The sequence below is a fragment of the Nicotiana tabacum genome, chromosome 1 (genome assembly GCF_000715075.1).
Source record: "Nicotiana tabacum cultivar K326 chromosome 1, ASM71507v2, whole genome shotgun sequence".
NCBI classification, from domain to species: Eukaryota; Viridiplantae; Streptophyta; class Magnoliopsida; order Solanales; family Solanaceae; genus Nicotiana; species Nicotiana tabacum.
In genome coordinates this window covers 169,848,047-169,920,135 of record NC_134080.1, presented here as the reverse complement: position 1 = coordinate 169,920,135, position 72,089 = coordinate 169,848,047, and the positions used below count along the sequence as shown (strand labels likewise).

General features: G+C 39.3%; 1 protein-coding gene across 1 annotated transcript; it reads left to right on the top strand.

Annotated features, from left to right (window-relative positions):
* The first annotated feature begins 55,311 nt into the window (after positions 1 to 55,311).
* On the top strand, positions 55,312 to 55,680 carry LOC142164278 (uncharacterized). Its single transcript, XM_075221985.1, has one exon. The coding sequence runs from the start codon at positions 55,312 to 55,314 to the stop codon at positions 55,678 to 55,680; it is 369 nt and encodes a 122-aa protein (XP_075078086.1).
* Positions 55,681 to 72,089: the final 16,409 nt, after the last annotated feature.

Here is a 72,089-nt window from a genome sequence, read left to right as displayed (position 1 = left end):
GGAGCAACAGCAGCCCCTTACAAAATGGTAAGGATCACCTTTATATAGAAGGGGAGTCCCAACATTGTAGGAAAAGCATTAATTACAAATATATGGAGATCGGATGGCTAGACGCAACACACTAATACAGGTTCTGGGCAGGCTGGTGTTGTCAGGCTTAGTCGTGTCCCCTGGGAACTCCCCATTTGTTTCTCGCCTCAAGCAATATTACCTTTAGGTCAAGACTCTACGAGCTTCGAGGGAGGGAACTCGGTCACAGCTTCGCATCCTCGAGGCCTCGGGGTATTATTCTAAAACGAATCAATAACACGAAATTGGATCCTCTTATTTTGCCGCATACAGAGCTGATAGCCTACTATGAGGATTGGCAACCTATCAATCGGGACCTGCGAGCATGAAACACAGCGTCCCCAGGCAAAAGGGACGTCAGTACGAATAAAGTACCGAGTTTGTAAGGCAGGAAAGCATAAAGATAGTCTTCGTGTTTCCTATAACAAAACAATAGGAAACAATTCTGATGCCCGACATCCTCGGGCTTCCCGTAATGATGTCATGCCGATGACGCAACCTATGGCGCAAGTTTTTATGATAATCGGAACATCCTATGGACTTGTCTTTTCGACGCCATTCAATGTGTTGTCGATTCTTGTCCTTCAAAGTGATAGTACCGTCGTCGATTCAATTCTTCAAGAACGCATTAATTGTTCCTACTAGTCAGTCATCCAAAGGCATTGATGGTCGTGTCATTATCTCTTATAAATGGAGGTATTCTGGTGTTATCCCTCTATCCAAGTGCCTTCCTCCATTCACTTATCACTTTTCTCTCGCCATCTTTCTTTATTGTTATTCACCATGTTCGGAGTTCACGGCTTTAAGGTTATTTGGCAGCATTCCCATCAGCTGTGTGGTAGCCTTCTGCCTGAGTTTCCCCTTGTCAAGCAAGATCATACCGTCTTGTCGACGTCATCGTCGTCGTTGTTTTTGTTATGCTTTCTACTGCTGTCGTTATTGGCTAGGGATGATGATATATGGGGGATCGACTTTCCCCATTTTAGAAAGTTATTCGGACTGTACACTACTGCTCACGAGGAGGGGTATCAGGGGGCTTGAATTATACATCGCTGCTCACCTTCATAGCCCGGCTCGACGTGGCGCTTTGGCCCAGGCTGGCAGCTTGTACGGCTCAATGTTCCAAGAAGTGGATTCAAAGTAGCCGTGCAAGCAGGACCGATGCTCGCCAGGTCTGCTGTCTCTCCAAGGTTCTCTTGGCCAGAGAGGGTCCTCGACCTTTGGCGGGCTATGGCATTTTTTCATCCCTCTCCGGCTTCTCCCCTCTCCTTCTCTTTGACTCATCCCTTAGGGATATCAGTGTGGAATATTGGGATGAGGCTTCCAAGGAAACAGCACTTCGGAAGATTTTGTCTTTGAGGATGCATGCATGAAGAGAGGATGTCCGAAGGCGTTGTTGCAGGAGGTGGACCTTCGATATTAGACCAGGCTCTAGGCTGTCACTACGTGTATCTCTTTGCTTCTTTGTTTCTTTGTAGAGACCCTTTGTAGGTTTTTGCAATCATATGTAAGGACCTCTTGAGGGCCGTTGTAAGCGAATGTTTATGAATATAAAGATATTTTCTTGACTTCTGCCTTTGATACTTGCCATATTCTTTTGTATTTGTGGGAATTTTGAATGTATGCCTCTGTTGATGATTGTCAATATCTAACTCAGATGCGAGTATTCCTTCCGGTCTTTGGTTGATAGAAATGGCTCCTTTCCAAGCCCACAGTTATTCCTCGGACCAAGCCTGAAACGGTCCGATAGACTCGGGTCATCGAGACCCTTGGGTAATATGAAGATAGCGCATCAAACCTTTAAATTTTTGAGAGTGGTCTTTGAGTGAAGGTCAGCTTCAGGCACCTGGAGGTTTACTTTGAACTTGATGTAGATAACCTTTTAAGGCATTGTAGATAGGTTCCTAAGGAGGGGTTACTCATATTTGGGTGATGTCCTGAGGTCGAGCGCTCATGGACGGAGCTCGAAGTGCTTACTTTTCTTCTTGATAGGAATCTTCGAGGTTGGATACCACCTTGGAACTAGAGATGATGTTGTTGGCCTTTTGAAGGCTAAACTTTTCTTCGATGGAGGTCCTTGAGGTCGGATACCACCTCGGGACTGGAGATAATGTGGATGGCTTTTTGAAGCCTAACTTCCTTTTGAGAGAGGTCCTGGAGGCCGGGTATCACCTCGGGACTAGAGATGATATGGCTGGCTTTTTGAAACCTAACTTCCTTTTGATGGAGGTCCTCAAGGTCGGGTACCACCTCGACACTCGTATTGAAGTCATTGGCTTCCCGGGGTGCAACTTGGGTAGGCGGACTATTGTTGTTTCCCTACATATATATGGGGTTGCTCCCGCTTCTTGGGAGATCCCACCATTTTAGATAGTTATCTTTCTATTTTGACGTCGAGTCCTTCGTTACCTTAGAACCAAAGTGTTTGTGTAGGTTCCTACTTCAGTTCGCTAGTCCCGCTATAGCCATGACTGCTACATCAGGGTCTGCTTAGCAGAGAGGGGAGAGTTCCACTCCCAGTTCTCAGGATCCACGGGAATTTACCTTGAAGACTATGTCTTTGATAAGAGATGATCACCTTAAGTTGGTGAGGAGAGACTGCGGATGGGGCGAGGAGGTAGCATTACAGGTGCTTCCCCCGGATGAGGCTATCATAGACCTTGCTATTGGATTCCTGAATGTGTACTTGTAACCTTTCACACTGGGCCCCCATGATAGGGTCGTGCTCGATTTTTGTTTAAAGTATCAGGTTAGTTTGTCACAAATACATTCGTCATTTTGGCGAATAGTTCTAATGAAGAGGTTTTTTGCAAGAAGGCAGGGCTTGAATTCACGCTTAGTCATCTAGTCAGGTTGTACCGGCCCTTTCATCATCGAGGTCTGCTAACCTTACAGTGCCATTTGTCCATGCCCTTTGTTGTTGACGATGAGGAAGATGGAGATGGAGAGTTGATTAGTCGGTTTGTCCGGGTCCGAACGGCTGACGTTATTCCCATGGAACTTATGCCATTCCCCGAGGAATGAAATTATACGCTTGAGTGGAATGTCTCGCGCTTTCCCAGATTTGCTCATGGTGGATGTTAGTTTAGTAATTATGTTTTCTTCCTTTTCTGCAGCAATTTCATGGGCGCCCGGTGAAGTTCCTGATCTGCCTGGTTGGGTTCCGAAGCTGGTGACCCATTCGACTTGTGACGAGCATAGGTGGCGAGCTTTGTCCTAGGGCAGATGGGAAGCAAAATATCATGGTATGTGTGTATACTGCCTTTTTCTCATCCCTCGTACATTTGGGAAGACATTTTTCCTTTTTTCATGTATTAATCTTGCCGTTGTAGGTATCGAAGGGTCTCCAAGGGCGAGGTTGTGCTCCTCCGGAGAGGGGAGAGGTTTCCAGCTTCCGAGCTAAATGATGACAATAATAAACGGGATATGCATTTGCAGTGTGGTGGCGCTCACAGCAAGGCAAAACGGGGCCGAGTCTCTGAGAAGGAAACATCATTTGAGCCTGTTGCACCCAATGTTTCTTGTTCTTGAGAGGTGGTTCCTCCGAGCGATCGTGTGTCGACTGGGGTTGACCCTTCCAGGGCCGAGGTGATTAGATTAACAGAGGTGTGCTCGGCCTTCGAGGAATTTCGCCAACTTCACTTTGCGGTAAGCTTTGTCACAGGCCTTCCGAATATTATGTATTCCCTTCCTTATCTAGTTTTTCTTTTGCAGGACTTTGGCAGGCTTAGGTCTAAGCTACTCCATCATGGGGCTAGGCTCCGGAAAGATCTGGATGAGGGTAGGTCCCTTGGGCTCCTTTTTGAGGAAAAGGAAGTTGAGTTGGCACACTTGCAATATGAGGCATACTGAATCTCGAATTATGAGAGCTATTTGATGGAGCAGGTAACTTCTCGTCCCGAGCGAGTACGCGTTTCGCTTTTTAACTTCTAAGGTTAACTCGTCGCCTATCCTAATTGCAGAAAAAGATGGAGGCCTTGTAACACCTTAGGGGTGAAGCCGACTGAATCAGGAATGACTGTGGTGAGCTAAGAGCACGGGCGCAGGCTCAATATTCAAAGGAGAAAGGTGTGTTGGCTAAAGTTCCTTCCTTCAAGGTCCAACTCCGCTTAGATCATGATAACACTTCAGTTCAAGCGGATATGATCACGAAGCTTTAATCCGAACTTTTGAAAGTAAGGGCTGAGATCGTTGATGCTCGGTACAAAGTAGCACTGAGCCGGACTAAGGCAGATCAGTAGATGGCGATTTATTTGAAGGATGCTACCGATGCCCAAACTGAGCTGAAGAGGGGTCCTTGATCATGAAGAGGGGATCAAAGAATATGCTCATTGCGGATCCCGAATAAGGTTTCTCGATAAGATTGGTGCCAGGGGTTTTGTTCTCTTGGAAGAGTTGGCGCGAGTGAGGGCGGACGAGCATGATGCTCGGTCAATCCTGTCCGATGCTGAGGAGAGTGAAGGTAAGGCTGATAGGACGTAACTCTCAAGGGTGGGGCATAGACTTTGCCATTTTGTATGCGATATCTTTAGAGCATCATTGTAGATGGAGAATACAGTTTTTCAAGTATGTAAAATACAAGAAAATTTGAGGCTTTATTTCTTCTGTACCCCTTTCTGCTTCGCTTCTGACCAGGTGGACTGGTTTCGGAGTTAGTGAGAATCTTTAGATTCGTGATATGGCCCTGGGGCTCATTAGGTGCTCGATCGATGCGACCTTTAGTGTAATCTGGCCTTAGAGCTCTTATGCTTTGCCCTGAGGCATTTATATTTTACCTAATTAGGTTCAGTCTCCGAGTCGGGTTTCGTCTCGAGCTCAATCGACCCTCAAGTTTTGCATTTGTGTGGGTTGGCGACAATGGCTCTCACACTTTTCCTTGAGGTGTTTGTATTTTAACTATTTTGGGTTTAGTCTCCGAGTCGGGATTCGACTCGAGCTAAATCGACCCTCAAGATTTGCATTGGTGTGGGCTAGCAACAATGGCTCTTACGCTTTGGGTCGAAGCTACCTTTTAATGTAAGATGGCGACAATGGCTCTCACGCTTTTGCCCATAGGCATGTATAGTTAACTATTTTGGGTCCGGTCTCCAAATTGGGTTACGACTGGAGCACATTTTAACTCTCAAGATTTCAAATTTTCAGCTGGCAATAGTGGGTCTTACGCTTTTGGTCGATGCAACCTTTTAGTGTGTATGGCTATGAGGCTCATTAGGCTGGCGACAATGGCTCTTACGCTTTGCCCTTAGGCATATGTAAGCTTTGTTTTCCTCTCGTTAAGGACTTTTTGAAATGAGTTTGTCTGACTCGTCGTCGGTTCGGGAAGAACCTCGATTTCAAGTCATTTACGGCGATGTTCGAGCACCTCAGAAGGTTTAGCTCATAGGCTGAGTAGCTCGAAGCCTTGTGATTTGGAGCTGACATAGTCGAAGCTCTTTTGCCTGTCGAGGGTAGCCTATTTAACCGGTTCTTTTTGAAGTAGATTCGAAGTAATGGCCTATGATTTTGTAGCGATAGTCAGGCGTCCCCGAGTCACGTTAATTCGGTTGGTACAGTCGTATGACCATAGTAATTTGTGTTAGGCTGGAATCATTTTTTGGTCTCGAGCGTAGTAGTTTAGGCGTCTATATCGAGGGTATGCCTTTTCGGGAGTCTTACAATGTGATATATAGCCCAAACTTTGGGATTGAGTTTATTCCTATATTAAGGTCTTACAAAATTTTCTTGCCTTTTGAGGTCTTACAGTTATGTTGATACTTCGTACAAGTTTGATTCACGCCTTGCTTGAGGTCTTATAGTTTTTTCATGTCGTTGAGGTCTTACAAGTTTTTCATGTTGTTGAGGTCTTACAGATTTTTCATGCTGTTGAGATCTTACGAGACCGAGTATGCCCGCTCGGAGTCTTATGGCCTCAAGTTTTTTAATTAATGGTGATTGGCTACAGTCTCTGAGTCATCTAGTTTGTTTAGGCTCGGGGGCCATTACTCGTAAGCTCGAAATTGCCTCGTTGATGGCTTACGATTATGGAGCTTCCGACCCTGAGGTCATGATGCCAGTCACCGAGTGTTCGAGATGTTTTTCTTTCCTGGAGATGTTTTATGATTTTGAGCTACTTTAATGAGGGCTTATGAGTTTAGGGTTCCGACCCTGAGGTCATGCGAGTGCTGAGTTGATGATGCTAGTCTCCGAGTATTTCGAGGTGTCCTCGATGGAGGGGCATTTGCTGTGACAATGTTGAGTTTTTTTTGGAGTACAAGATGCTTTGGTAAAAGACAATCTTTGATGGCATGGCACGAGTACATGTCGTTTTGCTGTCGTGGGTCCAGTTTATACGAACACGATTTATTTGATTGTGTGGCCCGGTACATCATTTCCTACTAAAACCTTGCTCGGCGTTCCTTAGTTTTTACGACTGGATGACCTTTCGAGGGGATGCCTTCTAGTGTTCGGGGTTGATTGCAAAAGAAGCCTTGAATACTTGTTGGATCCCCCTCAAGGTCTTCGAGCTGGGTTAGCATTCTGACCGCTTCGATCGAGCGCCTACATAAGGGTTAGTCTGAAATACAAAATGAAAAGGGAGATGGTCGTACCTTAATACGAGACGCATCGTCAATGTTTTGGGGATTGATATGTTCCAATCACTCGATATGAGGACCCGGTACGATCCTTTATTTTGTTTATCGGACTTGATCGAGGGTGTGGCTCGATTACCCTTTGGCTCTTTTCCTGGCAGAGGTGCGAGCGCCGGTGCCACATCGTGCACCGTGAATATTTCCCTTGCTACATATTGTTCCCCATAGACGGTTCTAATTCCGTCGTTTGTTGGGAATTTCATCATTTGGTGAAGAGTGGAATGGTAGTGCTCTCACGTAGTGTATCCAAGGTCACCTCAAATAAGGCGTTGTATCTCATGTCTCCTTCATGGAATTTTTACATTTTGGGTTGTGCCGGCCACGCTGACTAGGAGAGTGATCTCTCCTTTCATTGTTTCGATTGTCGTGCTGAATCCGTTAAGGACTCGAGTGGCGGGCAAGATTTGGTCGAGCAGTCCAAGCTGCTCTATCACTCTTGACCTGATAATGTTTGTCGAGCCACCTAGATCCACGAGTGCACATTTTATTTAAAAAGAATTTACAAAGAAAGAGATTACCAGTGCGTCATTGTGAGGTTGAGACAAGGTCTTGGTGTCCTCTTCGCTGTGGGTCTGCTTTTCTCTAGTGATGGATATTTTTGTCCTTCTCATCACGGGTTCCTGGGGAGTGTCGACGCCCCCCAATATCATGTGGATAATATGTTGTGGCTCATTTTCTTTGTTCTTCTTGGCCGAGCGTATTATGATGTTCACATGCTAAGTTGTGATTCCTCTAGGAAGGATTCAATTGTATAAAACTGGGCCACTTGGTGTCTCTGATTTTACTGATAGCGAACATGATGTCTGATACATCGATGTTGAAGTTGTATTCCGACAAGTGAGGTGCACCCGTTGGCCCTACGTTCTTCGAGAATCAGGCCCTTGATCTATTCTTCGATCATTGCAAGGTAGGTTGTGCCTCGGGGAGTTCCTCCTATCTTCGATGTACAACTGATATCTGTCTTTGTTTGATTTTGGTTCTTTTGCCAGGAACCTACTTGGGCATACTGAGCACGAGGGGGCTCCCAACTGGTCACAACCAGGTCATAGTTGTGGATGTCCAACCAGGTCACAGCTGGATACTCGATCAAATTCTGTTTCAGTTGTTTTGAAGTCGTTGAGCTTCATTCATTCATACCTTGAGTGGAGGCCTGCACCGCCCAATCGCCAGAGACCAGGGGTAAATCCATTCGTTCCGTTTGGGAGCAAGATATGAATTCCTACAGCATTTCATTCTCCCTTTGCTTGATCTTGAATACATCGAATTTCCTTGTTGCTACCTTGATGGAACCAGTGTGTGCTTTTATGAAAGGGTCTGATAGCATGGGAAATGAGTCTATGGAGTTGGGAGCTAGGTTGTGATACCACATCATGTCCCCCTTCGAGAGTGTTTCTCCGAGCTTCTTCTGTAAGAAGAACTCGATTTCGTCGTCTTTTATGTCATTGCCCTTTACCGCGTACATATAGGCAGTGACGTGTTTGTTGGGATCAGAGGTCCCATTGTATTTTGGGAGTTCTAGCATTCTGAGCTTCTTTGGAATGGGTTTCAGAGCCGCTCCCTCTAGGAACGGTCATTTCAAGAACTTCTTCGAATCTACACCTTTCAGGACCGGGGGTGCGACCAGGATTTGGTCGACCCTGAAATTATAGGTTTTGACCTTCTAGTCATTGACTGCTACCATTTTCTCGCCCGACTTGATCCTTTAGGTGAGGTCCTTGAGCATTTTTACGATGGCAGGATCGACTACCGATGGCAGGATCGGCTTACGATGGCAGGATCGGCTACCTGTTCGGCCGGGGAGTAGCTTCCGATCTATTGTGCTGGGAGTCTTCGGGTGGCTTTGTAGATGAGCGATAGCCAGCTGTTGTGCCTGCGACATTTCAAAAAATAACATCAAGACTAATTTCCCGTTCTTCCCGAGCTGGGGTTTTTGGGCTTCGTGTTGGTCGCCATGTTGTATGCTACTGTCAGTGTGTGAGGTTTTGTCGATATATTGTGCATCTCGCGAACCCGTGTCCACTGGAATCGATCCAGCTGTGTTATCGGGGTTTTGTGGTGGCGCGCCAACGATTGGAACATCCACACCATTTTCTCCATGGTTTTCAAGGTTGTCATTCTTAACTCTGTTTACTGAGCCAGACATTTTGACCTGAAATTGAAGATCTTGGACAAGAAAAAGTGTGAAAGATAACTTGCGTTGCATGACGAAACCAGCAAGAAAATAATCACTATTATTTTTAGCCCCACGGTGAGCGCCAAACTATTTACCGTGAAAATGGTAATAACAATTAAATTTGTTGATGGCACTCTACAAATACATGATCTATTTTTATGCCGGTTGTTAAGCAGTTGATTCTAGACATGTGAAGACAAAAGAGGAAATGCGAGCTAAAATGGAATTATAATTGAACCGGGGGGGTTGCTATTCGGGCCTCAGACTGATTGATGAGGTTCCTCGAGGTCTATGTCTGGGCTCGGGCTCGAGCTATCGGGGATAATCCGGAAGGGGCTAATAGTTAGGATATGATTAAGAGAGGCTTTGTATGCCCAACGACAAGCAATAAATGAAGAAAACGTATGAATTCCACAAATAACAACAATAATATCGAAGGATTATGTTAGAGATAAAAGAGAGAGAGAGACTTGTTATTTATATTATGTAGAATAATTGGAGCAACAGCAGCCCCTTACAATATGGTAAGAATCCCCTTTATATACGAGGGGAGTCCCAACATAGTACAAAAAGCATTAATTAAACAGATATGGAGATGGGACGGCTAGACGCGACACCCTGATACAGGTTCTGGGCAGGCCGGCATTGTCAGGCTTAGCCGCATGCCCTAGGAACTCCCCATTTTTACTTTGGCCTCAAGTGATATTCCCTTTAGGTCGAGCCTCAACGAGCTTCGAGGTAGGGAACTCGGTCACAGCTTCGCGTCCTCGAGGCCTCGAGGTATTCTTCTGAAATGAATCAATAGCACGAAATTGGATCCTCTTCTTTTGCCGCACACAGAGCTGATAGCCTACTAGGAGGACTAGCAACCTATCAATCGGGACCTGCGGGCATGAAACACAGTGTCCCTATGCAAAAAGGACGTTAGTACGAATAAAGTACCAAGTTTGTAAGGCAGGAAAGCATTAACAAGAACAGTAATGTAAAGAGAGATAGAGGAGATACAACATGTAGCATCTAAGTGACTCTAAGGGCTACTGACATGAAATGCATGATACATATATGCATACATAAACTTTTAAAAACATACGACATCATCATCATCATCATCATATCATAACAGGCCTCGAAGAGGACTCGGTAAAAACCTACCAGGCCATCATAAGGCTCGGTAGAATCGTACCCGACCGCTTGGATCTAGGTAAAACCCAACTGATCACTGGTTGCACAATATGTGTCGTACCCGACTGACTATAGCGCGGCTTGGTAGAGTAAAATAGATGCATATATATAATAAATGTTGGACTCATGGAATCATGTTCTAAACCTTTTAGAGTGACGTAAGGTCGTCGCACCTTCGATTAACATTATGGACATCCATACCATCAATATAAATCTCAGTAGGATTTAAGGATCATACATACTTGCTTAGAATAACTTTATTAGAGAAGAACAATATGGGAAACCTTAGTTGCTAGGAGTAGATCCTTTATGAAGTAGCGTATCGTTTATGTTCATTTTATTTTAGATCATGCCAAAAGAAAGAAGGAAGTTCCTAAACATACCTTTGAAATCAAAGAAGGAAGTTCCTAAACATACCTTTGAAATCTTCTATCCAATCTTCAAGCAAGCTCAATATGATCTTCTTACATCTACAATGAGTAAACCGACTTCGTCGTCATCATATAAGCATTGTAACTCTCATATTTGCAAACAAATATTCTACAAGAAAACGGACAACACCTACCCTATTTGTACTACATCCCATATGTTACCAAAAGTCACCAAACAGCCCAAACATATAATTCACAATAAGCTCTTCATTTGTTCAACAACCATTTTGAGCGGCAAGCTCGATTTATGATTAAAAAAATATGGTTTGAATCCAGTTCCTTTTAAATGAATCTTCCTACAACATATATAACATCATACTTATGCTTACCCTATCATTTTCAACGCAAAACGTCATAAGTATAATCTTCAAATATAGTCCACACACCTAGCACCTTAACCTTTATCGTCAACATCTTATTTTTCATGTTATCTTCTTCAATCCACTGAATTAGCACATAGATAAGCTAAAAATCAGCAGCCACAACATAGTAAAACTATTTATAACAATTTCAAGCCACAACAATCATACATATAGCCTCAATATATCCCAGAAAAAAGATAATGATTCCTTATGCCATGTCAATTACTATCTTGTAGATTTTCACTCAAACAACTCAACCAACACATGATTGACCTTAAGAACAACCAATAACATGATTTAATTACCTTAGTCAATAGATACAACTTGAAATCCCCATCCGGTGTAGCTCACAACAACCCTCAATCACACCACAACCCTATAGGAGTTGTATTCTCTTTTTGAATCGACTTTTATGTTCATGTTGGTGTGTAAACACTTGTATTTCGCTTTGAAACTCTAATATACATGAAGGAGGTACTGATTCTTAGTTTAATAATAAATAACAACACGAAATGTGAGGTTAATTACCTTTGATGAACCCTCCAAAATAGCCACAAGATGAAGAACTACGATCTAGCAAGCACCACGGGATTTCTAGCGTTGGATTCATGTTTTTATCTTAGGTTTTCACCCTAGAATCATGAAGGAACCCTTGGAGAGCATTTAGGAGGGTTTATCAACTGTTGTGGTTGAGAAAAAATGAGTTAAAACGATATATAAATGACTTAAATACAAGCTGAAGTTTAAACCGACTTTGTAGGTCCCATGGGAGTTGCTTGCCCAGTCTCACAAAAAAATGCAAATATCTCTCTAGTCCGATGTCGTATCGACAAATGGTTTAATGAGTTAGAAACTAGACTCATAGATCTTAAGTTTTATATGAAGATCATCCCTTTCATCCAAGTATATTGGGAGAAAAGTGTAGCTACATTTGACTTAAATTTCAGCACATTAAGAATGCAACTTGTGATGACCTTTGCCAATTTTTGTTCCACAACTCGCTTGACATAAAAACATAACACACGACTATCATATGACTAAAATAACTCATAACTTAACCTCCTTATCATGTTAATAACCCTAGTCTTACCCCAAATGTATATGTTATAACATTTCAAACTTGTCGACTTTCGACGAAACTTATTTTCTTCAATTCGTTTAGTGTCTAAGCTTTCCAACCCTTTTGGTACTTGTTTTTCATTATCTTAAAGATTTGTAACTTCCAAGATAACATGATGAGCTTACGTTATATACTTTCAAAAATAATCTCGTTTCTGAGCTTACATCAATTGGCTTACGATGTACTCTCACGTACGGAAACATGGGATGTAACACATATCTCAGCATTCAAAATTCAAAATGCCAAATTCTGAACCCTAAACTAAAAAATGCAACATCAAATCTCTGATTTTCTTTCATGTTTTGTCAAATTGGGACAAGCATGGAGTCACCTTAGAGTTCATCATGAGGATTCGATGTCCAGATGTCAAACCATTGACCTCTGGACATTAGGGTTTAACCGCTAGTCAAAGCCTTAAATGGTCGATCGTCGTGCTCAGGAAAACTAGACTCTATTTTCCACTATATTTTTTTTTCTGATTTCACTTAATCCGGCTATCATCATCTACCATGCGGCACTTTTCACTCATTTTGAATCCGTTTTAGACCCTAGAGCCTTAATGGCAATATAAAAGGGTCTTTTAATGTTCTCACCTAACAACATATACACAATCATCTACCACAACCTAGAATCACTAACTAGACAAAAAGAACAGTCATCTAAGAGCAATTCTGAGATTTCAAACCCTAGGTTTTCTTACTGATTTCATTTTTATCGTTTCTGAATACTTTCACTGCTTCGAGCTTAAAGCTTCGGGGTCTTAAGCATCTAAGAGAATCCCTCGTTTGGTCAGTTTCCCTCTAAAAGGTCAGTATACCTCTAACCTTTCTCTTCTTCTCATCTTATCTGAATATAATGAATATGTTTGTTGTCTTCTGTGAATTATAGTCATTTATGATGCTTATAACTAGTATAGAAATGTTTATTTTTGTTTATGATAATATATTGTCTACTTGTGATATCTTGTCATGCTTTTGAGTCTTAAATCAATGTTGATCGGGCAATTATGTGACCTCAAATGACTTTCGTTTCTTAGTCTAGATAGCATGCATGGTTAATTTCTCTCAATGTGCCTTGAATGACTGCTAATGCTTAACTAATCTTCATAATATTTCATTGATGGCTCTGCTATGATTTCTACCTCTACATAATGTTTTCTTGCATTTTGTTTGTCTTGTGGTCGAGTTTATTAGTTGATAATCCTAAGTGAGATAATCTGAAAAGTTCAAAAGTTCATATCATCCACCATTTAACTACAGCTTGAAAAATCAAAGTGTTTAGATTCTTTCCTTCTCTATAATTATATCTTCTAACTTTGAAAGTAACTTCTGGGTTATGACTATGTCATCCTCATGATTTTATCTAGTTGTAGGTTGCATCTGTTGAAACGGTCTTATTTGAGTTTAACTTTCTTCTTTTCATGAATACCAATAGATCTACTATATAAGAATTGTTAAGATTAGGTTGTCCTCTTTTTTTACAAAAAAAGGGCAAGTCATAATCATGTTTGTTATAGGTGAATGGTAGTTGTTGTTAAAATGAATTTAGTTGTCTCATATTAGGATGTAATCATCAGCTGCATGTTTAGGTAAAAACCTATTAAGGTGTAGTGCTTTCTTGTTTTTAATCTCTTTTATGACGCTGCCGACTCTATGAAGCTTATTTCAAGTTATCATTAAGATATTTTCCATAAAGTAGGGCCCATTCATTCTTGTTGTATCCAAAATGATTATTTTATGCGGAGTTTCATAACGTCATATCTATATACAATTTAAGTTATACACCTAAGTTAAACTTGTTTTAGTATAATTCTTCCTTTGTCTATAACTCCCTCCCTTCATGACATGAATAACTTGATTATATAACATATAGAGCTCCGATGTCTGTATATGAATACAACCTCACTTGAACCGTCTATGTATAACTAACTGAATATTACATGTATCCTTGTTTGATTACATGCTTTAGTTTCGAAGATATTCTTAGTCCTCTCTTTTTTGCTATTCTGAAATTGAATCTAATTTTCAATCCTATGAGAAGTTTTCTATTGCTACCGATTGAACATAATAGTTTAATAAAGGTTAATACTCTATGAATGTGATCCTGTTGAGCCCCTTAGGAATTCCATGTTCAAATCAATGAACCTGTAGTCATAATGAGAGTGTTGATCATGTTTCGGTAAATATCGTTTGTTGTAACTTTTTTGGTATGAACCTTTATTGATTCCCTTAAAAAGTTCCAAGTATTGGACTAATTCATGCATGTACTAGTAGCAACCTAATCAATTCATAACAAATCTACCAAGGCAGGAGTGTCTGTATTTCTTGTGTTGCTGCACATCTGAACTCGGAAGTTCTTTACCTTCCCTTTGAATGTGTTTTCCCCATTTATAGACCATTAACATTATGCTATAATGTTTTTGTTTCTCTCTTATGTGTGCTCGAAGATCTAACCTCTAAATTTAACTAACATGTAGATTGTTCATGTGGTATAAGAAAATGTAGAATTCTTTGTGTACTATTATGTTAGAAGGGAAACTATACTTCAGTGGTATGGGTATTATGGTAGTTAGTTTACATTCAAAAGGCCTCATTGGCACTTAAACCCATAGGTAAAAATAATTCGTTAGTGTTTAGGGGTATTTGGGAGTGGAGTTTAACTCTAGGTTGGGTTGTTATCCCCGACACAAGCATTGCCTTGGGCCTTGAGTCCCTTGGGAATTTTGAAGTATCCGGGGATTCAAAAGGGGGCATTGACCTTGAGCAAAACTCCCTCCTTAGCCTCTAATTCATTGACACTTTTGGTTCATCAGGGGTTTAGTGTTTAATGACAATGAAAGATTTTTAATGTAAATTATTTGTTACACCCCATGTTTTCGCACTTAAGAATACTTCGTAAATCAATTGATATAAGCTCAGAAATGAAATCATCTTTAAAAAATTTATAAAGTAAGTTAATCATGTTACCTTAGAATTTAATAATATTTAAGATCATGAATAACAATTACCAAAATGGTTGGAAGGCTTAGAAGCTAAAGGAATTAAAGAAGATTAGTTTTGTCGAAAGTCGACAAGTTTGGTGCTACACCCTGTGCGTTCTAAGGTGACGTATAGTGAATATGAGACCCGTTAATCATGATTGAATGAGTTTAATGTCATAATATGACTATATATGATGTTTGGACAAAAAATATAATGTTTTGGAAAAAATGAATTTAACTTACCGAAAAATCGACTTAAGATTTGCTTGTAACAAGCCGTTTTGAGAAATTAAATTTGTAAGCTTTATGTTGTCATTTTGGGACATATATCATAGAAATATGAAGTTATTTTAACCTAGTTCCAATGTTTAAAACCATTTATTCATACGACATCGGGGTAGAGAAATATGGATTTTAAAATAAGGGTCACCAAGTCATGTTGCCGCACTTCGGAGAAACTGGCCGGTTTATAGGCCAAGTTGCAATGCAGTTTTCTCCTAATGTATTTAGAGGTACATGTAGATCTTTATATTGAATTAAATCCCTATGTGTCTAGTTTCCAACGCTGCAAACCGTTTGTCAATATGATATCGGAGTAGAGAGATACAAGTGTCTGAAGTGCCACTGCTCAAGTTGTCAAGCAGGCAGCTTACCCACCTGCTTGGAGAATTGAGGTGGTGGGATTATAAGTTGTCTTTATCTATTATATTTCATCAATATCCAGATATCAACTATTACAAAATACTCTCAAACTCTCCAATAACTTGTCCAAGGTTCCAAGAACTAAACTCCACAGAAATCAACACAAATCCTCATCAAAGGTGTTAAAGACTACAAGAATATACTTCTATGATGTTGTAGTATGATTGAGGGCTATTGTGAGCTAAGATGGGATGTGTTTTAGAGTTGTAGATACTGTCCAAGGTATGTATAAGATCTTCTTGATTGTGCCTAAGGTTAATCTTGTGTTGGTTGTATTGTTTGAGTGAAAAACCATAAGATGCACTTGAAGGAACATGGGATATGGTTGTCCTTTTGGGTGGACTATTTTGTGGTTAAACATATGGTTTGTGGCGGCTGAAAATTGTGAGAGATAATTCAAAAATATTGTGGCTGCTGTTTTAAGCTTTCCTAGGTGTTAATTAAGTTGATTGAAGAAGAAAAGATTAAAAACAAGTGATTGACGATAAAAATTAAGGTGCTAGACGTATGGGGCTGATTTGGAAGGCATTTTGTGGAGGTTTAAACTAGAAATAATATGGTACATATAAGTATGATGTTCTGAAGGTTGTAAACTAATTTATGGAATAAGAGTTGGATTCCGTTTATACCTTGTTATGACTAAAAAAATGAGTTTTTCGCTCAATATGATTGTTAAGATAATCGGAGAAAGTCACATTGGATTATATTGTTCTTGTTGCTAGTGTTGGTTATATTTGTTGTTGTTGGGATATTTATAACCCTTAGTGGTATTTGGGATGTATTAAAATAGGGGAGTTGCTGCCGGATTTTTCTTAAGTCATGCAACTGCCAAATACGATGGTACGACATTATATGTTAACGGCAATATCATTTCACTTGTTGTAAATGCAAGAAGTTGTGTTTAGTTTTGTTGAGTAATAAGGAAGAGATCATACAGGTATGTTAAGGCTAAGACCTTCTTTTATTTTGGCATGATCTCGCAATTACACAAGTTTGATAATGAGGCATAAAAAGAAATTCATATTCCTGAATTTATGTACGTTTCCTAGTCTCATAAGTTGCAATATTCTCCCTTATCGGGACTTCTTATTCAATTGAGTATTATCTTGTTCCAGTCAAGAGAGCAGAGAGCCTATATACAGTATTATAGTATTTTTATTACCATCGAGCTATCATCGATTGGCAGGCCCCTATTGGGCAACCTTTGATCAGATGGTAAGTTACATGCCGAGCCTACTGTGGTCGAGTGCCTATGAGCAAGCCCAACATAGCGGAGATACAGAGCCTAGTATGGTCGAGTGCCTATGAGCGAGCCTACTACGGCAGACCAGTTATATATATACCGAGCCTTATAGGGTTGAACAACTATTTTACTTACTATATTAAGAGAGTTGAGTCAGTATCTGCAGGTAAACATATCTTCAGATTATCTTTGACTCTCAGTTATATTTAGTTATTATATTATCATTTCAGTTCCAGCTTTCAGTTATTTTGTTGCCTTAGATACTCGATACATTATTTCATACTAACATCCCTTTTGCTGGGCGACGCTGCATTTCATGCCTGCAGGTCCTGATAGACAGCTAGATAGATCTTCCTAGTAGACAGAGTCAAACATCAGCTTAGTTGGTACGCTCCACTTTCTTGGAGTTACCAAGTCTATACCGTGGAGACTATTTTATATATATAGGTTTGATGGGCAAGTCGAGGCCCTATCCCGATCATAATACAGTTCAGTCATCTCTAGATGTTTGTAGATGAGTCCTGTATATTTTGGTCTATCAGTAGACGTTCATGGCGGCCTCATCAGCCTGAACAATTATATATATAAATATGAGCTTTTGGGTAGGTTTACCCTCAAATGAAATAAATGTTATTTTAAGTTGATTAAGAGTAAGGCCTCATCGGCCTAAGTGAAGGGTTACCCCTCTAGAGTTCACAGTTATAGAGTGGTACGCTCGAGCCGCGATGAGCAGGGCCGAGTATGGCATCGGGTGCTCATCGCGGCCCATTAGTTTAGATCGTGACAAAAGTGGTATCATAGTAGTCTGTCCTAGGGAGTCTACAAGTCGTGTCTAGTAGAGCCTTATTTATGGGTGTGTTGTGCACCACAATTATAAGTAGGAGGCTACAGGGCAATTAGGACTGTCACTCTTTCTTCTTACTCTAGATCGTGTGGTAGAGCTCAGTTGTAAGAACTCAATTTCCTAAACCCTATCTTATTCATAATACAACGATGCCTACATTTAGAAGGACGATTGGTAAGGGATTGCATGTAGTTATTGAAGAGTTGAGTAAGAGGAACTTGATTCTGCATGATGCTTATAATGACTAAATGTAAGGTCTTCAGCAGATCAATGTATGTACTACGAAATGTAAGCTTCTTTTTTAGGAGCCCTAAGGCATGAATATTTATCCACCTATATGGTGAAAATTAACGAGAGACTCATAAGGTAGAAGTTTCAAAAAGTAAAAGAAGCAAGGTGAATAAGGGTACAAGGTACCCAGTTAGTAAAGATGAACATTATCTACAATTCAAGAAGAGAGATATAAGCATTTTGAGTTACCTTCAACAGTAACAGAGGTATGTACAATTGGCCACATTGATCTTAGTTATGCCCTATGGGAGCAAACATATATGGTTTAAGAGAAGGACGGGATATCAGGACCCAGTTGGGGGTTAGAGTAACATAAAATGATGTATGGATTGTTTGCATTAGTTGAAATTTTCTAAGGATATTGCAAATGCGCTAATAGATCTCCTTGTGAGACACCCAGATGGTGCACTATAAAATAGTACCGCTAGATATGAGTACTACAAAGATAGGCACTGGAAGCCTTGAAGGGTCATCGATTATGTAAGAAGACGCCTGTCATGACCCCAGTTCGCCCTCCATGAACCATCGTGATGGTACCTAGTCTCTACGACTAGGTAAGCCTAAAATGCGGAAGATAAACAAATTTGCGAAAGAAAACAATTAAAATAGAAATAATGTAATAAAATAGCATTTAAGAGTGCTGCTCGGCATACAAAATATTAACTCTCAAAAACTAATACATTTTCCCAAAACCCGGAAACCCATGAATCACAAGCTACGAATATAATAAAAATGCTCTAACTCCGGAATGTCTACATCAACAGAAAAGATAGAAGGGCTATCACTACAAGAGAGAATGGAAAGGAACTACTCGATCTGGGGACGCGGCAGATATATCTCGAAGTCTCTGGAGAAGTCACCTCGTCTCAAGAGTGATGGGACTGAGTCGAAGTACCTAGATCTGCACATGAAAAACATGCGCAGAAAGGGCATGAGTACACCACAACAGTACTCAGTAAGTGCCAAGCCTTACCTCGGTCAGGTAGTGACGAGGAAGGTCAGGGCCCTACAGAGATAAAATAAAAATAATCAGTATGACATAATAAGATAAGCAATACAGTTGAAAGCTAAGAATAAGAATTTCATACATGAATATAAGGAACTCAATAACGGAAACAGAGGCAAAAAAAATCACAAGGAGATACCATTCATCACAAGGATAATAACTGGAGATCTCTTAGCATCCCGAGGATATCTTAGTGCCCTCAATGTAGGCCAGGGATCTCTTGATATCTTGAGGATCTCTCTGTATCCTCAATATATGCTAGGGATCTCTTGGTATCCCGAGGATCTCTTGGTATCCTCAATATATGTGCTAGGGATCTCTTGGTATCCCGTACCTCAAGGGATCTCTCGGTATCCTGCACCTCAGCTAAATCATAAATACGTACAGGGAATCTCCTCAGGATGTCGTCCCGTAGTCCCATAATAATAACACACAACAAAAACACAAAGAATACTCAAGTAAGCTCAATTTCGTACCATGTAAACATGTAATTCTAACCTAACATGCTTCACAAAATGCAATTAAGGCAGTTTAAGCAAATAAGCAATTAAGTCAATTAAACATTCTTTTTCTAAGCTAACAACATGCTTAAATTGCAAATAGTATAAAACAGGAAAAAGGAACACATGAAATTACTTAAAGAAAACCGAATTTTCAATAGTTAGCTCAAGTACGCACTCGTCACCTCACGTACAAGGGTTTCCAATTACCAAATATACCAAATTCTAAGGGGAAGGTCCCCCACATAAGGTTAGGCAAGCCAATTACCTCGAACCAGCTTAAATCAATCCGAAACCACGTTGTTGTCACAGGTACTCAACTCCAAATGACCCAGATATACCCCGCGGCCCACGTCTCGGAATAAGGTAAAAGTTACATTTTCAGAATCCTCACACTCTCATGAGTTCAGTCATCCAAAAAGTACCAAAATCGGACCTCAAATGATCCCTCAAATCACCACTCAAAGGTCTCTAATTAGTCAAGCCCTAACCCCCAAATTACCACTAATTTTCCTTAAGTTTTCATGTTTATAATGATAAAAATCACCTCAATAACGAGTTTAAGTTCCAAGAATCCTACCTTCTCGAAGTTCCCTTGAATTTCCTCTCAAAAACCGCCCCCAAAGCTCACTTCTTGGATGAAAATGGTGAAAGAAAAGCTCAAATTCGCGAAGGCATCTATTTATATGTTCTTCCCAGCAATCCCGCATGTGCGGTCTATCCATTGCATCTGCGATACCGCTTCTGTGGTCCTTACTTAAAACCTCTCTGCCGCACCTACGACCCAGAATCCGCATCTGCGGTCTCGCAGGTGTGGTACATATACCGCTTCTGCGGTTCTTGGCCCCTTCCTCATCTGCCACTTCTATGGCTGCATTCCACATCTGCGGGGGTCGCACCTGCGACCTCTCAACCGCAGATGCAGTTATGACAGCAATCAAAGATTCAACTGCAACTCCAAACTCCAAATCCTTCCATCAACTATCTGAAATTATCCCGAGGCCAACAGGACCTTAACCAAAAGCACGAACAAGTCTAATACCCTTGTCCAAACTTATACCAATCCTTAAAACACCTAAATCAACATCAAAATGACGAATCAACCACGAATTCAAGCCTAAGAACTCCAAAACTTTAAAGATACGCTTTCGATCAAAAAGTTTATCTACCCTCGTCCAAATGACCTAAAATTTTGCACACACGTCACATTTAACACTACGGAGCTACTCCAACTTCCAGAATACCATTTTGACCCTCGGATCAAAATCTCACTATCTAACCAAAAACTTAAAAATTTGACTTTCGACATTTCAAGCCTAAATTAGCTATGGACCTCCAAAACACAATCTGAACACGCCCCTAAGCCCAAAATTACCCATCGGAGCTAACGGAACCATCAGAATTCCATTTCGAGGCCGTCTTTACACTGTTCCAACTACAGTCAAATTTCCAATACTTAATCTCTCATTTAGGGACTAAGTGTCCCAAAACTCTCCAAAACTCAAAACCAAACATCCCGACGAATCAAAATAGCAGAAATAAACACGGGGAAAGTAGTTAATAGGGGATAAAGGAATTAATTCTTAAGACGACCGGCCGGGTCATCACATCCTCCCACAGTTAAACATTTGTTCGTACTCGAACGAGCATAGAGACATACCTGAAGTAGTGAAAAGATGAGGGTAACGATTGCACATGTCTTGCTCGGTCTCCCAAGTTGCCTCCTCGACCGCCTGACCCCGCTACTGAACCTTCACTGATGCAATGTTCTTTGACCTCAGCTTTTTAATCTGCTTGTCCAGTATTGGCACTGGCTCCTCAACATAGGATAGATCCTTGTCCAATTGGACTGAACTAAAATCCAACACGTGCGACAGATCATCGTGATACCTCCGAAGCATTGAAACATGAAATACCTGATGATATCCTACCAAGTTGGGAGGTAAGGCAAGCTCATAAGCAACCTCCCCAACACGCCTCAATATCTCAAAAGGGCCAATAATCCTCGGATTCAACTTCCCTTTCCTACCAAATCTCATAACGCCCTTCATAGGTGATACCCGAAGTAGAACTCGCTCTCCAACCATATAAGAAAGATCATGAACCTTCCGTTCCGCATAGCTCTTCTGTCTGGACTGGGCTGTACAGAGTCTATCCTGACTCACCGTAACCTTCTCTAAATCATCCTGAACCAACTCTGTGCCCAATAATCTAGCCTCACCCGGCTCAAACCAACCCACCGGGGATCTACATTGACTACCATATAATGTCTCATACGGTGCCATCTGAATGCTGGACTGATAGCTATTGTTGTAGGCAAACTCCGCCAAAGGCATGAACTGATCCCAAGACACTCCAAACTCAATTACAGATGCACGGAGCATATCCTCGAGGATCTGAATAGTGCGCTCGGACTATCCGTTCGTCTGAGGGTGAAATATTATCCTCAATTCCATCTGAGTACCCAACTCATGCCGAACGACCCTCTAGAACCGTGATGGAAACTGAGTTCCTCTATCTGAAATGATAGAAACTGGAATACCATGCAGACAAAAAATCCCCCGGATATAAGGCTCCTCTGGACGCTCTAAATAATAGGTAGTATACACATGAATGAAGTGCGTGGACTTAGTCAGCCGATCCACAGTCACCCAAATAGCATCAAACTTTCTCAATGTCCGTGGGAAACCAACTACAAAGTCCATGGGGATCCGCTCCCACTTCCACTCCAGAATCTCTATCTGCTGAAGCAACCTACACGGTCTCTGGCACTCGTACTTCACTTGCTGACAGTTGAGGCACCGAGCTACAAATCCAACTATATCTTTCTTCATTCGCCTCTACCAATAGTGTTGTCTCAAATCCTAATACATCTTCGTAGCACCCGGATGAATGGAATACCGTGAACTATGGGCCTCCTCTAGAATCAACTCCTGAAGTCCATCGACATTGGGTACACAAAGCCGACCCTGCATCCTTAATACCCCATCATCAGCAATGGTCACATCTCTGGCATCACCATGTTGAACCTTGTCCTTTAGGACAAGAAAATGAGGGTCATCATACTGACGCTCCCTGGTACGATCAAATAAGGAAGACCGAGAAACCACGTAAGTTAGAACCTGATTGGGCTCCGAAAGATCCAATCTCACAAACTAGCTGGCTAAGGCCTGAACATCCATCGCCATAGGCCTCTCCGATACTGGTAAATAATCCAAACTCCCCAAACTCTCTGCAAGGCAACTCAAGGCATCAACCACCACATTGGCCTCGTTCGGGTGATACGAAATAGTGATATCACAGTCCTTCAGCAACTCTGACCATCTCCTATGGTGCAAATTTAGATCATTTTGCTTGAACAAGTGCTTCAAGCTCCAATAATCAGTATAAATCTCATAAGGAACCCCGTACAAATAATGACGCCAGATCTTCAGGGCGTGAACAATGGCAACTAGCTTGAGATCATGAACATGGTAGTTCTTCTCATGTACCTTCAACTGTCTGGATGCGTAGGCAATCACCCTACTGTCGTACATCAAAACTACTCCAAAGCTAATCCTCGAGGCATCACAATAGACCGTATAAGATCCCGAACCTTTAGGCAATATCAACACTGGGGTTGTAGTCAAAACTGTCTTGAGCTTCTGAAAGCTCACCTCATACTCTTCCGTCCACTGGAAGGGAGCACCCTTCTAGGTCAATCTGGTCATAGTGGCTGCAATCGATGAAAACCCCTCCACAAAATGACGGTAATAACCCGTCAAGCCAAGAAAACTGTGGATCTCTATAGCTGAGGATGGTCTAGGCCAACTCTACACTGCCTCTATTTTCTTCGGATCAACCTGAATGCCCTTACTCGACACCATGTGGCCGAAGAATGCCACAAAATCCAACCAAAACTCACATTTAGAGAACTTAGCATATAACTTCTTTTCTCTCAAGGTCTGAAGCACTGTCCTCAGGTGCTGCTCATGATCTTCACGACTCTGGGAATACACCAGAATATCATCAATAAAGACAATGATGAATGAGTCAAAATGTGCCCGGAAAACACCGTGCATCAAATGCATAATCATCCAAAATGACATAACAAGGAACTCGTAAAGACCATACCGAGTCCTAAAAGTAGTCTTCGGGATATCTGGCTTCTGAATCTTCAACTGATTGTAACCTGAGCGCAATTCAATCTTAGAAAACACCTGTGTGCCTGAAGTTAGTCAAATAGATCATCAATACGAGGCAAAGGATAATGGTTCTTCATTGTAACCTTGTTCAACTAGCGATAATCAATACACATATACATAGAACCATCCTTTTTCTTCACAAACAAGACAGGAGCACCCCAAGGTGATATACTAGGCCGAATAAAACCCTTATCAAACAATTCCTGTAACTGATCCTTCAACTCAGGAGGTTCCATACGATAGTGAGGAATAGAAATGGGCTGAGTGCCCGGCAATATATCAATGCCATAATCAATATCTCTATCAGGCGTCATGCCTGGAAGATCAGCTGGAAACACATCGGGAAAATCCCGTACTACTGGGAATGAATCAACTGAAGGGGTATCAATACTGACATCTCTCACATAAGCTAAACACGCATCACACCACTTCTCAACCATACCATGAGCCTTATGAAAAGAAATAACTCTACTGGGAGTGTGATCTAAAGTACCCCTCCACTCAATACGCGGTACACCTAGCATAGCCAGCATCACGGGTTTGGCGTGACAATCAAGAATATCATAATGGGGCGACAACCAGTCCATGCCCAAGATAATATCAAAGTCTACCATGCGAAGAAAGAATAAATCAGCTCTGGTCTCAAAACCACTAAGAGCAACCAAACATGACAAATAAATGCGGTCCACATCAAGAGAACCTCCCAAAGAAGTAGAAACATAAATAGGGGAACTCAAAGAATCCTAAGGTACACCCAAATGTGGAGCAAAATAAGAAGACACATAAGAGTAAGTAGAGCCTGGATCAAATATAACCGATGCGTCTCTATGACAAACCAGTATAATACCTGTGATGACAGAATCGGAGGCAATAGCCTTGGTACGGGCAGGAAGGGCATAGTATCGGGATTGGCCTCCCCCTCTAGGACAACCTCTACCTCCCCGACCTCCAACTCTAGCTGACTGAGCATGTGGGGTAGCAACTGGAGTTGTAACCATAGCCTGAGAGCTCTGCGGGGCGGGCTGTGGCTGAGAAGTTTATGGAGGCGCGCTCCTCCCAAGTATAGGGCAATCTCTCACGAGATGGCATGTGTCACTACACTCAAAACAACCTCTGGGAGGACGTGGTAGTTGTGACTGGCTCGGGCCAGGTCTGCTGGATTAACCTCTAAAAGCACCCCGCGCAGGAGGCGCGCTAGATACCGGAGGTGCAAAATAAGGCTCCTGAGGCTTAGGAGGAGCTAGAATACCACTGGTTGCTAGCAGAGTTGAATGAATAGGGGACTCATATAACCCCTACTATGACGACCTGCAATTGGGGCACGGACACCAGAATAATGGCCCGACTCTCGAGACCTCTTGGCCTCCCTCTCCTCTCTCTCCCTAGCATTCATACCCTCAATCCTCCTAACAATTCTCACCACCTGATGTTGGGAATAAGGCTCTTAATAAACCCGCGAACCCTCTCATGAACAGTAGAAACCAAGGAAGTCTATGTTGCAAGCAAGTTGAAGGAAGGTTGTGAGTAGTACAGATAGACATGTATAGGTCACAAGTTAAAGAATGGTGAAGCGACAGGTTTTAGGAAGACATGAGTAAGGATAAGAAATAACGAGTAAGAAGGTGACGAGAAATGGGTGTTTCCTCGAAATTAAGCCTAGGAAAACAAAAGAGCTGATGGTTTCTGTAAGCTATAGAAAGCTCGGTATAGCCTAAAAGAACTCAGAGGATTCTAAGACTAGTAGCATTTAGAAAAGATGGAATGTTGACCTAGTAATAGAATGAGGATGTAGTTGTGATAAATAAGGGATAACATTTGGGCCTTTAGTTGAGTAATTATTTGGAAAAAAAGGGGAGATTTCATGAATTGTACAGGGATTGACACAGCCACATAAGGTGAATCACATTGGGATGCTATGAAATACGGTTATGGAAATTACTCCAGATTTTTGTCGATGCAACATGGGCCATAGTGACGTAAGAAGTTTCAAGTTATATGTGGTAAATTGTATATCAATATTGAGGTGAATCAACAATGAATGGACAAAAGTCACTAAGTATAAGATGAGATTAGGTCGTCGTTCTTAAGATGAACAGTAATGAGGAAACATTAAAGGATTTATATTTATGCATATGGGATAAGCAACGAGAATAACCTGGAGTTTTATGGTAGTCCTCAGTAATTACAATATGACCTACCTAGATGCGGTAAAGTCATATGGATGGATAACCGGGTCCATGAAGTAAGGTATAGCAATATTCGTAAGTTCATCAAAGTACCGAGCGAAAAACTTCAGTATACCTATATATGCCCAGAGGGACATCTTGTCAAGCTATGTATATGTTTACAAGGTAAGGCCTAGAGATTGGCTAATAACTGGAGGAAAAAGCTAGGGGGTGGGGGGAAGAGTCGTATAGGCGCACATATAAGGAAAAAGTGGTATCAATAGTTACAAGATAGAATATAGCAATAGTTACGAGATTGTAAGGTTTCCGACTAAAAGTCATGGTGTCAGAAAGAGGCCTAAATGGAAGGGAATTCCCTGGCCTTTGGATTTGTTCACAAAGTAGTTGGCTAGATGGCAAGGACAACATATAAATATTCCTAACAGCTGTGGGGTATGAAAATGATAAGCGCATCAGTCAAAATTCAAGGACGAATGTTCCAAAGGCGGAAATGATGTTACACCCCATGTTTTCGTACATAAGAGTATGTCGTAAATCAATTGATATAAGCTCAGAAATGAAATCATCTTTGAAAAAATTATAAAGTAAGTTAATCATATTACCATGAAAGTTAATAATATTTAAGATCACGAATAACAAGTACCAAGATTGTTGAAAGGCTTATAAGCTAAAGGAATTGAAGAAGATAAGTTTTGTCGAAAGTCGTCAAGTTTGGTGTGACACATTGTGCGTTCTAAGGTGACGTATAGTGAATACGAGACCTGTTAATCATGATTTAATGAGTATAAAGTCATAATATGACTATATATTATCTTAGGTCATAAAATATAATGTTTTGGAAAAATTGGATTCAACTTACAGAAAAATCGGGTTAAGATTTGTCTTGTAACGAGTCATTTGGAGAAATTAAATTTGTAAGCTTTATGATGTCATTTTGGAACATATATCATAGAAAACTGAAGGTCTTGGGGCCTAGTTTCCAATGGTCAAACCCATTTATTCATATGATCTCGGGGTAGAGAAGTATGAATTTTTAAAGTAAGGGTCACCAAGTAATGTTGCCGCACTTCGGAGAAACTGACAGGTTTATAGGCCAAGTTGTGATGCCCTTTTCTCCCAATGTATTGAGAGTTAGATGGAGATCTTTATATTAAATTAAAGCCTTGTGTATCTATATTCCAAAACTATAAACCGTTTGTCAATATGATATCGGAGTAGAGAGATACAAGTGTCTGAAGTGGCACTGCTCAAGCTGCCAAGAAGGCAGCTTACCCACCTCCTTGGAGAATTGAGGCGGTGGGCTTATAAGTTGTCTTTATCCATTATATTTCATCAATATCCAGATATCAACTACTGAAAAACACTCTCAAACTCTCCAATAACTTGTCCAAGGTTCCAAGAACTAAACTCGAGAAAAATCAACACAAATCCTCATCAAAGGTGTTAAAGACTACAAGAATATACTTCTATGATGATGTGGTGTGATTGAGGGCTATTGTGAGCTAAGTTGGGATGTGGTTTCGAATTTTAACTGCATTCCAAGGTATGCATAATATCTTCTTGATTGTTCCTATGGTTAATCTTGTGTTGGTTGTGTTGTTTGAGTGAAAAACCATAAGATGCACTTGAAGAAACAAGGAATACGGTTGTCTTTTTGGATGAACTATTTTTTGGTTAAAAATATGGTTTGTGGTGGCTCAAAATTGTGACAAATAATTTTAAAATATTTTGGCTACTGTTTTTGAGCTTTCCTAGGTGTTACTTAAGTTCATTGAAGAAGAAAAGATGAAAAACAAGTGATTGACAATAAAAATTAAGGTGTTAGACGTATGTGGTTGTTTTGGAAGGCATTTTGTGGAGGTTTTAAACTAGAAATAATATGGTACATATAAGTATGACATTCTAAAGGTTGTAAACTAATTTATGGAATAAGAGTTGGATTCAGTTTATATCTTGTTATGAGTAAAGAAATGAGCTTGCCGCTCAATATGATTGTTAAGATAATCGGAGAAACTCACATTGGATTATATGGTTCTTGTTGCTAGTGCTGGTTCTATTTATTATTGTTGGGCTATTGATGACCCTTATTGGTCTTTGGGATGTATTAAAATAGGGGAATTGCTGCCCGATTTCCTTAAGCCATGCGACTAGCCAAATATAATGGTATCACATTATGTGTTAATGGCAATATCATTTCACTTATTGTAGATGTAAGAATTTGTGTTGAGCTTGGTTGAGCAATAAGGAAGAGATCATACAGGTATGTTAAGGCTAAGCCCTTCTTTCATTTTGGCATGATCTCGCAATTACACGAGTTTGACAACGAGGCATAAAAAGAAATTCATATTCCTGAATTTATGTACGTTTCATAGTCTAATAAGTTACAGTATTCTCCCTAATCGGGACTTCGTATTCAATTGAGTATTTATTATATTGGTCCATTCAAGAGAGCAGAGAGCCTATATATACAGTATTATAATATTTTTATTACCATTAAGCTATAATCGATGGGCAGGCCCCTATTGGGCAACCTCTGATCAGATGGTAAGTTATATGCCAAGCCTACTGTGGCCGAGCGCCTATGAGTGAGCACAACATGGTCGAGATACAGAGCCTAGTATGGTCGAGCGCCTATAAGCGAGCCTACTACGACAGAGCAGATATATATATACCGAGACTTATAGGGTCGAACGACTATTTTACTTACTATATTGAGAGAGTTGAGTCAGTATCAGCAGGTAAGCATATCTTCAGATTATCTTTGACTCTTAGTTACATTCAGTTATTATATTATCAGTTCAATTCCAGCTTTTAGTTATTATGCTGCTTTACATACTCGGTACATTATTTCGTACTGACGTCCCATTTGTTGGGGGCACTGTATTTCATGCCTGCAGGTCCTGATAGACAACTGGATAGATCTTCCTAGTAGACAGAGTCAAACATCAGCTTGGTTGGTACGCTCCACTTTCTCGGAGTTACCAGGTATTGTCACACCTCCTTTTTCTGCTCTCGTGAGGGTACGTAGGGAGTTTTTTCCAATTAAAGGACAATCGAAACGGGATTTGTTTATTTATTTCAGAGTCGCCACTTGGGAGATTTAGGGTGTCCCAAGTCACCAATTTTAATCCCGAATCGAGGAAAAGAATGATTCCATATTACAGTCTGCGTACCAGAAATCCGGATAAGGAATTCTGTTAACCCGGGAGAAGGTGTTAGGCATTTCCGAGTTCCGTGGTTCTAGCACGGTCGCTCAACTGTCATATTCGGCTTATTTATCTGATTTTAATACAAATATGAACTTATGTGCAAATTTTATCTTTTTACCGCTTTTATTATTTTTTAATTATTTTTACAAGAATGTGAACATTGTTTAAAAACATGTCTTTGGATTGCGTCACATAAAATGCACCCGCGAGCCGGAACGTATTTTTATTCAATGTTTTGGGATTTGGATTTGGGTCGCATAAATGCGCACCCGTGTTTAAGAATGTATTATTATTAAAATCATGCCTAAAGTGATTAGCGTGTTATTATTTATGGGTAAGACTGTGAAATTCACTAAACAATCCATCCCGAATTCTAAATACTCAATTAAACATTTATTGAGGGCCCCGCAATTAGTGCATTTTATTGGGCGAGGCTCATCTCATTTTTATTTTTAAAAGGACAGTCCTAAAATGCCTACATTTTTTATTGAAATTTGTCTCTACAAAATAAAGGAGAAATATCTTAATTTATTTACATGTTATTACCTAGTTACATTATACTAGGCATGTTCTCAGTTTGTCAAATAAAAAAAAACATAGCAATTCTAATTTTAATCCTAGACCATTTACATGCTGAAATTAACCAATATTATTTAACTAAACAATATTTCTACCAACTTCCTACTAGATGGCCTATTCGTTTGATTTTTGACTTGACGGAATTACTACACCATTTATTTATTTTTAGGCAATAGATGTAGATAGTTCATTTGTTAAGCTATCGTCGAATGTTCCACTATATGTATTAAATATCTACATGATTCTGATTTTTGAAAGCTAAATAATTTATACATACAAATAAAATTCAGAATATAATTAAATATAATTCAGAATTTCAACTCTTCATTTTTTCGTATTCATGCTTCATATTTCGGATTACAATAACCAGCGTGTCAGTTGTGTACCTGATATTGGAAGCAAAAGAAAATGAAGATGAGAATCAACAGCAGTAATAACAATACAGCACAGCAGCAACAATCCAGCAACAGTAACAACTCAGGAACAGAGTTTGCAAACCGGTGGAGTATTAATCCCAAAACAAAAACTTCAAGCTTTGATGACACAACAACAATTAATGTTAATTTCAAACAATGAAAGAAAGCAGAATATTTTTTTGGTTTTTTTTATTTGAAAGTTTAAATATTTTTTCGGAATTTTCTCTCTCTTAAATGTTCAGCCTTTTTTTTCTCTCTTATTCTCTTTCTGTCAGATTTTTTCCTCTCTTTTTTCTCTATCTGTATGTGTTTTTCTGTTCTGTCTATCTGTTCTTTTTTTCAGATTTCGTTTTTTCTCTTCTTCCCCTCCGTCTTTTCATGTGTCTTTCAAGACTTCCTATATATAATCCCAACCCTTTAATTAATTAAAATCAATCCCTTTCTCTACCAAACCCATTATCTTCCCACTCATCCCCATTATATTAAATAAATATATCACACCACCCCATTATATTTTGTCCCCCATTCCTAACATAAACAAATACAAGATTCCCCCACACTAAAATTTGTCTTGTCCCCCCTTTATATTAAATAACTATATCACAACCCACCCCAATTCATTTTGTCACCCATGCTTCACATAAAAAATTACAAAAATGTACAATTCCTAAACTACCCCTCCGACCTTATTGCAATTACTATTTTACCCCCAAACGTACTGCGATTTACCAAATTACCCCATCAGCTATAACAAATTAATTAATCAAACATAACCAAAATATAGACAATATGATCAATTTCTAACAATGTTCAAACAACGAATCACATGGACATGATTTCTTTAATATTTCAACAACAAATCACATGAACACAAATTGAACAACAAAGAACAACTAAAATTTAATTGAACAATATTTTAGCAACAAACAAACCTATTTTCCGATTCAACAACAACAACAACAAACAAGTATATTCAGATTTCTAAATTCAATAATATTGAACTTAAAATCAACCCTAACAACATTACAACCAACAATTCCTATACTAAACTTAAACAAGATTATGAGACAAATTCAAGAAATAATCATAAATGATAAACAAGAAATCAAACTATACAAATTTCGGATTCAAGATCAACCAAACAAGGTATGAACATGAATGAAAATATTCAATAACAATAACAAACAAACTTTGTTCAAACTTCGAATTAAACTTAAACAAAACAAATAAACATATTCAAATCACTAATCTTCAAATAATCAACTAATCTTTCTTAAATTAAATCCAACAAACTTATAACAAAGATGCTTGATCCAAAAATTAAAACCAAAACATAACTTCACATTAAATTACTAAATTAAAAACGAACTTCAAACAAGATGAACACGAACTAAATCTATATTAACAACAAACAACGGATTTGAACGATTTAAACTAATACCTTTCTATATTAAAACTAAACTAACAATTCCTTTTTACAAAAATAAATAAAATTAACATGAAATAAACTGAAAAACAATTAATTAAATTTTCATTTGAATCTGAAAATTAAACCAACAAAACACATGAACAAACTAAAAAAATCAATTCAACGATGAACAAAACAAGAATGTTAAACCCAAATCTTAAACCCACTAACCGGATCGAAACGACGATCGAAGAAGATGGTCGTTTGGCGTCGTTTGAAGACGACGCAACAGCTACAGTAGAAGTTCCAGGAGCAGCAGCGGGCAGCAGCAAAACGCAGTAGTGGGCAGCAGCAAAACGCAGCAGTGGCGGACAACAACGTCTCCAAGACTGTTGCTTCTTCTTCTTCACCTCATGTTGCTCGTTGGTTTTCTGTCCAGCGGCGGCGAGGTGGTTTCGAATCAGCTGCTCGACGAGCAGCAGCAGTAGAAGAAGCAGATGATGTAGCAGCGGGCAGCAACAATAGAAGAAGAAAATGCAACAGCAGCAGGAGAAGCAACTACGGGCAGCAATGGTGGAGGAGAAGTTGCTCGACGAACTTGAAAAACGCAGCCATGGCGGCGATGGGATGTCGTGGGGGTGAGGGTGGCTGTGTTGTGTGTGTGTTGACGTGAGGGGGGCAGGGGTGTGAGGGGGAAGGGCTGCCATGGGAGGAGCTTGGGGTAGGAGAAGAAAGAGAGGAAGAAGAAGAGGGGGGCGGATGGGAAGTGTAGGGTTTTCTTCTTTTTTTGCTTTGTTTCTTTTTTGTTTTTTGTAAAAATGAAAAAATGAAAATGAAGAGGGGGAGTTGGGTTATGGACTGGGTCGACCCAGTTCGAAATGGACTGGGTCGTTTGGGAAGATTGGGCCATTTTTTGGGCCTGTGGCTTGAAATCGAAGAAGAGGCCCAATTCCGACTTTCTTTATATTTTCGCTCTCTTTTCTTCTTTTATTTTTTTAAAACTAAATTATAAAAATACTTAAACTATTATTAAGAACTAAATTAAGTTATAAAAGTGCAAATTAACTCCAAATAACAATTAACGCACAATTAAGTAATAATTAAGCATAAAATTGTATATTTGGACATTAAATGCAAAAAATGCAAACGATGCCTATTTTTGTAATTTTTTTTTCTTTGTAAAACAAACATAGTTACTAACAATTGTATAATTAAATCCTACATGCGAAATGCGATATATTTTTGTATTTTTTATTAATTTAGCAAATAAACATGCACAAACAAATACAAATAATTATTCAAAATATCACAAAATTGCACACCAAGGAAATTATTTTATTTTTGAATTTTTTGGGAGTAATTCTCATATAGGGCAAAAATCACGTGCTTACAGCTGCCCCTCTTTGCCCGAAGACACGAAGGGTTTTCATGCAAAGATAAAGCGAGCGATTTTTGCCCATCCGAGTACTCCGTATGAAGCATTTTTTGAAAAAGATTTGACCAAACCTTTGCTTCAAAGGTTTCCTACATATCTTGGGCTAAACAGGAATCAGGTCAATCTAGTTCGGGAAGTTTTTGTAGCTGGGACTACCGTGGGACTGCAATGTTACTGTTGTTGCATGCTATTACTACTGCTTACCGATCTCCTTGTTACACCGTGCTTAAAAGAAAACAAGAAGCTAGGCTAGACTGCAATTTGTTCTTGTTGCCTTGCTTTCTTGTCTGCTTGCATTTTTTCCTGTGCTTTTCTTCCTTTTGACACATGCACTTGAGTTTGTGTTGAGACCTCTTCTGGCAACCTTCTGCTTTCCGGTGCTGGGGATTTTTATTGTTTCCTGCTGGGGATTCCTATTGTAACCCTTTGTTTTATTGTCCTCTGCCTTGATCTTGAAATGTATGCCTCTGTTGTATGGGCGGGCTCCCAACTTCAATACTTGAAAATTAAAGACTGAAATGTATTCCTCTGTTATATGGGCGGGATCCCAACTTCAATGCTCGAAATATAAAGACTGAAATGTATGCCTCTGTTATCTGGGCGGGCTCCCAACTTCAATGCTCGAAATATAAAGACTGAAATGTATGCCTCTGTTATCTGGGCGGGCTCCCAACTTCAACCCTTGAAAATTAATACTGAAATGTATGCCTCTGTTATCTGGGCGGGCTCCCAACTTCAACGTTTGAAATATAAAGACTGAAATGTATGCCTCTGTTCTATGGGCGGGCTCCCAACTTCAACGCTTGAAATGTAAAGACTTAAATGTATGCCTCTGTTATCTGGGCGGGCTCCCAACTTCAATGCTTCAAATGTAAAGACTGAAATATATGCCTCTGTTATCTGGGCGGGCTCCCAACTTCAATTCTTGAAATGTAAAGACTAAAATGTATGCCTCTGTTATCTGGGCGGGCTCCCAACTTAAATGCTTGAAATGTAAAGATTGAAATGTATGCCTCTGTTCTATGGGGGGCTCCCAACTTCAACACTTGAAATGAAAAGACTGAAATGTATGCCTCTGTTATCTGGGCGGGCTCCCAACTTCAACACTTGAAAAGTATGTCTCTGTTCTCCAGGCAGACTCCTGATTGCTAAATTTAAAATTGAATGTCTCTATTCTCCAGGCGGACTCCTGACTTTTAAAATTTAAAATGTATGTCTCTGTTCTTCAGGCGGACTCCTGACGTCAAACTTGAAAAGTATGTCTCCGTTCTCCAGGCGGACTCCTGATTGCTAAATTTGAAATTGAATGTCTCTATTCTCCAGGCGGACTCCTGACTGCTAAATTTGAAATTGAATGTCTCTATTCTCCAGGCGGACTCCTGATTTTAACAACAACTTAGGAGGAAATGCCTCTCCTATGGGTGAAACTAAAACAAACTTATGGGTGAAACTAAATTTAGGAGGAAATGCATCTCCTATGAATGAAGCTAAACTTAGGAGGAAAAGTTTCTCCTATGGGTGAAACAAACTTAGGAGGAAATGCATCTCCTATGGGTGAAACTAAACTTAGGAGGAAATGCGTCTCCTATGGGTAAAAACTAAACTTAGGAGGAAATGCATCTCCTATGAATGAAGCTAAACTTAGGAGGAAATGCCTCTCCTATGGGTGAAACAAACTTAGGAGGAAATGCATCTCCTATGGGTGAAACTAAAACAAACTTAGGAGGAAATGCATCTCCTATGGGTGAAACTAAACTTAGGAGGAAATGCATCTCCTATGGGTAAAAACTAAACTGAGGAGGAAATGCCTCTCCTATGGGTAAAAACAAACTTAGGAGGAAATGCATCTCCTATGGGTAAAACTAAAGCAAACTTAGGAGGAAATGCATCTCCTAAGGGTAAAAACAAACTTAGGAGGAAATGCCTCTCATATTGATTCAACAACAACTTAGGAGGAAATGTCTCTCCTATGCGTGAACCATTTCCTTCTTCCTGAATTATTTACTTACTTGTGTTGTCTTCCCTCGAAACTGCTGGGGATTATTTTGATGGGGATGACTTTTCCTTTTCTTCCTTACCCACTCTAGGTTTCCCGAAACTCTGTCGAGGATGCTTCTACATCTCGATGATCCACTGGGGATAACACTGTTGTGGATAACTCTACTGAGTAAATATGTTATCTTACTCCTTCCAAAATTACTTCCTTTTGAGTAGGATGTTTCATTCCTCTGCAAACTACTTCCCCCTTTTTCTTTTTTTTCGTTTCTTTTTTTTTCTCTTTTTTTTTTTTACATAGCTTCTTCCTTCGAAGACTACCTCCCTTACGACTCGTTTTGCCTTTCCCCGAAAGGAACCGTCGAGGATACCAATTTTCACTAAACTTGTGTTGGACTCCTCGAGACTGTTGGGGATAACACTGTTGGGGAATTATTTACTTACCTGTTGGGGATAAAATGTTATCAGCTGTGGATAACACTGTCGAGGATAACACTGCTGGGGGATTCTGATTCTTTCAGAACTAGTGCTTCACTCTTCGAAAGGCTGTTGGGAATAATACTGGCCTTTTGCTTTTCTGAGCACAAGATTCATCCCTTTGTTCTGTCTGCTGGGGAACAACTTCCTCCATTGAAACTTATTATGTTGGGGGCAATACTAGTTCAGAGACCACTTCCCTTGAAACTGGTGTTATATTTATTCTTCCCCAAATGGGTACCTGACTTCCAGAAAATTTTCTAAATGGAAGGAAAATTTTCTGCCCCAGTTTTGATGATATCCCTTGTGACATGCATTTCTGGCATCAATGCCATTTTCTTTACCTGTTTCAAATCAAACAAAATTTGTTAGTTTAAAACGTGGTGGTTGGTTGTGATACTCCTACTGGGATGGTTTTCCCTTTCTCCTTCCTTGTTGTGTGTTCCACAACTTGTTGGGGATGATATTATTTGTTGGGGACAATCCCTTTCTGCTGGGGATATCCCTCTTCTTTCGTGGCATGGCTCGGAAACTTGCATTTTCCCGACCTTTTAGTCTCGCATGAATTTCCCAAATCATGTTCACTGCTCTCCTTGCTTTGTCCACGGGTCTCGACCTTGAGGTTTATGACCTTTGGTTTTTGGCAAGGATATCCCTCTTGACACTCGTCAGTCCTTTTGTCAATCTCCTTTTGCTGGAGATATCTTTCTTGTCACTGGCCTCGCGCTTGTTCCTTGCTGACTATACCACTTGGATGTATTAGTCAGATCTCATCTTGGAAAGCTGATGGCCTATTTTGAAGTCATTTCTCACTTGTTCTGACCAAACAGACTCTACTGGGGAATTTTTCTATGAAAGGAAAAGATAAAAGGGAACAGAATAAAAAGACAAAGGAAAAAGATGACTCTTTAACAAAAGAAACTATAAATAAAAACCTATCAAATGCAGATACCGACTCTAATGGTCATGACATGCACATATGGCCTATCCTCCACTGTCAATCATCTTTCAAGATCTTCAATTGGCAATTCCCCATCTGATTGTCAATCTTATTCGACTTGTAGTGCCCGAAGGGTTTTCACTATCAAGTCTCTCTTATTTTGGTTTTTCTCTCAGCTTTCATCGCCTTATGGTGTCCGTGCAGATTTTCACCGATAAGACTCTCTCATTTGTATCACTTTCCAGCTGGGGATTTGGAGTGTTGCCGGTATGACTCTCTCTGCTGGAGATTAGAGTCCTTTCTGCTGTGGAACAGAATGTTATGTTCGCCGGTAAGACTCTCATTCGTCTGACTTGGCATCTTTTGAAGACTTATCAAAAGGTCTTTCTTTGGACCATAATGTGGGTTTTTTGGATAGGGCTAGAAATAAAGGGTATTAAAGGCTCAAAAAAATAAAAATCAATTTTGGGTTCAAAGTTACAACCTTCGGAACTAGATTTATTTACAACGAACGCGACCTTTGCCCCAGTTTCTTGCTTGGGGATATTTTAATTGATCTTTTTTTATTTTTCAAAACTATGACCGAGCCGTGAAGCGCCTACGTATCCTCTTTGAGGAATCAGGTCAATCGTAGTTCCCAATTCCTCTTTTTTCATCTGACTTTTTTTTTTATCATTTTTCTTTTTTCTTTTTTTCGTTTTTTGTTGATTTTTTTTTACCTTCCAGGCTCATATTTCCTAGTCGTTGTTATTGATTCCGAACGAGGGGTACGAAAGAAAAACAAATAAAGCTCAAAAGGGGTAACAAAAGATAAAGTGTTTAGGTAGCAGAACAAAATGCCTTTGTCATTCCAGTCTTCAAAACATGCCAAGTGCAAACACCACAATTGAACATAGATTTATAGTATCTTCCGATGGTGCTGGACTTGACAATTATGTTAAACACTTGCTTTTTCATTTGTCATTTTCTAAAGCACTGTCGGGCAACACTCTCACTCGCATTATCATGAACGACCCTCATGTCAATTTGGCAAACCTTGCATTTAACGGTTTTCTCTATGCTTTACTTGCCCCAGTTCCACACGACTCGGGTCCAAATAATCTCAAACCGTTTTATTTCCTTTAAATGCTTTGATCCCCTTCCCAGGGTTTAATGATTAACTTTTAAGATTAGGCCCAAACTGTGTGCGCATGGCATGTCACTAGAATCGGCGTTTGAATAAAAATGATAAAAGGACTAATCAAAAGAAAACTGAAAATAATAAAAGACCGGCTTTTGTATTAGACTACTAGGGAAATGGTTTGAATAATAAAACAAACAAAACAAGCAGAATAAAATCCTAACACAGCCTTGACAAAACTTAAACAAACTGATATGACAAAATGGAAAGATAAGAAGGTTTGACACAAGACAATATTCGGATTACAACCCTAAGAATAATCCGGACAACAGAAATGACAACAAAATAAGCCACCACAAGCTTCTCTCTTGCTAACCAAGGAACGGAACGTCCTCCCATTTTATCAAAATTGGCATCTTTAGCCACTGAGCTTTGCATCAGTATTGTCCAAACCATTTTCAACTTCGATATCATCATCCTTAGTCAACAATTCCCAATAGGATTCGAGTGCTTCTGTTATCAGGCCTGATCCCCGCAAAGTGTGCTTATGGGTCTTGTATTTCCGGCTTACCACAAACCAACCACCTTCTTTCTTTGCGATTCAAAAAAAACAGGTTAGAATGGACTCAGTCGGTCCCCATTATTAACAACATCTTTTCCTTTTTTTTCATTTTCTTTTTTCTTTTTTTTTTCTTTTTTTTCGATTTTATTTTTCCATTTTTCATTTTTTCGATTTTTTTCTCATTTTTTTTTGTTGTGGTAGAATCTTATGGAGATTGCCTACGTATCATAACCCCGCATGAATCAGACCTTGCGTAGTTCGGACCAATAAAAGATAAACAATACTAAACATTTTTTTTTCAATTTTCATGTTAAAACAAACTGGGTTTAAGGGTTTGAAAGATGACCAACAAACTCAAAAATCAAACAACCCACATATTCTAGTCAAAAGATTTATAACCTCAAAACAAAAAGGCCAGCTTCCTTCCTCCGTTTGCTAATTTTAACAAAATGGTTGTTTTGCAAACGTCGCCCCTTCCAACTTTCACATGAATTTTGAGGCCGGGAGGATTATTTTATGATACTTTACAAACTTGTCCATTCTTTTATGAAAATAGCCTTTCGACAACTGAAAAATACTCTAAGGCTGTTTCGGCAAGAACGGTTTAAGACACTGCCGAAGCTGGCTCGGCTTATTTTGACTAAAAATCCAAACAGTATTCACCTGACCGCTGACTCTTTTTTTTTCTTTTCAAATTACAATAAAAACCTGGTGTTGCAAACACGGCCTTTCAACGTCTCGGGGACGAAGATTTTTAAGGCTGTGTGGGTCAACTGGACCAAATCTTAAATATGACCCAAAAGTGGCTGTTTATGCAAAGTCAGCCTTCCGGCGTCTCCTTCGGGAACATTCGGCTATGTCTTGATAAAACAGCGTCACCCGACTTCTTAGAAATTTGACCTATATATTTTTCTATTATTTTTTTTTGTAAAAGGGGAAATTGACATCACCCGACTTATTTATGACAAAATTAAAAATCTTGACATGTTTTTTTTTGTTTTTTTTTATTTGTTTTTGGCTTTTTTAGCAAAAGGGGGGGGGTTGGATCCGATGAGGGTTGCCTACGTATCTCACATCCGGTGAGAATCAAACCCGCGTAGTTCGGGCAAATTAACCGAACTATTTTAAAACATGACTCTTTTCCATTTTTATTTTTTCCTGGCAATACAATCTATTTTCCTTTTCTATTTTTGAAAAAGACAAAATAACGATTTTTTTTCCATTTTCAACAAACAATAAAACAATCTATTTTTCCAAAAAAATAAAAGACTCTTTTATTTTATTTTATATTTTTTAGTAAAACAAAATAAATTATTTTTCCTTTTTTTTTTTCAAAATTTCGGCAGAGTTTCGCCAGTAATTAGTCATTGATTTTTTCTAAAATAATCAATTAACTCCCTAACTGATATATTCTTTTTCCCTTTGCTTTTTTTTCTTCAATTTTCCAACCTTCCCGAGATACAGAAACCGGTCAACATGCAAGTTCGAAACAAATATATGTACAGAGCAAGTAGGATGCATCAGAATGGTCTTTTCATTTCAGGTTGCTAGTCCTAGACGGACCCAACCCCTGTGTTGAGTCCCCTAAGTCAAATGCAACGTGATGCAAATAAGCGTTCCTACTAGGGATCCGGCATGAAGTCACGTTATTCTATATTCAAAACCTGGGTCAGTGTACTAGACTGTGTACCCGAGCGGACAACTCGAGTCGAGGAGGGGGCAACTTACCGGGAACCAAAAGGCCATCCGGCTTCGTAACTTGTCCGACCTCTTTCTTATTTCAGGGTATAACACTAACAGAATAGGGAGTCTCAACCCGTAAGCACATCCCCGGAGGTGAAGAGAGGAGGGTTCGGCAGAGTTTATATATACAGTCAAATAATATCAAAGCGATAAAAGCAGCATTTAGCACATTAGGCTCAAACATGTAAAAATCAGATAAAGCCAAATATAACAATTTATCTAAGCTCGAATCTCTAACCCCGAACCAGTGGTTCTGGGTTACCAATAAAAAGCCATTATCATCCCCAGCAGAGTCGCCAGAGCTGTCACACCTCCTTTTTCCGCCCCCGCAAGGGTACGTAGGGAGTTTTTTACAATTAAAGGACAATCGAAACGGGATTTGTTTATTTATTTCAGAGTCGCCACTTGGGAGATTTAGGGTGTCCCAAGTCACCAATTTTAATCCCGAATCTAGGAAAAGAATGACTCCATATTACAGTCTGTGTACCAGAAATCCGGATAAGGAATTCTGTTAACCCGGGAGAAGGTATTAGGCATTCCCGAGTTCCGTGGTTCTAGCACGGTCGCTCAACTGTCATATTCGGCTTATTTATCTGATTTTAATACAAATATGAACTTATGTGCAAATTTTATCTTTTTACCGCTTTTATTATTTTTTAATTACTTTTACAAGAATGTGAACACTGTTTAAAAACAAGTCTTTGGATTGCGTCACATAAAATGCACCCGCGAGCTGGAACGTATTTTTATTCAATGTTTTGGGATTTGGATTTGGGTCGCATAAATGCGGACCCGTGTTTAAGAATGTATTATTATTAAAATCATGCCTAAAGCGATTAGCGTGTTATTATTTATGGGTAAGATTGTGGAATTCACTAAACAATCCATCCCGAATTCTAAATACTCAATTAAACATTTATTGAGGGCCCCGCAGTTAGTGCATTTTATTGGGCGAGGCTCATCTCATTTTTATTTTTAAAAGGACAGTCCTAAAATGCCTACATTTTTTATTGAAATTTGTCTCTACAAAATAAAGGAGAAATATCTTAATTTATTTACATGTTATTACCTAGTTACATTATACTAGGCATGTTCTCAGTTTGTCAAATAAAAAAAACATAGCAATTCTAATTTTAATCCTAGACCATTTACATGCTGAAATTAACCAATATTATTTAACTAAACAATATTTCTACCAACTTCCTACTAGATGGCCTATTCGTTTGATTTTTGACTCGACGGAATTACTACACCATTTATTTATTTTTAGGCAATAGATGTAGATAGTTCATTTGTTAAGCTATCGTCGAATGTTCCACTATATGTATTAAATATCTACATGATTCTGATTTTTGCAAGCTAAATAATTTATACATACAAATAAAATTCAGAATATAATTAAATATAATTCAGAATTTCAACTCTTCATTTTTTCGTATTCATGCTTCATATTTCGGATTACAATAACCAGCGTGTCAGTTGTGTACCTGATATTGGAAGCAAAAGAAAATGAAGATGAGAATCAACAACAGTAATAACAATACAACACAGCAGCAACAATCCAGCAACAGTAACAACCCAGAAACAGAGTTTGCAAACCGGTGGAGTATTAATCCCAAAACAAAAACTTCAAGCTTTGATGACACAACAACAATTAATGTTAATTTCAAACAATGAAAGAAAGCAGAATATTTTTTTGGTTTTTTTTATTTGAAAGTTTAAATATTTTTTCGGAATTTTCTCTCTCTTAAATGTTCAGCCTTTTTTTTCTCTCTTATTCTCTTTCTGTCAGATTTTTTCCTCTCTTTTTTCTCTATCTGTATGTGTTTTTCTGTTCTGTCTATCTGTTCTTTTTTTCAGATTTCGTTTTTTCTCTTCTTCCCCTCCGTCTTTTCATGTGTCTTTCAAGACTTCCTATATATAATCCCAACCCTTTAATCAATTAAAATCAATCCCTTTCTCTACCAAACCCATTATCTTCCCACTCATCCCCATTACATTAAATAAATATATCACACCACCCCATTATATTTTGTCCCCCATGCCTAACATAAACAAATACAAGATTCCCTCACACTAAAATTTGTCTTGTCCCCCCTTTATATTAAATAACTATATCACAACCCACTCCATTTCATTTTGTCACCCATGCTTCACATAAAAAATTATAAAAATGTACAATTCCTAAACTACCCCTCCGACCTTATTGCAATTACTATTTTACCCCCAAACGTACTGCGATTTACCAAATTACCCCATCAGCTATAACAAATCAATTAATCAAACTTAACCAAAATATAGACAATATGATCAATTTCTAACAATGTTCAAACAACGAATCACATGGACATGATTTCTTCAATATTTCAACAACAAATCACATGAACACAAATTGAACAACAAAGAACAACTAAAATTTAATTGAACAATATTTTAGCAACAAACAAACTTATTTTCCGATTCAACAACAACAACAACAAACAAGTATATTCAGATTTCTAAATTCAATAATATTGAACTTAAAATCAACCCTAACAACATTACAACCAACAATTCCTATACTAAACTTAAACAAGATTATGAGACAAATTCAAGAAATAATCATAAATGATAAACAAGAAATCAAACTATACAAATTTCGGATTCAAGATCAACCAAACAAGGTATGAACATGAATGAAAATATTCAATAACAATAACAAACAAACTTTGTTCAAACTTCAAATTAAACTTAAACAAAACAAATAAACATATTCAAATCACTAATCTTCAAATAATCAACTAATCTTTCTTAAATTAAATCCAACAAACTTATAACAAAGATGCTTGATCCAAAAATTTAAACCAAAACATAACTTCACATTAAATTACTAAATTAAAAACGAACTTCAAACAAGATGAACACGAACTAAATCTATATTAACAACAAACAACGGATTTGAACGATTTAAACTAATACCTTTCTATATTAAAACTAAACTAACAATTCCTTTTTACAAAAATAATTAAAATTAACATGAAATAAACTGAAAAACAATTAATTAAATTTTCATTTGAATCTGAAAATTAAACCAACAAAACACATGAACAAACTAAAAAAATTAATTCAACGATAAACAAAACAAGAATGTTAAACCCAAATCTTAAACCCACTAACCGGATCGAAACGACGATCGAAGAAGATGGTCGTTTGGCGTCGTTTGAAGATGACGCAGCAGCTACAGTAGCAGTTCCAGTAGCAGCAGCGGGCAGCAGCAAAACGCAGTAGTGGTTTCGAATCAGCTGCTCGACGAGCAGCAGCAGTAGAAGAAGCAGACGATGCAGCAGCGGGCAGCAACAGTAGAAGAAGAAAATGCAACAGCAGCAGGAGAAGCAACTACGGGCAGCAATGGTGGAGGAGAAGTTGCTCGACGAACTTGAAAAACGCAGCCATGGCGGCGATGGGATGTCGTGGGGGTGAGGGTGGCTGTGTTGTGTGTGTGTTGACGTGAGGGGGGCAGGGGTATGAGGGGAAGGGCTGCCATGGGAGGAGCTTGGGGTAGGAGAAGAAAGAGAGGAAGAAGAAGAGGGGGGGGCGGATGGGAAGTGTAGGGTTTTCTTCTTTTTTTGCTTTGTTTTTTTTTTGTTTTTTGTAAAAATGAAAAAATGAAAATGAAGAGGGGGAGTTGGGTTATGGACTGGGTCGACCCAGTTCGAAATGGACTGGGTCGTTTGGGAAGATTGGGCCATTTTTTGGGCCTGTAGCTTGAAATCGAAGAAGAGGCCCAATTCCGACTTTCTTTATATTTTCGCTCTCTTTTCTTCTTTTATTTTTTTAAAACTAAATTATAAAAATACTTAAACCATTATTAAGAACTAAATTAAGTTATAAAAGCGCAAATTAACTCCAAATAATAATTAACGCACAATTAAGTAATAATTAAGCATAAAATTGTATATTTGGACATTAAATGCAAAAAATGCAAACGATGCCTATTTTTGTAATTTTTTTTTCTTTGTAAAACAAACTTAGTTACTAACAATTGTATAATTAAATCCTACATGCGAAATGCGATATACTTTTGTATTTTTTATTAATTTAGCAAATAAACATGCACAAACAAATACAAATAATTATTCAAAATATCACAAAATTGCACACCAAGGAAAATTATTTTATTTTTGAATTTTTTGGGAGTAATTCTCATATAGGGCAAAAATCACGTGCTTACAGGTATATTCCTTGGAGGCTATTTTATATATACAGGTTTGATAGGTAGATCGAGGCCCTGACCCGATCATGATACAGTTCAGTTATCTTTAGAGGCTTGCAGATGAGTCCTGTATATTTTGGTCTATTAGTAGACTTTCATGGAGGCCTCATCAACCTACACAATTATATATATAAATATGAGCTTTTGGGTATGTTTACCTCTAAGATGAATGATGTGATATTTTAACTTAATTTAGAGTATGGCCTCATCAGCCTAAGTTAAGGGTTATCCCTTCAGAGTTCACAGTTACAGAGTGGTACGTTGGGGCCGAGTATGGCATCGGGTGCTCGTTGCGGCCCATCAGTTTAGGTCGTGACATTATTTGTCATGTATAACCATCATATTAGTATATTTTCTCATAGTGTTAGAGTATTGATATTTTAACATGATTTGTTCCAGTCGTTTGTTTATATATTTTGTACATGGCTGAATATGTTAAATATATATAGCATGTGTGTATGGACTTTCTTTTTCTTCTGGGCATGTACATCCATTTGGTCCTGCTGAGTTCGCATCTCTTTATTGTTGGGCTTGCCTTCTTAAGGCCCAATTGCTAGAGTCTAGTCCTCTTTCCCTCAGTTCCCTTTGTTATAGTCTATTGCTCTGTTAATCTAGTTTACTACTTCATTACCTTTTATCTACTGCCTTATTGCTTTTTCGCATCTTTGTTATCATGTATATAACACTCATATATTAGATCACATATTTTTCTTTATGCTTTAATGTCATATGAAACATAGGCAAGCCTCAAATACTATAGGATTTAAAAATAATTAGTTTTTAACTAATTAACATTTCGCTAATTATATTTGTTTATACCATATTATGTTTTCATTAACCTTCCCTTTTTCTTAAAAGATTTTAAAACCCAGAACATAGCAAAAAAAATAGCAGCCCAATTTTAAAAAATAAATCAGATCTGAATCGCAAGCTTTACTATCAGAGGCAAATCAGAATTTTCATAACATGTGAAGTACTATCGCCTTAAATGTCAATGAAAGTGATCTTTTCTTCAAATCTTTAAAATCGAGGTATATCTTATGCTCACTTTTACAAACATCTCATATAATTATGCATACATCCATCTTCTAATGCCAAGTGTTTTATAACCCTTTTCACATGCTTTACAAATAGACCATCTATATACATATTTCAAAACTATTTTAATCCACCAACATATCTTTAAACTCCTTTATAAATTCACACCCTCTTAAATCTCACATCCCTTTTTATACTCTCCCTTAGATATACAGTAAGTCGTAATCTTTAATAATAATTAAGAAATAGTATAAATAACTGACCCCTTAAAATTATTCTATGTCCTATAGAGCTACCTCAGATATATTTTAAGGGGTGCCTAATACCTTCCTCTTAGAAGAACAAGAACACTTACACATAATCTCACCGGTTAGTAGATCAATAAAGAGTATGACTTAGTAAGTAAATAGGTACCCTAGTATACCTTAAAATATAAGGTGGCGAATATCTTTTATCAACAATAGAGAAACTATAAATTGAATCTTGTTTAGACCAGTGCAAAATAGGGGGCAACAACATGGCGACTATACTGGGGATTTCACACTTAGGTTCTGGCCTTAGCAGACTTCAACTAATTTGGAATCTAGATTTATTTGTACATTGCTTTGATTGTAGATAAAATTGCAATTACATGCTTACCTGCTTTAGTTGCTCTTTGTGCTTACTATCATGCTTACTACTGCTACACTTTTATCTGTTATTGTTTTATATGCACAATAGTCATATTTCTTCCTATCAAGTCTTTTGTAACGCCCCAAACTCAGGGAGTGCAACTAGAGCTCAATCGAGTAAACCCGATCGATCAAGCCTGTTAGATACTTTCTACCCAAACGCACTCACGAACGAAGAGAATACATATTCTCATTAATTAAGAAATATGGAGATCATGTATACAATACCAAATCATTTCCATTAGTACATAATTTTAAAGTCTCAAAATACACATATTTTTCATAGTTTGAAGTGGAATAAATGATTCAAACACAACATAACTCGTTTGACTTTCCCAGCGCCCATATATAACCTACATTATTTCTACGGAGACTATAATAGATACAGAAGAGTGCAATGATAGTGCCGGTGACAAGGCTCTGGCTATACCTCAAAACGTGACAATATAAGAAACAAAAGATACATGACCTCAGAATGAAGTGGGGCCCACCAAGTCTACTGGGAGGAGGATGTATTGTTATCACTGATCAATGTTGCCTGCTATGGAATCACCTACATTTATTAAAGATGCAGCGTCCCTGGCAAAAAAGAAGTTTGTACCGTCGAATAGTACTAGTATGTATAACTAAACACCATCTCAATATAATAATACAAGGAGGAAAAATCATGAAATCAATAGAAGCCTCAAAAAATACTTAAACATCAAGTTAATAACCACATAAGTTGTCAAGTAAATTTTCATGTTTTTAGGTTGTGTGATCTTTAGTACCGTCATACCATCATTCATAATACCACCATACTTTCACACAGAATCCGATCATGGCCCGATTGGCTAGGCCACCTCATTTGCGACATCAACCACAATCACATTTTTATTTACATTTTCCAACACAATCATCACCATATGTGCGGCATGGCGTCTGATCACGGTCCAATCGTCTAGGCCGTCTCGCTCGAGACATTACCCTTTTCTATCAATCATCTCACTTTGTACTTCTTTCACATTTCTTCAATTCATTGGCACTAGTGGCCACAATTATAATATCATTCTTGACACTTGGTCGTATCTCATAATTCGAGTTCTTTTTACACATTCAAACATCATTATCACCATCAACAACAACAACGCTTTCTATTCAAGACTTGAAAAACACATGTAAGCAATTTAGAATCTTAGGCACATAGAGACTTTTCACACAATTTAGCATAACAACTTTCATTCGAACTGAACTTGAAGTCTTAATATATTTAACACACATCGCATACTTCGAACACATCCTCAAATGATAAGATAATAAGGTAAAAGCATTGGAATACATATTGAATATATATATTTCAGCATAAGCATATTCAGAATGGACAATTTTTTAATGATTAGTTCGGTACTTACATAACTTACATGAGCATCACGGAATTCAATTCTAAGAAAAGGGGTTTAGCCAACATACCTCAATTGAGCTTCCTTAAACTCTAAAATATTCCGAAATTCTTAGCAACTTCAATCTATTTTAGACATATAACAAATTGAACCAAAATTAGGAAGATGATCATGATTCTAGATCATGTGAGCATTTTATCAATCACTAAGTGTGCATTAAGGTTTCAATACTCTTTAAAGAGGATTCCATCATCCCACAACCCATTCTTTACTATTTTTAGTTCACAGCCTTCCTACACCATTTTTTAACACATGCATCCAAAATAAACAACTCCCACACCCAAGAATCGACTTACTAATTGCCCATTTCTAGTTAAATTTCAAAATTAAAAGTTAGCGTGTAGACTCTTACCTCTAGGATGAAGACTTACAAAGTTTTCCTTATTTATCTTCCAAGATTTGGCCAAAAGATTGATGACAATGGCTTAAAGTCCTCTTCTCACACTAGAGCACCTTCCTCTCTCTATCTAAAACGTAGTTTTATCTTACTAGAATGACCCCTAGTAGTGTTTTATGAGAAGGGGTCAGGTTATAAAAACCCAAAAATAAAGCTCCAAAACGGGATCTGCGGTCACATATATTCTGCGGTCCTCTAAATGGACCTCCGGAACTAGGCTGGTCTGCCCCACTCTGCGGCCATTAAGCGGTCTATAGACATGTTCTGCAGCCGCATAATGCACAGCATAACCTCCCTCCAAAGATTTTCTGAACCTATGATCGGTGTGCGGCCTACGAAATTAATGTGCGCCCATATAATGGACCGCAGATTCGTCCATAATTCCGAGTATTTAGGTAAACTTGTATGGGATCTTACGTTTTGGCCGTACACTATCATACACAATGGCACACGAGGGTTGTATTTTACACCCCTTAGGACCTTATTTTCAAAACTCTCTAGTTTTCGAGAATGGCTTTGTCAGGTCAACTAACATAACTTCTTGCAGCCTGCTGTTCAATTCAAAACTAGAAAACACTTTACTCTAGTAAAATAGGTCGTACTGTATAAACCTTAGGTGAGTTGGTTCTTGGCACCGAGGCATAATTAGGAAAGCCACCTTAATGTTAACGGATCATGCACCCAACGACATGACTTATGTGGAAAGACAAACAAACTTGACAGGACACTTAAATATCCGAAGCAAACACTTACCAAATATCTGTCTTTTACCCACCTCAGAAGAATGGAAATCAATCGAAACATCCCTGAGATTAGCATGGTAATGGGAGCACCAGATAAATTGAAATAGGGGTAGAAGAATATTCGTCGGGAACACGGAGATAAGCTTCGGACGCACCTGGGGGCATTAACTACATTGGTGAACATCCAAGCAAACAGGTGCTCACTCGCTTGTTGATAGAATTTTGGAATCTGGCTAAGGCGGTGTTCAAATTTGCCATTAGTACGGACATTGGAAGTAGTCACAAGTTTCACGGAGTTGTCGTTCAATAAAAGGAAGTCAATATTGCTAGTTACTATGCCTGGTTACCGGTTCTTGGATTCTTTAGGCATGTAGTATTGTGGATGGATGGGTGATCCTCAACTAGTTGTTCAACAGATTTGGGCACATGAAATCTATGATTGGTGTTCAGGAGAAATTCAATGTGACCAAGCGACGTGGGAGAGTCTCGGGCCTATCACTTTCTCAATGGCACTAATGGGGCTATTGGTCTTCCCCCAGCGAAAGGGTCTGATCAACATCAACATATTACCTATGGTTCTAGCGACCTTCTGTGGCAATCTTCAAGCTACTTTGGAGCGAATAGTGTTAGCTAAGATGTTAAGGACTTTGTCCACATGTGGACGAGGGTATGATTTCTTTAAACAACATGATCTGCAGCGAATGAGACATTGGGTCTCCCCACATGGGCAAGAAAAGTGGAGGGAAATGTTGACAAACCTGAGTAGGGAATGGATAAACTGGAAGCTATCCTAGTTAGGTGGAATGGAAATCTTAAAAACTCCTTAGAAATACTTCATTAAGCTGATCGGACTTGAAGGTATTCAACCATACTCATCCTTGCGGGTCTTTAGACAGTTCGGGATGATCCAAGATGTGCCTCTATGGACAAGGATATCTATACGAGGATGAGTACAATGGGCATATTCCAATCCCCAGTATAAGAAGGCTCCAAGAAAAGTGGAACGACCTGTTCACAATGCATGTGGGTCAAAACTCGTGGTGTACTCCTGAGTAAAATGTCTGGATCAACGAGGAAGAAGAATTGGCCCAACCAAGTAGAGAGGGTATAGCCTAGTTAGAGGACGTGGTGTCTAATTTGCAGATATACCATGAGATTCTGCCACATTATCTTGTAACCACTTCAATGCACCGTCAGGTGGTTTTAGGATCCATTGATCATATGTTGCCACCTACTGAAAATGATGACCGGTTAGTAGAGTGCATCCAAATAGAGTCTAGCAATGAGCCAAAAGAAGATCCATAGGAGGAGTCTGAGTTCAATAATGACGAGGAGGAATTTATGGAAGACCCGAAGGAGGATCCGGAAGAGGATCCAGAAGAATAGGAGGATATGGGAAACGACTCAGGGGATGGTTATTAAAGTTGGTTGATTTCCCTTTATTTCCTGCTTTATATCTTTTTCCCTAGTTTTTTTCTTTACTTTCCAAAAGGGCTAATTGTCCAAGCCCATGCAATTCTATAAAATAGTAATGGAATCCTTGCTCCCACTTGCATCAGTCCAAATTATCAATGAAAATAAATTGCTTCGGATCTAAAAGTGACAAGTCTAAATTATTGTCAAATATCTGCGATTTAGGCCTACCTCCTTAATGGATGAATTGATTTCTCTGTGTGATTTCTTGCTTGTATAAATGAAGAAACTAACTCTTGCTCCTTTTTCTTTTCTTTCTTCTTATTTCTTTTACTTTATTATTACCCATGAAAAGAAAGTTGGTTAGTGTCGACAAAAATAGGTGAAACCACCATAAAAATTAAGGTCAATGGGAAAGATGTCAGCCGCGAAAAACCCAACTGAACATCCTCTTGTCATAGCCGACAGTCCAGGTGTTCAGAGGGAAAAAGACGACACCAGGAATGATGAACACGTGGACAGAATGGCCCAAGAAATGGAGTCTCTAAAGGAGGAGGTACAACATATCAGGGAACTGGCACAGCTGGTCGTGACAACACTCCCTCAACCACCTCGATTCCCTTCTTTGGATTTACTCCCTAGCCGTTTTCCATCCACATCATGCCAAACCATGAACACCCCAACTTTAGCTCCTACCACTGAAGTCATATCTCTGGTGACCCCAGCTAACCCATCAAATCCCCTTATCCACACTCCCTGTGTACCACAATACGTTCAAACACCACAAATCCCGCCTATTACTACCAATGCAACTCATACCCCTCATTGTGATGGAGTCACTTTTACCACTAACTAGCATATACCTATGGCACATGTCGCCCCCCATGAGCAGTATGTTCCCCCTGTAGATGCCATTTCTAAACGTACCTTTACAATGTCTTTCACGCTCAGGGTGCCTTATGAGATTGATAAATACACCGAAATGGAAGGCAAATGTAGGGCCTCTAAGCTGCCCGAGGAGGTGAAAGTTTAAACTACTAGGATCTGTGTATTCAACCAGATGTGGATATGCCAACAAGGTATAAACACCCAAAGTTCGATATCTTAGATGGGACGGGTGATCCTCACGCCCATTTGATGGCATATTGTGAGAAGTTAGTCAGAGTGAAGAGGAACGAGAAGCTAGGAATGAAGTTATTTCTAAGAAGTTCGATGGGAGAATCACTCACCCGGTACACTCGAGAAGATCTTCGAAATTGGAGAACTTGGCAAGAGATGACGGAGGACTTCATGAATCATTTTCGATTCAACATAGAGATCACTCCTGATCTATTCTCATTAGTAAACCTGCAGAAAAAACCATCCAGGTCATTCCAAGAATATGCACGTAAGATGAGGGAGATTTCTTAGAAGAGGGAATAAAATCAAGTAAAGTACAATTCATGGCAGCATTGCAAGTGTCCAGCAAGACCATCCAATCATGGTCAATCGGTACCAAAAAAAAAAGGAGGTATCACCAGTCATCCCTTACTACCAATCCAACTCACAGCACGGAAGCACTTCTTATTCCCCAAATAATCATTCACCACCCACATACGCTCTAGTCAATAACACCCAGCCATATTACCACCCTGAACCACAATACAACCTCCTTGAGCCAACAACAAGCAAAACCTATAATGACCATATGCTCATGTTCAAACCACTACTCACCAAAACTGACCTGCTATGCACCATTACCTCGTGCCAACTTTGAAGAGAAGGGTCCTAGAAATTATACCCTAATTGCTAAGCCTCTAGCCCAATTGTTCGAGAGATTGAGAAGAGCAGTATTGATACATCCAGTTGAAGGAAGGGTTCTTGAATACCCCTTCATGTATTTTGATGCCACTAAAAGGTGCATGTACAATTCTAATGTACCTGGACATGATACTGAAGACTGTTTTAATATGAAAAATGAGATTGAAATGGTGATCAAAAGAGAAGCCATTTAGTGCACTCCGGCGCCGCCCAATGTGAATCGTAATTCACCCAAATCATCGAAACCATGGAGTTAACATGATCACATTAGACGAAGAGTATGACCTAAGGGGAACGATTGTTACTATATGAAATGCAAAACTACCAGGGTCCCTCCTTAAAGGGCTCCAATGATTACACTACAAGTGAGACCTACATTGACTGCTCAAACCTATCAGCCACAACTTGTCATTGCTACAAAAGACGAGAAAGGTTGGGAGTACAAAATTGTCCCATGGACATACCAGCAAAAAGGAAAGGCCAAAATGACAGACTCTGCCGCAACCCATGGTATGACTAGGTCTGGGAGATGCTACGCTCTTGAAGATTTCAATCGAGTGAAAATTTGGAAGATAACAATTTAAAAGGATGAACATGATAGACCTAGAAGCCGTTCAGTTTTTAAAGAGAATGTCAAGCAAAGAGTATTCTATGGAGGAGCAGCTGAAGAAAACGTCCAGCACATATATCAATCATGGATCTATTAATGTGTTTCGATCATCATAGGGACTCCCTGTTGAAAGTACTAAGTGGGTTAAGTGTACCAAGTAACACCACTAGTAAAGCGCTAGCTGCTACAATTGGAAAAATGATCGAAGCAAACATGATAACTTTCAGAAGAGACGAACTTCCTGTTGAAGGCTCAAGTCACAACAAAGATCTTCATATCACTGTCAAATGTAGGAACAAAGTGGTGTCCCGAGTGTTGGTCGATGGAGAGTCAGGAGTCAACATTTGTTTGTTGTTTACTCTACAGGAGTTATAAATTCATTTGAGGGAAGTCAAGAAAAGTTAGGTGAGGGTGAAGGCCTTTCAAGGTTCATAAAAGGATGTTATTGGAGAAATTTTTTTGGCCTTGTTGATCGGGCCGGTCAAATTTCTGATATTGTTTCTAGTGATGGACATCTCCTCTTTCTACAACTTGCTGTTGGGCAGGCCCTGCATACATATGGCAGGGGTCGTGCCATCCACTTTGCACCAATGTATGAAATTTGAGTGGGGATGTCAGAAGATCGTGGTTCATAGCGAGTAGGGTAACTCTACTTATTCAGAATATGTAGTTTTGTTCAGTGAGGGGCTAGACATAGTTGCTTTCCATGCAGTGGAAATCATGAACACTACCGAGATAGAAGAGACTGAAGAAAACTTTGGAATGCAATCACCGTATAGATCCAATATGGAGATGATAAAATATGGATACAGGACAGGAACAATGTTGGGAGCTAGGTCGGCCAGAATCATAGAGCCAATGTAACATAATGGGAAGAAAGGAAAGGTCCGCATAGGATACTAGCCTCCGAAAGTGAAAGCTCGTACCGTTAGCTTTGAGAAAAAGGTTTTTGTACCAGAGAATGTTGCATGTCTGGGACGGAGTTCAGTACCCAAAGATGATATCATCAACAGGATGGAAGAGTTGTTCATCAATATAATTAAAGAATGTTATGAAGGGACTAACATAAAGATACGGACTAGCAGGGATGTCGAACCAGGGGAAAGCTGTGGAATTGGACCGCCAGTCCATCTTTGGTTCGCCAGGAGTCTTGGTAGTATGGAACTGTAAAGTTTTTCTTTTGAAAAGTGCACGGTCAATTGAGGTCTGCACCAAGTCTGTACCTTTTTGTCATTTGCCTCTTTTGAAATCTTAAGACGTTCCTAAAATATTGTAACCTTATTTATCGCTTTATTCATACTTCTTAGCTTTTCTTTTCAGTGATCAAACTATTGAAAACCCACATTCTACAATTATGACATGTAACGAAATCGTTGATCGCAATGACCCAAATTATGAAGAGTGTGATGCCCGACAGTCTCTCGCTGGAGATTGAGTAGTTGGAAAGTCAGAAAAAGCCCAATCTCAAATAGACGGAATTGGTCAATCTTGGAAGTGAAGAAGATGTAAAAGAAACCACAATCACCATTCTTCTAGAAGCCGAGCAAAAGGAAAAGATGATTGAGCTCCTCTAACAGTACATCGATGTGTTCGCATGGTCCTATGATGACATTCCATGCTTAAGTACTGACATTGTCTCGCATCGACTGCGCACCGATCCTACCAGACCGCCGGTTAAGCAGAAACCCAGGAAATTCAAACCTGATTTAAGTCTAAGGATAAAGAAAGAAGTGACTAAATAGATATAAGAGAATGTGGTAAGGGTCAACAATTACCCAATATGTATGCCAAACATCGTCCCAGTACCCAAGAAATAGGCAAAGATCAAAATATGTGTGGACTACTGAGATCTCAACGAAGCCAGCCCAAAGGATGATTTCCCTCTGCGAAAAATTCATATCCTCATCGACAACTACGCACAGCACAAACTGCAGTCATTTGTTGGATTGTTTCACTGGGGACCACCAAATCATAATGCACGATAAAGATGTAGAGAAGACATCATTCACCATACCTTGGGTGTTTATTGTTATAGAGTCATGACGTTCGGTCTCAAAACTGTCGGCGTCACCTACATGAAGGCCATGATGACCCACTTCTACGACATGATTCATAAGGATATTGAAGTGTATGTGAATGATATCATCATAAAGTATCGAAAGAGTTCTGAGCACTTGGATGATTTGAGGAAATTATTAGAATGCTTGGGAAGGTACGGTTTGAAGTTGAACCTAGCAAAGTGTGTGTTCGGAGTCCCCTCTAGAAAGCTTGGGCTTCATCGTAAGCAGGAAGGGAATAGAACTTGACCCATCAAAAATCAAGGTCATTCAAGAATTATCACCACCGAAGAGCAAGAAAGATGTCATGAGTTTCAGTCGTTTCGTAGCCTAGTCCACAGTAATCTGTTAACCCATTTTCAAATTTTGAAGAAAGATGATGCCACAAAAAGGGCAGAAGAGTGATAGAAAGCCTTCAACAGAATCAAGGAATATCTCTCAAACCCACCAATGTTAGTTGTTCCCCCCAAAATTTGGAAGCCATTGTTAATATATTTGTTAGTCTTGGATAACGCCTTCGGCTATGTGTTGGGACAGCATGACAAAACTGGGAGAAAAGGAGAAGGTCATCTGCCACTTAAGTAAGAAGTTCACACCATGCAAGGCCAAGTATACTTTAATAGAATGCACCTATTGTGCTCTGACTTGGATTGCCCAGAAACTAAGGCATTACATGCCAGCATACACTACACGTATGATATTTTTGCCCGACCCGCTCAAGTACATCTTCTAGAAGACAATGCCTACCGGAAAGCTAGCTAAATGACAAATTCTCCTCAGCGAATTTGACATTGTGTACATAACTTATAAGGCTATCAAAAGACAAGCTTTAGCCAACCACCTCGCAAACAATATGGTGGATGGGGATTACGAGCCACTTACTACATATTTTCCCAATGAAGAACTATTTTTTTCTAGAGAAGATATTGCAGAATCGTACCCGGGAAGGAGAATGTTTTTCGATGGAGCAACAAACTTCAAAGGAGTCAAAATTGGGGCAGTCCTAATTTCGGAATCTGGATAGCACTATCCAGCATCGGCAACGATAAGGTTCCCTTGTACCAATAATATGGCTAAATACGAAAGGAACATCCTTGGAATCAGAATGGCAGTCGACATGAATGTCAAAGAACTTCTGGTCATGGGAGATTCTGATCTATTGATACACCAAGTCCAAGGGGAATGGTCCACCAAGAATGTCAAGATACTTATGTTCCTGCACTGCATGAAGGATCTATGCAAGAAGTTCACAAAAATAGAGTTCAAGAACGTCTCCAGGATTCATAACGAGCTCCCTGATGACCTTGCAACCCTATCATCTATGATCCAACATCCAGACAAGAACTACATCGACCCTATTAAGGTAGAGATCAGGGATCAACATGTCTATTCCTTCCATGTATATGAAGAACCAGATGGTAAACCATGGTATCACGACATCGAGAAATTCCTTGCAACCAGAGAATACACATAGAATGCTACTAATGCTCAAAAGAGAGCCCTCAAGAGACTGGCAAACCACTTTTTCCTCAATGGGGAAGTCTTGTACAAGATGAACCTAGTCTTAGGTTTGTTGACATGTGTAGACGCCACTAATCCAACCAGACTATTAGAGGAGATACATGGTAGAACGTGCGGACTCCACATGAATGGGTTCATATTAGCCAAAAAGATCTTGAGAGCCAGATATTTTTGGATGGCTATGGAAAGTGACGGTATCCACTACATGCAGAAGTGTCACCAGTGCTAGATTCACATGATACTGGAGTCCATCATCATTAATAATAACGTTAAGCTCAACAAAGACCTCATGAGAGAAATCTATGACAAATTCAGAATCATCCACCGCAATTCCACAGCCTACAGACCACAAATGAATGGGGCAGTTAAGGCAGCCAACAAGAATATCAAGAAAATTCTATGAAAGAAAGTAGACAGTCACTTGCAATGGCATGAGAAACTACCTTCGCCTTACTGGGTTGTAGGACCACCATGAGAACATCCATTGGGGCAACACCATACATGTTGGTATATGGTACTAAAGTTGTGATACCCGCAGAGGTTGAAATACCATCTTTAAAGGTCATTCATGAAGCAAAATTAGATGACACTAAATGGATACGGGTCAGACAGGAACAACTCATGGTCAGCTATATCAAAACAAGATGGCCAGTGCATTTAAAAAGAGATTCAAGCCTCGCTAGTTCGCATCGGGGTATTGGTTTTAAAGAAACTCTCTTCCCACCAAAAAGAAGCCAAGGGAATGTTTGCACCAAACTAGTAAGGTCCTTATGAGGTTCACTGAGCACTATCGGGTGGAGCTCTAAACTTGGAAAAAATTGATGGAAGAGCCACATGAAGCCTATCAACTCAGACGCAATCAAGAGATACTATGTCTGAACACAGATAGAGTTAGGTTTTTTAACAGAACTATGTTCAACCTGGCTTCCCACGGAGGGATACGTAGGAATCCCGCGTAGGGTTCAGTTTCTCTCCCCCCTTTCTCTTGTAATAGAAAAATCAAATATCACTTTTTATATTGCTCATGAACTAAGCCAACTTGATTTCCTCATAAAAGAATACGTAGGCAATCCTCATCAGATTCAGTCGTCTTTTGTAATTGAACTACGTTCTGGCCTGATTTCGGCCATTCCTAGGTTGTCTGAGGTAGACGCGGCCATTTTTATTCTTAATCTCATTATATTTCATCTTTTGTAATCGAACTATGCTTTGACCCGACTCCATTTGGATATGTAGGATGTCTGAGTCAGGCTCGGTCATCTTCATCCCATTTTATCACAATCCATGAACTATGTTCAAACCTAACTCTATTTTGGATACGTAGGAAACCTAAAAGGGTTCAAACATAACCTTAGGAAAAGCCTTGTAATGCATTAGTTCAAATTAGGACACAATCGAGACAGCAAGCAGCCATGTTTGTCAGAAACATCACGGAAGATTAACATCAATGGGATAAAGCTTTCAAGAGGATACACTCACATGTAAAGAACCTTTTGTAACATATCATAATCTGAAACAACGACATTTGCCTTAAAAACAAAGTATTTTCATAATGTTTTCTAAAAAACGAATGGTCGGCTTCACCAATTGAAGTCCTGCACATAGCAAAATGTCTCCTCAACTAATCGGAGCACTTGTACAAATAAGTTGTCGGCTTCACCGATTGAAGTCATGTATATAGCAAACAGTCAGCTCAATTGACCGGTGCACCCTGTACAACTTAAAGGCTGGCTTCGCTAACCGGAGCCTTGTATATAGCAAATTGCAAACTTTGCCAACAAAGCAATTATGATCGTTGCTCCGTCGTAACAAATGCTAGAATAGATAATTACAAACCTCTTCACTGATGTTCTACTAATTGATAGTCATCGTAATTTAGCTTCGCGGTCAAGAGTAGCTCCTGGGATTTCTTTCATTTCATTTGCTATTATATTCAATGTTTTAATGTTTTGCTCACGCACCTTCAAATATGATTATGATTTAGTGAATCACTCCCAAGCTGAGATTACTTTACATTTCAGTGCAAGGATCTCCCAACAAGTGGAGACGCACTCTGCAATATCAAGCTCTCCCAACAAGCAGAGAAATTTCTCGATGCAAAGCTCTCCCAACAAGCAGATACGCACTCTACCAATAAATCTCTGCCAACAAGCGGAAACAATCATCAAATTCTTCGATAGTTGTGAAACCGTACACAGCCCGCCTAACAAATCGATTCAAGATCAAGTATCCCATCATCCCGTGTTACAAACCATATTCATTTATGTTAGCTCATTTCATAAGGTAGTCAACGTAAATCCATGAAGAGATTATCTTTAAGATGATAAGAAGTTAATCCAATTGGTCTTAAATGATACAAAGGTGTATAAGGGTGGTTAACAAGTATTAGAAGTTAAACGAATCAAAGATGTTGTCAGCCGTATTTTCAGATAAACCTAGATGTGCTTAATACACTCAAGAGGTAGTGTTTTATGGTATTTGAATCATATAATATCCGTATTATAAGTCTTGAAGTCAAACGAGTTATGAGACAAAAGTCGACAAAAGTTGTCACAACTTAGGTTCATAATTTTACTTAAACATTAGGTCAAATGTTCCAAATCATTAAACCGTTCATCAATACGATCTCGGAGTAGAGAGATATTCGCGTATTAGTGAGACTGCGCTAAGAACCTATCTATGGGGCCCACTTAGGCGGTTTAAGACATTTGGGTATGTATATGATGACTCCAACCCATTTTAAGTAATTGTTTTCACGATATTCAGACCATAGAACCCTAGGAACACCCTCTAAAGGTTCTCTCAAGATTCAAGACCCAAACAAAGGGTAAACAATACAAATCAAGTGTCGAGAATCCCGTGGCACTAGTAAGTTTCTTTTTCTTCTGGTTGTTGCTCATTTTTGTGTTGTTCCAGCTCGTGTGGGAGGTTGTGTTAAAAGTTTTATGTTCTGTAAATACTCCTCAAGTTCTTAATATCAACCCTAGGAGATTTCAAGCCATCTAAAGTGATATTATTGCCGAAAAACACTAATTGATTGCTAGTTTCGCTTTCTTGTTGTTGTCGCAGCATTGGAGGGATATTTCATGGAAAATTAAGATCAAATTGGAGTTGTTCTATCTGTATAAAGGTAAGTAACCTCTTACTCTATATGTATTTAAGATTATCCAAGTTGCGGCTAAGTCATTGAAGCTAGAACTTGTGGAATATATATCAAAAGGTTTGGTAGTAATGTTATCAGTTGGTGGACTGTTTTGGGACGTTCAACATGATTAACATTGATGTTGTTTGGGATGTTTGGTGATTGTTTTCACTTGTGTAAGTCATATAAATAGGGGAGGTGTTGTCCGTTTCATCATAAAATAGGTTATGGTCAGTACATAATAGTTACGACGCTTAAATGTTAACGATAGTGTCATTTCTCCTATTGTAGACTAAGGAGTCTTGACATTTGCATAGCTTGAGGTTGGGCAGTATATACAAGGTATGCGAGGCTATCCCTTTCCTTCTTTTGCACGACTCCGATTATACATAATGTAATGAACGAGCTTCCAAAGATAGTCTACTCTTAGAAACTAGCAATACTTACATTATTTCCCCTCGTATGGAACGATTAAAGTTGATGTTGCTTCTCTTATTCTTATATTATCAATGTTGTTGGTACTTTCTAATTCTTATAAGGTTCATAGTGAAGAGTTAGTCCTAATAACGTGTACAGAGGATACCGACCTTACGTCACTCTAAAAGGTTTTGAACGTGATTCCATGAGTTGAGCATGCAATATTATATATGTATCTATTTTACTCTACCGAGCCACACTATAGTTCGCTGGGTACGGCACCTATTGTGCAACCACTGATCAGTTGGGTTTTACTGCGCTCACGTGGCCGGATACGATTTTACCGAGCCTTATGATGGCCGGGTACGTTTTTACTAAGCCTATTATGGACAGGTATGATATGATGATGATGATGCCCATAGAGGCGTATGTTTTAAAAGTTTATGCACATATACATATGTATCATGCATTGCATGTCAGTATCCCTCAGAGGTACCTAGACATTACAGGTTGTATATTCTCTATCCCTGCTTACATTACTGTTCGTACTTATGGTTCCCTGCCTTACATACTTAGTACTTTATTCATACTGACGTCCTTTTATTTGTGGATGATGCATGTCGTGCTGCAAGTCCTGATAAACAGCCAGGCGCAGCTCCCCCACCACAGTAGGTAGTCCAATTCAGTGGTGATTGGCGAGATCCCTTCTTCAGACTTGTCGTGGTCTTGGTATTTCATGGTATTATGGGTATGTCGGGGCCCTGTTCCGACAATGTTGCAGCACTTATGTTCCTTTAAAGGCTCATAGACAGGTGTCGACTCATGTATAGTTTGGTATGCTTTGTCGGGTGATTTTTGTTGTATAGTCTTTCATGGTATCATGGTAGCTCGTACCTTATATATATTTTCTTGATTGTCTGGTCATCCCATGTTATGTATGTTCATGTCATCATCTTTTGTTGTTAGTTGTCCATAATCCATGTCTACCAATTATATTGATCTCGTCGGCCCTAAAAGATAACAAAGAAAGTTAGATAAAATATACGTTGGTGTTCGGCAAGTATGGCCAGGTGCTAGTCATGGCCCTCCAATTTGGGTCGTGACAAACTTGGTATGAGAGATAGTGTGTCCTAGGGGTTGTCTATGAGTCGTGTCTAGTAGAGTCTTGATTATGGATGTGTAGCGCGCCACATTTATAATCAGGAGGCTACATGGTATCTAGGGTTGTTACCTTCTTCCTGAATCTAGATCATGCGTAGAGTTGAGTCCTAAGTGTTCGTCTTTAATATTCAACTTGTTTTCTTTCAGTGATGCCTTCAACTAGGAAGCAAACGATTAGTAGACGGCTTCATACAGCAGCAGGAGAGGGTACCAGTCAGGTGCCCCAAGTCAGAGCAGGACAAAGTGAGGCTCAGAGTGAGATGCCCTCTCATACCTCATCTACTCTGTCTCCTCTAGAGGATATTAGGAGGCCCCCAGCACCTCCATTTCCTCCGTCTGGCACTACAGACCAGGATATATGGAGTGCTTTGCAGTTGTTGACTAGCTTGGTAGCTGCTCAGGCTCAGAGGCAGAATACAGGTGTTGTTGATAAACCAGTTAGTACGAGTGTTCGTGATTTTATTAATTTAGACCCTCCAGTGTTTACCGGATCAGACCCCAAGGAGGACCCGCAGACTTTTATTGACCAGGTTCATCGTAAACTGCGGGTTATGCATGTTAGTGATATAGAGGCAGTAAAGTTGGCTTCGTATCAGTTACGGGATTTAGCGGTTTTCTGGTATGATAGTTGGGAGGGATCCAAGGGTCCGAACGCTCCTCCAGCTGTGTGGAAGAAATTTTCTGAGGCCTTTCTTCATCACTACTTGCCAGTTGAGATACGACGAGCTAGAGCTGATAAGTTCTTGAACCTTCGACAAGGTAATATGAGTGTGCGAGAGTATAGTATGCGGTTTGATTCTTTGGCAAGGTATTCTCCCCATATGGTGGTCGAGATGAGTGATAGGGTGCATCTATTTGTGAACGGGTTGGGACCACATCTGATAAATGGGTGTATGACAGCCTCCTTGGTGGAGGGCATGGATATTTCCCATATTCAGGCTTATGCCAGACCCTAGAGGATCGTAAGAACCAGCAGAGGGCTGATAGGGAGCATGATAGGGGCTAGCATAAGAGGGCGAGATTTGCAGGATATTCTGATGACTTCAGAGGCAGCGTTAGGCCCTAGTCTTCGAGGAGATTGGTGCCACCTATAGCTAGTGCTCCTCCACAGTTTCAGAGGCCTCGATAAGATCGATTTACCTATTCTGGTCCAGGTCAGAGTTCGCGAGCATCAGGCTCGCAACATCACAGGATACTATTCAGACAAGACCCCGAACACCACGTTGTGATCAGTGCGGCAAGGCCCACTTTGGACTGTGCCTTCGAGGTTCTAATGCGTGTTATTCTTGCGGACAGCCTGGCCATATGATGCGGGGTTGTCCTAATAGAGGAGGTAATGGTATGGCTCAGCCGACTGGATCTGTGTCTGATTCTTCCTCATCAGTTCGACCTCCAGCACGGGATTTTCAGTAGTCGACAGGTCGTAGTAGAGGTAGAGGTGCAGTGCCAAGTTCGAGTGGTGCTTAAAATTGAACCTATACTCTAGTAGGTCGATGGGATCTGGAGTCATCTCCAGATGTTGTTACAGGTATATTGTCTGTGTTTTCTTATGATGTATACGCGCTGATTGATCCGGTATCTGCATTATCATATGTTACACCCTTTATGGCTAATAAGTTTGGCATTGAACCTGAATTGATAAGTAAACCTCTTGTGGTATCTACTCAGATAGGAGATTCTGTGATTGCTAGAAGGGTATATAGAGGTTGCACTGTGATGATTTATAGTCATCCAACCTCAGCATATTTATTTGAGTTAGAAATAGTAGATTTTGATGTGATAATGGGAATAGACTAGTTGGCCTCATGCTATGCAAATGTTGACTGTCGCACGAAGATGGTTAGGTTTCTATTTCCTGGTGAACCCATCATTGAATGGAAGGGGAACATTGCTACACTGAAAGGTAGGTTTATTTTTTATCTTTAGGCAAGGAAAATGATCTCAAAAGGTTACATTTATTATCTCGTTCATGTTAGGGATGCAGAGGCGAAGCCGCCTACACTACAATCAATCCCCGTGGTCAATGTATTTCCAGATGTTTTCCCAGATGAACTCCCAGGCCTTCCTCCTGAAATGGAGATTGAGTTTAGCATTAATGTGTTGCCTGACACTCAACCGATCTCTATCCCTCCATACAAAATGGGCCCGGTAGAGTTGCGAGAGTTGAAGGTGCAGTTGAAGGACTTGCTGGATAAGGGCTTCGTTAGGCCTAGCACTTCACCTTGGGGTGCACCAGTCATATTCGTGCGGAAGAAAGACGGGTCGTTACGTATGTGTATCGACTATCTACAGTTGAATAAGTTTACTATAAAGAACAAGTATCCACTTCCAAGAATTGACGACCTGTTTGACCAACTCCAGGGTGCCAAGTATTTCTCCAAGATTGATTTACGTTCAGGGTATCATCAGATTAGGGTTAAGGAGAGGGATATTCCAAAGACGGCCTTTCGGACAAGATATGGTCACTTTGAGTTCTTGGTGATGTCGTTCGGGCTAACAAATTCCCAGCAGCTTTTATGGATCTCATGAATACTGTATTTAGGCTCTATCTTGATGTGTTCGTGATTATATTCATTGATGACATTCTAGTGTATTCTCGTTCGGAGGCGGAACATGCGGGCCACTTGCGGATAGTATTACAGACGCTTCAGGATCGTAAGTTATATGCTAAGCTCTCCAAATGTGAATTCTGGCTGAACTCAGTAGCATTCCTTGGCCATGTGATATCTGATGAGGGTATTAGTGTCGACACTCAGAAGATCGATGCAGTAAAGAATTGGCCGAGACCTACAACACCATCAGAAGTCTGCAGCTTCCTAGGGCTAGCAGGATATTATAGGCGGTTTGTAGAAGGATTTTCCTCTATATCATCACCATTGACTAAGTTAACACAGAAAGCTACCAAATTCCAGTGGTCTGACACTTGTGAACGTAGTTTTCAGGAGCTGAAGAATCGATTGACATCCGCACCAGTGCTCACTCTCCCTGAAGGAACAGAAGGTTATGTGGTATATTGTGATGCCTCAGGTATAGCTTTGGGGTGCGTATTGATGCAGCGTGGGAAGGTGATTGCTTATGCATCAAGACAATTGAAGAAGCATGAAAAAAATTATCCAACCCATGATTTGGAATTGGCTGCAGTAATATATGCTTTGAACATATGGCGGCACTACTTATACGGCATCCATGTTGACATCTACACACATCACAAGAGTTTACAATACATCTTCAAGCAGAAAGAGTTTAATTTGAGGCAGCGTAAGTGGCTTGAATTGTTGAAAGACTACGATGTCGAGATATTGTATCATCCCGGTAAAGCCAATGTTGTGGCAGACGCTCTCAGCCGTAAGTAAATGGGAAGCTTAGTACATATTGAGACAGGTAGATGGGGGTTGACTAAAGAGCTTCATCATCTAGCCAATATGAGAATCATATTGTTACTCTGATGACGGAGGTGTTACTGTACAAAATACATTAGAATCATCTTTGGTAGCCGAGGTAAAAGCACGGCAATATGAATATCCTATATTTGTACGATTAAGAGAGAGCATTCAGTAGTGTAAAAGTACAGATTTTGAGATCGTAAAAGATGGGGCACTGAGATACCAGGGCCGATTATGTGTGACTAATGTGGCAGGGTTGCAAGAGAAGATTATGAATGAGATTCATTAATCCCGATAATCCATCCATCCCAGCTCGACAAAGATGTACCATGATGTCAAGGAGCACTATTGGTGGGATAACATGAAGAAGTCTATTGCAAAATTTGTAGCCCAGTGTCCCAATTGTCAACAAGTAAAGATAGAACATCAGAAATTCGGTGGATTGCTTCAGAATATAGAGATTCCGACCTGGAAGTGGGAGGTGATTAATATGGACTTCATTATTAGATTACCTCGCTCTTATTATAACTTGACTCCATCTGGGTGATAATTGATCGACTTACAAAATGTGCCCATTTTCTGCCAGTTAAGACAACTTACACGATTGAAGATTTTGCGAAGTTGTATATCAAGGAGATTGTTAGGATTCATGGTGTGCCGGTATCTATTATATCAGACCCAGAAGCTCAATTTATGGCTAACTTTTGGAGGTCTTTTCAAAAGGGTTTAGGCACACAAGTGAATCTCGGCACTGCATTTCATCTGCAGACTGACGGACAAGCTGAACGTACCATTTAGATACTGGAAGATATGCTTCGAGCATGTGTTCTAGATTTTAAAGGGAATTGGGATGATCATCTTCCACTCATAGAATTTGCCTACAATAATAGCTATCATTCCAGTATTAAAATGGCCCCATATGAGGCACTATATGCGAGGAGATGTAGATCACCAGTTGGATGGTTGGAAGTCGGTGAAATAAAATTATATGGGTCAGATTTGATTCACCAATCTATTGAGAAGGTGAAAGTGATACAGGAGCGATTGAGGACGGCACAAAGCAGGCAAAAATCTTATTCCGATGTCCGACGTCGTGATCTGGATTTTGAGGTTGATGATTGGGTTTTCCTGAGGATCTCACCAATGAAGGGTGTTATGCATTTTAGGAAGAAAGGTAAACTGAGTCCAAGGTATATCGAGCCATATAAAATTCTTCGAAGATTTGGACAAGTTGCTTATGAGTTAGAATTGCCATCCGGATTGGAATTTGTCCACCAGGTATTCCATGTATCTATGTTGAGGAAATGTATTGGAGACCCTTCTCGAGTCGTCCCTATCAAAGATGTACAAGTTACAGATGACCTATCATATGAAGAAGTGTCAGTGGCTATATTAGATCGACAAGTCCGCAAGCTGAGAACAAAAGATATAGCTTCCGTCAAAGTATTATGGAGGAACAAGAATATGGAAGAAAGGACATGGGAAGCAAAAGAGGAGATGAAGTCTAAATACCTATACCTATTCATAATAACAAGGATGTTAGTGGAACACAGGATACATTGGAAGGTGAAATGGCTCTATGAGGTAAGCAATAACTTGAGAATACTCTTCCTTAATACAAAATGGTGATAAGCAGATAATGTAAATATCCATAATGCTTTGTGTAGCCTTGTGAGGCCATAAGTTGGGTTTAACTACTTGCAAGTTTTGCTAGTGACCATTTTATAGGGGAAAATTAATTGGAAATTTCCGTTGGAATCCACGATGATTTGGACTCCCCAGAGACCCTTACATTCGAGGACGAATGTTCCTAAGGGGGGAGGGTGTTACAACCCATATTCACATATGTTAGCTCATTCCATAAGGTAGACAACGTAAATCCATGAAGAGATTATCTTTAATATGATAAGAAGTTAATCCTATTGGTCTTAAATGATACAAAGGTGTATAAGGGTGGTTAACAAGTATTAGAAGTTAAACGAATCAAGGATGTTGTCAGCCGTATTTTCGGATAAACCTAGAGGTGCTTAATACACTCAAGATCTAGTGTTTTAAGGTATTTTAATCATATAATATCCGTATTATAAGTCTTGAAGTCAAACGAGTTATGAGACAAAAGTCGACAAAAGTTGTCACAACTTAGGTTCATAATTTTACTTAAACATTAGGTCAAATGTTACTAAGTTTTTCTCCCAATTTACTTAGAATTATGGGGTAATATACACACCGAATTGATGATCTATAAGTCTAGTTTCCAATTCATTATTCCATTCATCGATACGATCTCGGAGTAGAGAGATATTCACGTTTTCGTGAGACTGCGCCAAACACCTCTCTATAGGGCACACTTAGGCAGTTTAAGACATTTGGGTATATATATGATGCCTCCAACCCATTTTAAGTCATTATTTTCACGATATTAAGACCTTAGAACCCTAGTAACACCCTCTCAAGGTTCTCTCAAGATTCAAGATCCAAACAAAGGGCAAACAACACAAATCAAGTGTCGGGAATCCCGTGGCGCTAGTAAGTTTCTTTTTCTTCTTGTTGTTGCTCATTTTTGTGTTGTTCCAGCTCGTGTGGGAGGTTGTTTTAAAGGGTTTATGTTCTTTAAATACTCCTCAAGTTCTTAATATCAACCCTAGGAGATTTCAAGCCATCTAAAGTTATATTATTGCCGAAAAACACTAATGGATTGCTAGTTTCGGCTTCTTGTTGTTATGGCAGCATTGGAGAGATATTTCATGGAAAATTAAGGTCAAATTGGAGTTGTTCTTTCTGTATAAAGGCAATTAACCTCTTACTCTACATGTATTTAAGATTATCCAAGTTGCGGCTAAGTTGTTGAAGCTAGAACTTGTGGAATATATATCGAAAGGCTTGGTAGTAATGTTATCGGTTGGTGAACTGTTTTGGGAGGTTCAATATGATTAACATTGATGTTGTTTGGGCTGTTTGGTGATTGTTTTCACATGTGGAAGTTAAATAAATAGGGGAGGTGCTGTCTGTTTCATCATATAATAGGTTGTGGTCAGTACATAATAGTTACGACGCTTAAACACTAATGATAGTGTCATTTCTCCTATTGTAGACTAAGGAGTCTTGACATTTTCATAGCTTGCGGTTGGGCAGTATATACAAGGTATGCTAGGCAATATCTTTCCTTCTTTTGCACGACTTCGATTATACATAATGTAATGAACGAGCTTCCAAAGATACTCTACTCTTAGAAGCTAGCAGTACTTACATTATTTCCCCTCTTATGGAATGATTAATATTGATGTTGCTTCTCTTATTCTTATATTATCAATGTTGTTGGTACTTCCTAATTCTTATAAGGTTCATAGTGAAGAGTTAGTCCTAATAACGTGTACAGAGGATACCGGCCTTACGTCACTCCGAAAGGTTTAGAACGTGATTCCATGAGTAGAGCATGCAGTATTATATATGTATCTATTTTACTCTACTGAGCCGCGCTATAGTCGGCCGGGTACGGCACCTATTGTGTAACCACTGATCAGTTGGGTTTTACCGAGCTCCACGTGGTCGGGTATGATTCTATCGAGCCTTATGATGGTCGGGTACGTTTTTACCGAGCCTATTACGGTCGGGTATGATATGATGATGATGATGCCCACAGAGGCGTATGTTTTAAAAGTTTATGCATATATACATATGTATCATGCATTGCATGTCAGTATCATGCATTGCATGTCAGTAGCCCTCAGTGGTACCCAGACGTTACAGGTTGTATATTCTCTATCCTTGCTTACATTACTGTTCGTACTTATGGTTCCTTGCCTTACATACTCAGTACTTCATTCGTACTGACGTTCTTTTATTTATGGATGCTGCATGTCGTGCTACATGTCCTGATAGACAGCCAGGCGCAGCTCCCCCACCACAGTAGGCAGTCAAATTCAACGGTGATTGGCGAGATCTCTTCTTCGGACTTGCCGTGATCTTGGTATGCATTTTTGTTATAGATATTATGGGTATGTTGTGGCCCTGTTCCGGCAATGTTGCAGCACTTATGTTACTTTAGAGGCTCATAGACAGGTGTCGACTCATGTATAGTTTGGTATGCTTTGTCGGTTGATATTTGTTGTATAGTCTTTCATGGTAGCGTGGTAGCTGGTACCTTATATATAGTTTCTTGATTGTCTGGTCATCCCATGTTTTGTATGTTCATTTCATCATCTTTTGTTGTTAGTTGTCCATGATCCATGTCTACCAATTATATTGATCTCGTCGGTCCTAAAAGATAATAAAGAAGGTTAGATAAAATGGATGTTGGTGCTCGGCAAGTATGGCCGGGTGCTAGTCATGGCCCTCCAGTTTGGGCCGTGACATCCCGATCCCAAATAACAGCTCGCTGGCAGCCAGGCATCATCATTCCTACATCATTTACATTTCATCTTACTATACTCTGCATTGCAATATATTGGTATACTTGTATCTCATTTGTTTTGGGGGAACAAACACCACAACATGTAACTTTTCTAAGCAGCAGACCGAATTACAATGCTATGAGGGACAGCCAACCTATTAGCGGGCCAAGGATCCAAGTTCAAGATGACCAGTGAAACTCAAAATTTAAAATCCTTCAAATTAAGCCGCAAAATTCAAGCTATCACAAGTGTTGCATCCTCTGTCTCATCGTATCATCACAATACGATACCGGGGCAATTCCTGCGAGTGACGCTTCCTAAGAAATCTTCACTCCAGAACTACATAAGGAATGATCTTCGTTATGCCCGATATTTGTATGTAATTCAAAGCTAGAATTCGGCCCCAATATCTCAAAAATTATTCCCAGAATCGTCCTTAACTCAATCCAATGGATGAGTTTTCGGGCAACTCATAATCTTCCCACTACTCCTGCAATGCATGCCTAAAGTCGGGATAAAATTAGATTTGGTTCAATTTCTTTGCCCGAAAACTTTTTTATCATCTCCGGTCAAAGTGGGGCAGTTGTTGATGGCCAATTTGGACCTTCCCTTTTAAAATTAATTTATTTATACTTAATAATCTACAATATATATATATATATATATTAATTATTAATATTGAAATTAATTTCATAGTATTAATATTATTTAATTAAAAATATATTTACTATTTTTATAATAACTTCTATATATACATTACATAGGTTCTATAATTAATTTAATGAATTACTCTTTAATTTCTAATTAACTAGACTACTATGTTAAAAATACAAAATTAGTATTGCAATTTGGAAATAACTAATTAAATAATTAGTAGTATATATAATAATTATTATTTTACCACATTTATTGAAAATGTTAAGTTTATTTAAATTAATTTCAAAATAGGATTAATAGACAAAAAGGCTACAATTGCAATTCTCAATCAAATGTAAAATGACCATTTTTTAAATTATTTCTGGCCCAAACGTGCAGGCTCGGTCCGAAATAAACCCAGTCCAAACACTACTCTCTTTCCACTATGGCGATTCGTGCTGTCTCTTTTGCACCAATCACCGTACGCCACGTCACCCTCCCTCACTTCTCATGGAGCAAACACGCTCCCATCAAAGTCGTTGGTCCATCTAATGTAAGGTTCACATTTAATCTCTGATTTTTTCTTAATTTTAAACACCCGCCCCAAAGATCTCATCCACACTGTCCAAAATCCTATGATGTAACGGACACCAAAACCCCCCTAAAACTCCTAAATTTTCCAAATTATCAAGGTCGTTGATCATCAGATCCACCGGCCCAAGTTCTATCTCTCGTCTTTAACCTAGAAACGGACCCTATTCCTCCCAAACCCTAATCATTTCCTCTTTGACACAACCGCTCTCGTTTCCTTTTCCTCTCTCTTTTCTCTCGTCTCCATCAACCATCAATCTCCCAAAACCTTGCACAAATTTGTACAAGGTCACTTGAAACTACTATAAATCATATCTTCTGTCCTTATTGCACCACGAGTGCTATTTATAATTTCCTCTTTCATCACACAAGTTCAAGACCCCTAATCCGAAACCCTAAGCTTCAAAGGAAACCATCTTATTTTCTCTTATGAGTCAAAGATCGAAGTCTAAAACCACCCCTTGCCTTCTGAAATCCACGAATCTAGCCAACTATTCCCTATCTCATCACTCAAAATTCAAAATGCCCAAATTTGAACCTTGGACTCAAAAATACAACATCAAATCTCCTATTTCCTTCGCGTTCTGTCAAATCGGAGCATGCATGGAGTCATCTCAGAGTTCATCATGAGGATTCGATGTCTAGAGGCCAAACTCAGTGACCTATGGACATGAGGGTTTAATGCTGGTCAAAAGCCTTCAAAGGTTGATCCTCGTGCTCTGGTAAACTCGACTCTGTTTTCCCCTCTATTTTCTTTCTAATTTCACTTAATCTTGCTATCATCATCTACCATGTGTTACTTTCCACTCATGATTTTGAATCTGTTTGAGACCATAGAGCCTTAATGGAATTATAAATGGGGCCTTTAATGTTCTCACCTAACAACAAATACACAATCATCTACCACAACCTAGATCACTAACTAGACAAAAAGAACAATCATCTAAGAGCAATTATGATCTTTTAAAACCTATGTTTTCTTACTGATTTCCTTTTTTCTTGTTTTTGAGTAGTTTCTGTCACGCCCCAAAAATCATGGAACGCGACCGGCGCTCAACCAAGTAAATCCGACTGAGCAAGCCTGTTAGATTTCATTCTACCCAAACTAGTTCATAAATAAAGAGGGGACGTTATCCCATTTAATCAAAACACTAAGCAATCTTCCATTAGCAACTTTTATTTCATTCCCATTAACGACTTCATTCATAATTTTCAAAATATTACAAGTTTACAGGTTTAATGAAAAACATGCTTATCAAATACAAACATTTCGAGTTTTTACTCCCAACATCAACCATCACCCATAAATAGTCTACGGAGCCTCTAAGCATAACTGAAGAGTGATACAGGAATGCCGGCAACAAGGCTCCGGCTATACCTCAAAATATGATAAGAGAGTGAATAAAAGACACATGGCATGACCCTGGGATGAAGTGGGGCTCACCAAATCTGTTGGGAAGAGAATGTCGCTAACACCGATCGATGTGGCCTGTTGTGGAATCACCTGTATCATTTAAAGATACAGTTCCCCCATCAAAAGGGATGTTAGCACCGTCGAATAACACTAGTATGTAAAGCTAAAAGTCCTCTTTCAGAATAGAATAACCATACAAGCAAAGAAACCATGAAATAGTAAGTCAAAATCAACAATATACAAGCATCCAATTTGAAACATCTAAGTCTTCTAGTTTACGAAAATAATATATAATTTTTGGTTGGGAGATCATTAGCACCGATATGAGTTATACCACTGTCTTTGTTAGCACGGAGTCCGATCACGACCCGATCGGCTAAGTCTTCCCCTTGGAGACATGCACCACAATCACAATTTCCAGTTTTAAATTTCTAGTTTTTGATTCCCAGCACAATAACACCATGTGTGTGGCATGGAATCGGATCACGGCCAGATCGGCAAAGCAGCCTTCCCAAATATGCCATGTGGGTTGGCATTTACAATTTACAAATGTTACCAAGTTCATCTCAATTAAGGGTAATAACCACGATCCACCCCTACACCGGCACAAGTAGTTTCAGGTGTGACCCTTATGACCCACCCTTCCTCAGTTTCGCTAATGATACTCCGAGACATAGTTTTGATTTGATTTGATATTACACACAATTGGGGTATGTATACAATTATACAAATATAGTATAACTACAATTATGCCCACCTCAATATCTTTCACATTTTATAGTTTTTATTAATATTCTCAATCTCTCTCGATAACAATATTTCTTGGTCCTTTCGTGAGATTCATGTTTTTCATGGCACAAAGGCCGCACTTGGTTTTCCACATTTTCATTTCCTTTATTTCCAAGGATCACCAACCAATAACAATGTACCAAATATTCCAGAAATCTTATATTTTCGAGTTCATTAATAATAGAAACTTCAAACACAAAGAGTTCTTCCCAGTGAGGGACATGCCAACCAACAATTTAAGTACACATTGAAGTTATAAGCAAGCAATCACCTCAATTATCCTTGAATTAATCCTTTCCCATCATGATAACTGCAATATTTCAACATCGGAATATGTAAGGACTCGCATTACATTGAATGAATTTATAAGGCAAAGCATTATCTAAAATAGCCACTTATGGGCATAGTTCGGGTACAAGACCTTTAGGACATTCTATT

What these genes read in the sequence shown, in the direction of transcription:
- LOC142164278 (XM_075221985.1), top strand. Translation starts at nt 55,312, where the DNA reads ATGGCAGTCGACATGAATGTCAAAGAACTTCTGGTCATGGGAGATTCT.